The 72089-nt window shown below is 34.5% G+C and overlaps 1 protein-coding gene and 1 pseudogene across 1 annotated transcript; one reads left to right on the forward strand and one right to left on the reverse strand.

Moving 5' to 3' along the window:
- Positions 1 to 887: 887 nt before the first annotated feature.
- Positions 888 to 32018, forward strand: LOC133305605 (midasin-like; annotated as a pseudogene).
- Positions 32019 to 42807: 10789 nt separating this feature from the next.
- LOC133305599 (aspartic proteinase 36-like) lies at positions 42808 to 54034 on the reverse strand. The gene is made up of 10 exons (XM_061505852.1): positions 53637 to 54034; positions 53240 to 53369; positions 52879 to 53129; positions 52500 to 52727; positions 51297 to 51459; positions 47405 to 47481; positions 47180 to 47276; positions 46517 to 46583; positions 43230 to 43301; positions 42808 to 43142 (listed from the first exon to the last, which is right to left on the reverse strand). The coding sequence occupies exons 1-10, from the start codon at positions 53861 to 53863 to the stop codon at positions 42967 to 42969; spliced, it is 1488 nt and encodes a 495-aa protein (XP_061361836.1). The 5' UTR covers positions 53864 to 54034; the 3' UTR covers positions 42808 to 42966.
- Between the last annotated feature and the right edge of the window lie 18055 nt (positions 54035 to 72089).

Here is a 72089-nt window from a genome sequence, read left to right on the forward strand (position 1 = left end):
TGGCATCGTCGTTTAGGACACCCAAATTTCTTTTATCTTCAAAAGCTGCTTCCAAACTTATTTATCAACAAAAAACCAAGTTCCTTTTTTTGTGATGATTGTCAGTTTGCAAAACACTCTCGTGTTTCTTATTTCCCTAGAGATTATCATGTTTCGTCTCCATTTACATTGATTCATAGTGATATTTGGGGCCCAGCTCGTGAAAAAAATATATCTGGAACTCGTTGGTTTATTACCTTTATTGATGATCATTCTAGAGTATGCTGGGTATATCTTCTAAAAGATAAGTCTGAAGCTGCAGCCACTTTTAAAAATTTTCATGCTATGGTACAAACTCAATTCCAGACCTCTATCCAAATCCTGCGAACTGACAACGGTACTGAATATTTTAATTCTGTTCTTGGTGATTACCTAACCAAGCAAGGTACTATCCATCAAAGTTCTTGTCCTAACACCCCTCAACAAAATGGGGTGGCTGAAAGGAAAAATAGACATCTCATTGAAGTTGCTAGAGCCCTCTTGTCTACAATGCATGTCCCTAAATACCTGTGGGGGAGGCTGTCTTGACTGCCTCATATCTCATCAATCGGATGCCCTCTCGCATCCTGAATTTTCGTTCTCCCATATCTTGCCTTACCCGCTCTTTTCCCTCCTTTCGGGCTCTCTCTTCCCTTCCTCCAAAGTTGTTTGGCTGCGTGGTTTTTGTTCATATTCCTCCACATCAAAGGTCCAAACTTGATCATAAGTCTGTTAAATGTGTCTTCATAGGATATCCTCCTAATCAAAAAGGTTACAAGTGCTACTCACCTTCTCTTCGAAAGGTCTTTGTTTCTATGGATGTTATTTTTTGTGAAACACAATCATTTTTTCCCTTGACTTCTCTTCAGGGGGAGTCTATTGGTATAAATGAAGACAAGTCTTGGAATCCAAATAATTCTACTGTCTTACCTTTACCCTTGGAAACATCTGTTGTTTGTTTACCTTTGGAGTCAGGGGGAGTTAATGTACAGGAGACAAGGACAGCGATTGTACCAGAGACTGGAGATCCTCCCGGTAAATGGGGAAAATTCTACAGCAGGCGAAAATCTCCTCAAGATCCTCTAGACTGCCAGGATTCTGACCCGAGTCCTAGTTCCAGCAATCCACTTGAGAACACTGGTACAGCTGACCTAGATGTGCCCATTGCCCTTCGAAAAGGTACTAGATCTTGCACTGCTCATCCTATTTCTTATCACATTTCATATGAAAAGTTATCTCCAGGTTTTCGTGCTTTCAACACTATATTAGACGGTACAAAAATACCAAAAAATATCCAAGAGGCACTTAATGACCCTAAATGGAGGGATGCAGTCTTTGAAGAAATGGATGCTCTTAAAAAAAATGGAACTTGGGAGTCCGTGGCACTTCCCAGAGGAAAGAAAACTGTAGGTTGCAAATGGGTGTTCACAATAAAATTTAATGCAGATAACAGCATCAACAAATATAAGGCCAGATTGGTTGCCAAAGAATTTACTCAGACTTATGGGATAGACTATCAGGAGACGTTCGCTCCCGTTGCCAAACTTAACTCTATCCGAGTCTTACTATCACTTGCTGCCAACCTTGATTGGCCCTTGCATCAATTGGACGTAAAGAACGCTTTCTTAAATGGGGACTTACATGAGGAAGTTTACATGGATCCACCACCTGGTTTTGAACAGGGAGATGGTTCTGTATGCATGTTGAAGAAATCTCTTTATGGACTTAAACAATCCCCTAGAGAGTGGTTTGAAAAGTTTACTCGTGTTGTTAAAGAAAGAGGATTTATCCAAGCTCAGACTGATCACACTTTATTTTTTAAACACTCCGATAGTGGCAAAATTTCTATCCTCATTGTTTATGTTGACGACATAATTGTCACAGGTGATGACTGGGAAGAAATAAAATCTTTAAAAGGGGGTTTAGCTAGTCAGTTTGAACTAAAGGATCTTGGATCTCTCAAATATTTCCTTGGAATGGAAGTTGCTCGTAGCAAGGCGGGAATTTCCTTATCTCAGAAGAAATATATTCTAGACCTGCTACAAGAAACAGGTATGCTTGGGTGCAAGCCTGCAGAAACTCCAGTTGAACCCAATATTAAATTGGGAATTGAAGATGGAAAAGATGTTGACAGGGAGCAATACCAAAGGTTGGTAGGGAAGCTGATCTACTTATCTCACACTCGGCCTGATATTGCATTTGCGGTTAGCATGGTTAGCCAATTCATGCATTCTCCTAAGGAAAAACACCTTAGTGCTGTTTATAGAATCCTCAAGTACCTCAAAAACACCCCTGGTCGAGGAATGCTCTTTAAAAGGGGACACAAGAGGATGATAGAAATCTATACAGATGCTGATTGGGCTGTCTCTGCTATGGACCGAAGATCCACTTCAGGATATTGTACCTATGTCTGGGGAAATCTTGTGACCTGGAGAAGTAAGAAACAAACTGTTGTTGCCAGAAGCAGTGCAGAAGCAGAATTTCGGGCGCTAGCCCATGGCATTTGTGAAGGAATCTGGTTAAGAAGGCTCCTTGGAGAATTAAAGATATCTTATTCTCTACCTGTGAGACTCTATTGTGATAATAAGGCTGCAGTCAGTATTGCTCAAAATCCTGTACAATATGATAGAACCAAACATGTGGAGGTTGATCGTCATTTTATCAAAGAAAAAATTAGAGGAAGGTAGTGTATGTTTGTCATATATACCTACCAAGGAGCAAACAACCGACATTCTCACCAAAGGATTACACAAACCCATATTTGAGGATTTAATTAGCAAGTTGGGGATGATCAATATATATCTCCCAACTTGAGGGGGAGTGTAGAATATTCTAGAGTTTTCTACTTGTTTCTAGCTACTTGTTCCTTTGAGTAGTGTGATGCCTCTTCGGTTACTGTGTATTTTATTTATTACTTCAACTCCTTAACTACCTTGTAATCTGTATATAAAGATCCCTTTGGGTGTCAATCAATATATGAAAAATACATTTCAGTCTTATATTTCATCAGAAACACTGGATGACATAGGAGATGTGTTTGAGGGTGTTAAAGACTTGGTCCATGTTGGATAGGGAAATTTGTATTCATCAAACAATACATCTTTTGACACATATCCTCCCATTTGGATTAAGGCAGAAGTATCCCTTGTGTTTGGTTGAGTACCCAAGAAAAATGCATTTTTTCTACCCGAATTCAAGTTTGTGTTTGTTGCAAGGTTTGAGAAAAAGAAAGCATGCACATCCAAATACTCTTTGGAAAGGTATAACCTAGAGTTTGTTTAAGCAATTTGTGATATGAGACCTGAAAAAATTAATTGCAGTTGAAGGAAGTCTGTTTATAAAATAGGTTGCTGAGATAAAGGCATAATCTGTGTGTGGGGGCAAGTAACTCAATGAGCAATGTGATTTAGGTTTAAATATTGGGTAAATGATCTGTGTTATCCATCCTAGACAATCTGTGAGGCCTTAAGGGGATGTTGATATTGATTAGTGATCATTATATGTAATTGTTTGAACACCAACAAGGCATCAAATTTCTATTTTAAAAGGTAGATCCATGTGTATTTGGTGTATGCATCCACAAATGAAATGTAATAGTAATGTCCCAATGTTGGTTTTAGTGGTGAGTCCCCCATAGGTCATGTAAACAATCTGGAAAGGAGCAGTATAAATGATTTGAAATGGTAAAGAGTGAATTCTATGGGACTCAGCATTACAACAAGAAAAATAAAAATTTTCAGCCATTTTATTATTGAAATGTATGATACATTATTTTAGTACATTTTTTATAGACTCATAATTTGGATTTCCCTAGTGACAATGTCGCTAAAAGTGTAGGGAATTTGAAGGCATATGATATTGATCCCTAGAATTAACAACCTTACAAGAATTATTGGATACAGATTCTATTGAAGTGTTTTTACACAATTTAGGAATATTGCTACTAATAGAAGGCTAAGAGGAAATTTGGTACACATTATGAAAATTGCAGCCACCACTGATGTAGTATGAGTGACTTGAAAAAGGTATTCTGATATATTATAGAATTGTAAATAATCTGTACAAAAGGTTCTCTATTTATAGAGAATACTTGACCTAATTTTGACCTAATGGGCTTGGCCCAATACAACAAATAAATGACTAAATAATAACTAAATAATTATTATTTACAACACTCCCCCTCAAGCTGAGGAATAGATATTTATCATTCCCAGCTTGCTAGTAAGCTCTTGAAATCTGTCTGAAGAAAGTCCCTTTGTCAATACATCAGCTAATTGACGCCCAGTGGGAATGTATGGAGTGGTAATCAACCCGCTATCAAGTTTCTCTTTGATGAAATGGAGGTCGACCTCAATATGTTTAGTCCGATCATGTTGAACTGGATTATGAGCTATACAAATAGCGGATTTATTATCACATAACAGCTTCATAGGTCCCTCACATTTTATTTTGAGGTCATCAAGTACAATTTTTAGCCACAGTAACTCACAAATGCCTTGAGCCATAGCTCGAAATTTAGCTTCTGCACTTGATCTGACAACCACATCTTGTTTCTTACTTCTCTATGTCACCACGTTATCACAAAGAAACATACAATAACCAGTTGTAGAACGACGGTCAGTCACAGATCCAGCATAATCAGCATTAGTGTAGACTTCTAAAGAGAGATGGCCATCACGCCGGAATAATAATCCTTTACCAGGAGTAGCTTTAAGATACTGAAGAATTCTCTCCACTGCCTGCATGTGTTTCTCCTTTGGATTGTGCATAAACTTACTGACAACACTAACAGCACAAGCTAGGTCTGGTCTGGTCTAGTATGAGCTAGATATATCAATTTCCCAACTAGCCGTTGATATTGTCCTTTATCAACTGGAGGACTCTCCTCTTCATAGCCTATCTTGTGATTCTGCTCAATAGGAGTATTAGAGGGTTTACACCCGAGCTTTCCTGCTTCTTTGAGAAGATCAAGAACATATTTCCTCTGGCTGATAAAAATTTCTTTTTTTGAATGAGCTACTTCTATCCCTAGGAAATATCTCAGTTTCCCAAGGTCTTTAATTTCAAACTCAGATGCTAGTCTTGTCTGCAGAATATGTCTCTCCACAAAATCATCACCTGTGACATCAACATATACAAGGAGCACAGTGAGCTTCCCATCTTGGGAGTGCTTAAAGAAAAGAGTGTGATCTCCTTGACTTTGTTTGTATCCTAAAGTCATCATAACCTTAGTAAATCTTCCAAACCAGGCACGAGGTGACTGCTTCAATCCATACAAGGCCTTTTTTAATCTACAAACTTTATTTTCTCCATTCACAGAATCAAAACTAGGAGGGATTTCCATGTAGACTTCTTCTTCTAACTCACCATTAAGGAAAGCATTCTTCACATCAAATTGATTTATATCCCAATTGTAATGAGCAGCAAGGGATAACAAGACTCTCACCGTATTCATCTTTGCAACTGGAGCAAAGGTTTCTTCATAATCAATGCCATAGGTCTGAGTGTAACCCTTGGCGACTAATCGAGCCTTATATCTCTCAAGAGTGCTATCAGAATTATACTTTAGGGCATAAACCCATCTGCACCCTACTGCTTTCTTTCCATTGGGTCTATCAATAACCTACCATGTTTTATTTTTCTCCAATGCATTCATTTCCTCTTGCATGGCTTGAGCCCAATTCTCATCTTTCAATGCTTCATGTACTGATTTTTGGATTGAAATTGTAACACCCCAAATTCTAACAATTTATAATAGCATAAATAAATTCAATAATTTTATAAATAACAGCGGAAGTTCAAAATAATCGAATTTGGGAAGTGTTACCGCCGCACCTGTACAGGGACAAGTGCAAGGCTAACTCTATTACATTCAAATAAAAATCTAAGACTACAGTTATTTTTTTTATACATAATATTTATTACAGCTAGAAATCCTGAGTCGTATCCTCACTGCCCACTGCTAGCCCCATCCTTGCAACCTGATTTACTTAAAATCTGCTCCCCCGCAACCGCAGGATCATTGCAGTCAACAAACACAAAAGTCAGCAAAGCTGGTAATCCCAATCAAAATACAATTAATGTAATTAATAACAAATTAAATCAAATATCAAATAGTGTTCAAATCAATTCCACATTAATCAAATCAAATATCAATATAATAATCAAAATTCCATTATATAATATTTATCTTTATTAAGTTCATTTAATGTATTTGGTAATTATCAACTAACATATTCAGCACAACATTAATCATAATATTACATAAATGGTAATATTCACAACTCAATGACGTTCATTATAATCAAATCAAATAACATTTCATTATTAATCATGTTTAAGTTCATTGTACTTAGTGGGAAGAGAACCATGGTAGACCCGGGAAACCCTGCCAGTCTACCCTGTGACCCGGGAAACCCTGCCAGTCACAAACAAATCACATTGGCCATAATCAATTCACATCTTCCTAGTGTGCACACCTCTTCGCAAAGTTGCTACTAGTATCCCGGGAAACTCTGCCAGACACCACTTTGGGAAGAACGGATACAATCTTTTTCACATCAATTTCACATCGGAGGCATAAAGCCCAAAAGTTGTGTTCATCACCTTGGGAGGTACCATCCCAAAGCTTTCTTCCCACTATTAATTATTTACAATCACACTCAATCATAATATCACAATTATCACATTTGAAAATTTCTTCTTTCAATATATCCATTACTCAGGGTCATCATAACTTCCATACTATTCAAAAGTATTAAAATATTCAAATAGAACATAGGGATTAAGATTACTATTAATAAACTTCAAACAAGATTATAACCTAAGGATTAGGATTACTTATATCGAACATATAACTACCTAAAGATTAGGACAAACCCAATAAAATTTCATACACAACAAATCTACAACCACCTAGAGATTAGGATTACCTGGTCTCCGTGTTTGGTGACTTCTACAACTTGGGAAAGAGAAGCGATTGGTAACCAAAGAAAGATACTAATAAAAATAAAAATTTAAAGTGAGGAGAGAGAAAGAGAAAGTGTAGAGGAGAAGAAGAATGGTGGAGAATTATTGAGGATTCAGAGTGAATTGGTTTGGTCAGGTTAGGCCTCTATTTATAGTTGAAGCTTTGGATTCAGATATGGGTTTCGTGCATGGAATAGGATATTGTGACACCCAAGTTATGTTACACCCATGTGACACCCAGTCAATCTCACCGTTAGATCGCTTATGTTGATCCAACGGTTATATTTATTTCCATCTTTGTACGGTCATGATTTCCCAAATTTAATATTTTATATTTATTTCTACCTTTGTATGGTTATGATTTCCCATATTTAATGCTTTCACTTTAAATTTGGGAAATCATGACCATACAAAGATGGAAATAAATATAACCGTTGGATCAACATAAGCGATCTAACGGTGAGATTGACTGGGTGTCACATGGGTGTAACATAACTTGGGTGTCACAATATCCTATTCCATGCACGAAACCCATATCTGAATCCAAAGCTTCAACTATAAATAGAGGCCTAACCTGACCAAACCAATTCACTCTGAATCCTCAATAATTCTCCACCATTCTTCTTCTCCTCTACACTTTCTCTTTCTCTCTCCTCACTTTAAATTTTTATTTTTATTAGTATCTTTCTTTGGTTACCAATCGCTTCTCTTTCCCAAGTTGTAGAAGTCACCAAACACGGAGACCAGGTAATCCTAATCTCTAGGTGGTTGTAGATTTGTTGTGTATGAAATTTTATTGGGTTTGTCCTAATCTTTAGGTAGTTATATGTTCGATATAAGTAATCCTAATCCTTAGGTTATAATTTTGTTTGAAGTTTATTAATAGTAATCTTAATCCCTATGTTCTATTTGAATATTTTAATACTTTTGAATAGTATGGAAGTTATGATGACCCTGAGTAATGGATATATTGAAAGAAGAAATTTTCAAATGTGATAATTGTGATATTATGATTGAGTGTGATTGTAAATAATTAATAGTGGGAAGAAAGCTTTGGGATGGTACCTCCCAAGGTGATGAACACAACTTTTGGGCTTTATGCCTCCGATGTGAAATTGATGTGAAAAAGATTGTATCCGTTCTTCCCAAAGTGGTGTCTGGCAGAGTTTCCCGGGATACTAGTAGCAACTTTGCGAAGAGGTGTGCACACTAGGAAGATGTGAATTGATTATGGCCAATGTGATTTGTTTGTGACTGGCAGGGTTTCCCGGGTCACAGGGTAGACTGGCAGGGTTTCCCGGGTCTACCATGGTTCTCTTCCCACTAAGTACAATGAACTTAAACATGATTAATAATGAAATGTTATTTGATTTGATTATAATGAACGTCATTGAGTTGTGAATATTACCATTTATGTAATATTATGATTAATGTTGTGCTGAATATGTTAGTTGATAATTACCAAATACATTAAATGAACTTAATAAAGATAAATATTATATAATGGAATTTTGATTATTATATTGATATTTGATTTGATTAATGTGGAATTGATTTGAACACTATTTGATATTTGATTTAATTTGTTATTAATTACATTAATTGTATTTTGATTGGGATTACCAGCTTTGCTGACTTTTGTGTTTGTTGACTGCAATGATCCTGCGGCTGCGGGGGAGCAGATTTTAAGTAAATCAGGTTGCAAGGATGGGGCTAGCAGTGGGCAGTGAGGATACGACTCAGGATTTCTAGCTGTAATAAATATTATGTATAAAAAAAATAACTGTAGTCTTAGATTTTTATTTGAATGTAATAGAGTTAGCCTTGCACTTGTCCCTGTACAGGTGCGGCGGTAACACTTCTCAAATTCGATTATTTTGAACTTCCGCTGTTATTTATAAAATTATTGAATTTATTTATGCAATTATAAATTGTTAGAATTTGGGGTGTTACAAAAATAGAATCTAGTGCTGAAACAAAGCTTTTGTGCTGCACATAAAGATTAGTAGAAGAAACAAAATGGGAGATAGGATATTGAGTACAAGATCTTTTCCCTTTTCTTAGGGCAATAGGTAAGTTATCAGAAGCAGAAGCAATGGGTAAGTCATCAGAGGTATCAGAAGAAATAGGCAAATCATGAGAGGCAATAATATTAGAATCAGACTCAGGAAATTCAGGACTTACCAGTGGTTCAGACGATTGGGGTTGCTGGTGAGACAATATGGGTTGTTTCCTCCTCTGATATACCAATTCAGGTGTCAAAATCTTTCGTATCTCAGGTGTATTTGAAGGTTCTGACACACCAGGTGCAGACATACTAGGAAGAGGTGTAGGAGTAGACAAGGACGATCCAGACTCAAAGAAGGAAGGGAATGAGTCTTCTGAAGAACTGTTCTCCCCCTGAAGATGAAGACCCAGGAAATAAGATTTAGATTCTTGAAAGGTGACTTCCATAGAAACAAAATTTTTTCGACTTGGTGGATGATAACACTTGTACCCTTTTTTATAAGGGGTATAACCAAGGAAGACCCACTTAAGAGCCCTAGGATCCAACTTACTCCGATGTTGTTTATGAACATGGACAAAGGCAACACAGCCAAACACTCTTGGTGGAAGGCTCTGCAATATGGGAACAGAAGGAAAGAAGGAAGTCATGGAATGAATAGGACTGATATTGTTAAGGACCCGTGAAGGTAAACGGTTGATCAAAAAGGTTGCAGCTAACACGGCTTCTCCCCAATAAGAACTAGGAACAGATGTCTGGAAAAGTAGTGCTCTAGCAAATTCAAGGAGGTGACGATTTTTTCTTTCAGCAACCCCGTTTTGTTGAGGGGTATCAACACATATGAGCTCATGAATCATACCTCTGTCTGAAATGAATTTTGACAGGTGTTGGTTGACGTACTCAGTACCATTATCAGATCTTAGTCTTTTAATACACTTACCAAACTGAGTCTCAACCATGTGATGAAACCGAATAAATATCTCTGGTACTTCAGACTTGTCTTTCATCAAGTATATCCATGTTACTCGAGTACAATCGTCAATAAAAGAAATAAACCACCTTGCACCTGAAACACTATGCACTTTAGAAGGGCTTCAAACATCAGAATGGATAAGAGAAAAAGGTTCGCTGCTTTTAATAGTGCTAGAAGGAAATGACACTCTATGGTGTTTTGCAAATTCACAAACATCACAATGAAAGGTCTCAACCGACTGATTGAGAAACAGAGAAGGGAACATAGACTTCAATAGACTAAATGGTGGATGTCCCAGACGCTTGTGATGGAGCCAAATCATAGACTCTGCAGTAGAAGGATGACGTGTCATTAATAACTGATTTTTGCTATCATTTATAGCATGTTTGGAAGGAGATGATACAACCCATTCTGTTCATTCGCAACTCCAATTGTCTTCTTCGTGGTAAGATCCTGAATAACACAATGAGAAGGAAAAAATGTGATAGAACAATTCAAATCAGTTGTAAGTTTTTGAGTGGAGATAATATTAGTAGAAAGCTGAGGAACATAAAGAACATTCTTAAGAAACAAGGAAGGTTGAATTTGAATGTTACCAGAACCAATAACTGATTTATGGGATCCATCAGCTACGGATATAGTATGACTACCAACAGTAGGATGATAAGAACAAAACAACTCAGTACGACAAGCCATATGATCAGTTGCACCAGAATCCAAAATCCATGAGGTTTTAAAATCAGTGCAAGAAGCAAGAAGAGATGTAGAACATGTGTTCTTACCAGATAAGATCAAAGAACGGTCATATGGCCTACACATATTATCAATAGCAGGTTTAAGCTGATCCATGGAGAGGAGACAAAAAACAAGCAGGAAAAGTTTTTTTTTTTTTTTTTTTTTGTGAACAGTACCGCATGAACAGTACGAGATGAACAATACTGCGTTTTTTTTTTTGAGCGATTCCGGTCGTCTGATGAAAAAGAAACCTCCGTAAAATGATAGATCTAAGAGAACGGAGTGAAACAGGGGTCCTCACTGTCCAAAAGATCCTCGAAATTTTTTTTTCGGCTGCGGCTTTGTGGCGGCGAGAGGCAAATAGGGTTGGTTTTTAAAGATGGTGATTTGCGGAAGCAGAACCCTCAGAATCGATAGCTCTGATACCAACTTGAAAAAGGTATTCTGATATATTATAGAATTGTAAATAATCTGTACAAAGGGTTCTCTATTTATAGAGAATACTTGACCTAATTTTGACCTAATGGGCTTGGCCCAATACAACAAATAAATGACTAAATAATAACTAAATAATTATTATTTACAACAGAGTGCATCAATCAAATGTCACGAAAATGGTACTGGCCTTCCTATCCAATAGTGCCTTGAACAAAGACTTCATGTAAATCCCGATATTTAACAAAGCAAAATTGAGGGTGAAATTCAAAGAACACTGTTGCACTGATTAAGTTATTTGTAATAGAGGGAACTAAAAAGTAGATTTTTGAGATGAAACTAAGTATTGGAGTTGAAAGGAGAAAGGAAAGAGGAATTGGAAGATTCTGAGCGCCTATAGTAACGTGGCTTGATGCCCCTCAATTTGGAAGCCATATGTTAGAAAATAGTATAAACCATTAAAAAGTCCTCACTCACTAGCTTAAACTTTTTGGTTGAATTGGTTCTTTACATGGTATCAGAGCCTCGTGTCCCAGGTTCGATCCTCACCGCTTCCTACTTTTTCTTGTGGAATTTCTTAGCATTGGTAGGTGGGCCTGTGCATCATCAATCCTTCATGCCCAGTGGGGTCTTGTGTGAGAGGGCGTGTTAGAGTATAATATAAACCATTAAAGAGGTCCTTACTTAATAGCTTAAGCTTTTAGGTTGAAGTGGTTCTTTACACTATATCATCATAGGAATTGGGCTAAGTGTAGGCAACATTCCAGGTTAAGTGGTCATTTGAGCTTGTTGATGTTGATTAGGATTTCTGACATACTGATAGGGATGCTGGTTTCGTGGTTGATGACTAAAGAAATGAGAAGTAGATCAGCTTTGTGGTGGAGGCAAGGTTGGCACAAAATTCTCATCATATATATGCCAGCATGAGTGTACACATAACTCTGTATTTGAAACATAGCTAACAATGAACATTGACTCGATTTCCACGTCCTCTGCCACGATAAGGTATTTCCCCAAAGTGTCTTTTTCCTCTGTTTGGATCAGTGGAGGAATAGAGTATCATCTTCGTTGTCTGCAACATGTTTATGGATGCTCTGTTGTTTCTAACAAGAGACTCTCGTTCTGCTTGAGCAATAATTGTTCGCGTGCCAATAGTTCCATTCTAAGGTCATCAATTGTGTAAGACTTCTCTCTAACAAGCATAATAAATGCCTTGTATTCTGATGGAAGGCCTTAAAGTATCAGCTCTGTATGTTCTTCGACACAGATTAGACTCCCAATAGCCTTTAACGAGTCATATAATGTCTTAATTCGTGTGAACTACTCTTTCATTGTATTCTGACCTTTTTTCATGGATGTGATGTGAGCTCAGATCTAAGTTGTTGAGCCCTAGATTTCATAATCCTATGGAATAATTTGACCACATTGTCCCATGCCTTGAATGCATGTTTTACTAGAAGTATGTCGTTTACGATCTGCTCAGAAATCGTTGAAAGAAGCCATGTCAGGAGCATTTGGTCCTGGCTAAGCCACTCAACATAGGCAAAACTCAGTGTGTTGTTTTCAAAATCCTCATCAAACTTGAATTTGGGAGGAATTTTAGGATTTATAAGGAATTTGTGAAGTTGATGAAAGTAATAATTTGTTCTACGATCTAACTCCAGAAGAGAAAATTATCTTTTGTGCATTGAAGAGAAAATTTTAGGGTCCGCATCAGTGTATTATTTGCATCAAGGGCATGATAAAGGTATAGCAAAGCAGATTTCTAAATTTCTTCCCGTTATTCGTGTGATGAAGCAATAATATTTTCCTTCATTTTTCGTTGGTTTCAAACAATCGCCTTTTTTTGTGTGGCTGTGACATAACGTTTTTAAGATCTCTCGCGTTCTCTGCAGTTCTTCTGCTTCTAATCCATGTGAACCAATTCTGATAACCGTTTCACATAATCTTTGATTTTGTGTGGCTGTGACATAATCTTTGAGCCTTTAACTGATGTACAAGACATGTGAACCAATTCTGATAACCGTTTGAATTTTGAAATGTTTTGAAACATCGTCACTTTTTTAAAAATAATTCTTTTAAGTTTTGTTTTTTTGGCTTTTCAAAAAACCGAAAACCGATCCAATCCAAACCGAAAAAAATTGGATCGGATTGGATCGGATTTGAAAAAAAATTCAAACCGATCGGATGATGTAATGACCAAATCGAAGGAATTGGATCGGATGATTTTTTGCTTCAAAACTGATCCAATCCAGACCGCGAACACCCCTATCGCTAGATGAGACGTTGATGGAAACTTGAAGGTTGAAGAGAGAAGGAGAGGATTTGGGCTGCATTGGTGTTTGGCAAGAAGATTGTGTGTTGTTTGCGCTTGTGTTGGTGTTCGATGCGGTTGGCATTAGCTTGGAATGGATGGCTCAGGACTAGGGGTGGCAATATGGGTTGAGCCCGGCGGGTCAACCCGCCAAAACGGGGCGGGTTGGGTTGAGGTTTTCAACCCACCTCAACCCGCCCCGCCTAGAAGTGGGTCAAAACGGGTTCAACCCGCGCGGGGGGGGGGGGGGGGCGGCGGTTGACCCGTCGGGTTATAATTTTTTTTTTTTTTTTTTACAATTAGGTAGTATTTCATTAGTCCTTAAATTTTTGTGATATCCAAATTTTTTTTTGTCTTAGTACTTCCTAGAAAAAATAAAGAATAACAAATTTATTTATGACAAATGTTAACTATATATAAATTCTTAAAGAATGTTTGACAAATATTAATATACATTTAAGATTGAGACTAAAAAAATATAGAGAAGTGTGAAATAAAATAAAATAATATTAGAAAAATTCATAAAATATAATTTATTTTTGAATTTTAATTAATTTTTTTTTAATTGGCGGGTTGGTGGGTTGACCTGCCAACCCACCATAAAACGGGGTGGGTTCATTTTTCCAACCCATATTTTTTGGCGGGTCAACCTGCCCCGCCCCGTTTTTGGTGGGTTGGTGGCGGGGCTGGTCAACCCAAATTGCCACCCCAGGACCTTAGGGAGAGGGAACTAGTACCATATTAGAAATCTGTGAGAAATCCCTGGGAAATGAAAATCAAAGAAGAGAAGAGAGAGAAAGTGAAAAGTTATGTTGTATTTTGATAGACGCTTGCACTATAAATGACTGAACAGTAAAGACAGAAAGGTAAAATTACAACAATAGTAAAGTTAAACTAATATTATCTAAGTTTTGTCCCTAACCGAATGGGTTCATTTATTGAGGTGTTAGCTCCTGTATGTTTTGTGGTCAACTTTGATTTTAACCTTGTTCCACCTTATATGGTGAGGTGAGAATAGTAGGTTCATTTGGTGTCACTGAATAGAAATGAATACTTTCCTCCCCTTGTCTCATCATAAAGGGCTAAGTACGGGTAGGGATGACATTTCAAACACGAACATTAATGGGTTAATGCTTTACTAAAAAAAAAAAATGAATATTTTAGGCCTGCTCGCATTTATACTGTATTATTGATGCACTCTTGCTGCTTATCGTTGCACTTAACATTATTTATTCCTTGCTGTATTTTGGTTCCCTATTCTGTTGAAATAATAGTTGTGGTCACCGAACTTCGGTTTTTTTATTCTCATTCCCTTGTTAACTGAATGCAGGAAGAAACCATTCATTTGGTGAGCTCCCTTGTTGCTTCATCAAGACACCACAAATTAAAAAATTCAGTGCCTAAATTCATAGTTCCGCTGCTTAGAGAGCTGTATCTTCAGTACACTACTGCTGGTAATTATTTGCTGCTTCTTTCCCCTCTTAATAAACATATATAGTTACTGAATAATTGGGCTTTTATCTATGACCATAAATGTTTAGAGGAAAAGTATATGAAACTCTTTCTTATAGAATGCAGTATACTCTTATTTGAAATGGGAGATAAGATTTCTGAGTTGCTTGAGCAAATCCTCAGCATGATTGAGTGTATATATATTACATGATATGCAATCTGTAATTTTAAAAAACTAGGAAAAAAACTTGAAAATAGTTATTGTGTACAAAATCAAATCCTAATTATTGACAGTAAATATACAGCCGCTAATAGGATATACTCTCCAACAATCTTCTTGCATTATGTATAGGTTAACAAGCAGTCATCTGTATTCTGCTGGTTCTGAATCTTTCTTTCTTATATTTCAACTTCGTCTTTCTTTTTTGTTTCAGATTTCAATTATACTATTGGGTGTGCATGGGTACACATTGGAGCATTACGCATTCATCTATTGCTTAGCTGTATTGACATCGATCCTGCCATGAAACACTATTGCAAGTACTCTCAACTTGTAGAAACAATATCATCACTTGAACTTGAAATTCAGGTATTCTAAAAATAGCTTTAATTTAACTGAGAATGTCCCCTTTATTTTCTAATACTTTGAGCTCTTCTTTGAATGGTATTTTACACTTCTATGACTGTTGTCGTCATCTATTAAAGTTCCTACATGGAACTGCACTGTGTATCTTCTGGGTGAATTAGTTTCCATTTACTAAATTCTTTCTAGGTGCGGAAAGAGTGTGGGTATTTAGCAGGACAGTTTATGACAAGAGAAGCTGACAAAAGAAAGGCAGAAAGGCTAGAAAAGCTTCAAGCAGAGCGTAAAAAGCTGCAAAGAAAGGTCTCTAGATTCTCATCTTTCCATTCTGTTTCCTGTTATTTATATTTATTGCATGACATATTTGTTAGAGAAAGATGTTCATAGTTGAGTATAAACTCAAGACTGTTCTTTATTGTTATTAGTTTCTGTTTTGTCTAGAGTGTATTGTATTTAAACGAGTTTAATAATTTATGCTAGTTTTATTAAAACCAAGCCGGACCGTCTGGTTCAACTGGAAAACCAGCCAGTGTGGTCAAGTCAATTTCACTATCAAGTAACGAACCGGTCTGAGAAGCGGTGAACATTTGTTGAACCAGTACTGGTTGTCTTGGTTGAACCCGTTCTGGAATTTTGGGCAAAATTATTCAACATAATTTCTTACGTGTAGGTCATACCTCTCCCCGGATGAAGAATACATGCAACATTAACCACTGAGCCCTGCTATATATTTTGTTATATGCTTCTATTATTATATTTATAACATAATATATTCGGTTTAACCAATTCAACCAGTGACTCATTGATTAAACCAATGACCCAATACCCCGACCAAGTTGATAATCGAAGCAAGTTTAATAACATTGATTTATGCATCCAATTTCACTAAGAAGGAAAGTGTAGTCATGGGCTGATGAAATAGCAAAATAAAAGCTGCACCTCTTCCTTAAAAATGGATGTTGGTGATTTCAAATTCTCTATCTTGGCATGCATATGGTTCTCTTTAATTGTACCTTTTTTTTAAAAATATTTTCTCTTATTGAATTTCTTCTTTTATAATAAATAAAAAGTAGTATTTTTGGCAGTATCACATGGCAATTTATTATGATGATTTATAGTTGAACTCTGGTCATTAGGGTTTTACTTCTGGTTCTAGCAATGCAAATTTCTCAATCTTTCATTAACATGTTTTACAACTATAACAGTTTAAGTGGCAGATTTTGGTTAATTCTTTGATCCCCCTTTTATGGTTGCATTACTGATTACTCTGATGTGCTTGCATGTATGCTGGCATTAAGATCTTGTTTTAATATTGTTTCAAGTGAGTATTATCTCCCCCCCCTCCCCCTTTTCTGTGTCTAATGGGGTCAAAAGTGTGGAAAATATGTTGTGGAAATTATTTTACATTTTCTCTCTCTTTGAGCTTTGTGGGCGAGCCTCGAGCAGTGGTAAAATTGCTCCTTGGTTCGAATTCATGAAACAGCCTCTTTGCGAAAATACAAGGATAAAGCTGCGTACGAGGATTGCCCTCCTCCTCCCTTACTCGGGCTTTGTCTCTCTTTGTGTTTTGTTGCTATTTGTCATCCTTTTCCAACAATTGATGAAAATTGATCATGGTTGTCTTGTATTAGATTGTGTTTCGCTCTGAACCATGGAAATACAAGAAGTTAATGAATGAATGTAATGAGTTTCTGAAACTCGTTGCTGGTTTGGAAGTTTTTATGAGAAGTGGTGGAACTCAGGAATTACAACAGGTTGCTGATCACACTCGCAGCTGGCAGGTATAACTATTTAGGAGTGTCTTCAATGTTGAACTAATTTGATTACTAATATGCATTATTATTTTTGTATAAATTTAAATTAAGTATTGTAATGCATAAAATATTTTTAGTTTTCACATTAAAACGCGTTGTATTTTTATTATATGATTAATATATAATATGTTTATAAAATTTGAATTATGTTTGTTAGAGAATAGTATAAACCATTAAAAAAGCCCTCACCCACCAGCTTAAGTTTTTGGGTTGAATTGGTTTTTTACAATGTTTAAATTTTATTTAAATTATACTGTTGGGACAAGATTTGAAAAGTTAATAAAACTTTAGTATAAATTTAGTATTTGCTACAAATAAAAAATCTCAAGACTCAATGAATTCCGTTTTGATATGAGAAATAAATGTTATTCAATCTATAGTTTTTTTTAATAGAAAACTGAGAGAAGTTGTTACAAATTCAAGAGAAACAACTCCAAGGATAGGGATAAGATTTGAGATTTCCTCATTAAAGAGGACAGAAGAAGATAAAACTACAACTTAGACTAGGTAATTAACTAAGCAAAGCTCACTAATCTCTCTTCTTACCTAACAAAGAAATCCCTCTCAAGTAGCCAGTGGCTGAACACCGTAGGGTGCTAACTGCTAAGAAATCTCAAGAAAGTAAATAGCTGCTTAGTTTTGGAGTTAGAAAGACAGATGACACAAACATTACCTTTAGGTCTGTGAACATTTAACAAATAATTGGAGGAATGGGTGGGGAATTGGAAATAGGATATGCGGGAGTATTTTCCTGCGGAGTCTAACTTCTGTTCTTATGTCGGTAAATAGGATATAACTCTTTTCTATACAATTTAGACAAAAATAAACTTAAGCAATTCTTTTTTCATCACAAATTTGGAAATCGATCACCTATCATTTTCTACCCTCCCCCTTATGAGATTGTATCAATGAAAGTCATTATCCTTCTTTTGTCACATTTATTTTTGTTTCTGATTTTGAATTCTAGGAAACAGCAAGTTGCTTTATTGATCGATTAAGGGATGAGTATGCTGCGTATAATGACATTATTCAACCAATTCAAGTTGCTGTGTATGAGATGAAATTTGGATTGTCACTGGTTCTATCAAGTACCTCTGAAAAAGAATATCTGAGTAAAATTGGGCAAGAAAACCCCAACCTAGTTATGGTATCTTTCTTCATTAATTTTGGTATCTCTGAATTTAGTATTCATTCGTTTCACAACTGACATGATGAGCTTTTCAGGAAATGATATACAATCTTATGCGCTTTCCCCATGCTGCTTCATGCAAGTTATTTTCTGTTGAGTATAGCACTGGATTGGACATGTGTCCTTCATACAAATTAGATTATGGTACAGGCTTTTATTTGGTGGATATAGGTTTGATGGAAAGGCTTATTGCTCTTTCCAACAGCATTGCTGCTAATAAGAAGGTGCATACTTGATTGGATAAATTAGAACCTTGAATAATAATCTGGATTGTGTATTGTGCAGAATCAATTTCTTTTGTTCATCAGTTTGTATCTGAATTATGAAAAACAGGTGTCTATGGTGCAATATAGAGCTGCTGTCTATCGGAGCATTCTTGTTCAAATTGCACATTCTATAGCAAATGCAAAAATAATAGATAATGAATCATATATGGTTAGTTTCATTTGTTTTATTATGTCTACTGATTGATTTGTATCAATTGAGACAATTATTTGCTTACAATATGCTGTATGTTCTGAATCAGCTCTTGCACAAGATATTTGACGAGTTTGCCAGCCTTTGGATGAGTATGAAAGTTTATGCAAAGTCAAAAAGTGATTATGATGCTCAACAGTACAAGTTTAAAACTCGAGCTTTCCGAATTGAGAGTGTTATTGATGTTGAAATCCCAACTCTTCCAAATTCATTTGCTTCTGATACATTTTCAGAATGGAAAGAATTTTCTTATGATGAAAATTCCGCTGACAAAGTAATATCCTTATTTGAGCTTTGAATGCTAAATATCCTGTCTTAATTGATTCCATTCTGTACATGTTGGTTATCTGAAATGAAATCTGTTCATTCAATCAGATGGAACCCTCGGAGGAATGTGAAACATTGGATGAAGAATGGAAACAGCTGGAAGAGTCTATCCTTAGCAACGTGGTTCTCATTTACAATCAGTTATTTGGATCTGGTGATTTAGTCCAAACTGTGAGTTTCTGTAGCCTTGTCCTCTTCATAGATTTAATTTTGATTATGGTTTGCAGTTTGGAGTTGAAAGGGTTTAATGCTAAGTTTCTTAGTTGTTTTTGTCTAAACTGGACATATCTCGTAAATTTATTTGAGTCATATAAATAATGATCTCTATGACCATAAATTAGTTAATTTTTGGTTAGCATGTATTTCATTGAGTAACTGGTTATTTAAGAGATCAGGCTAAACTTGTTCAACGCATGCGGCATGAATTGAATTTTCACTGAACCAATGGCCCTGGCCTTAATGCCGTGATTTGTATTCAAAATAAATTCATCAACATATTTGCAAAGTGATCTTTCAGTCACAAAGGAACAACTTTGAGTAAAGAGTGAGTTGTTTATGAAAATTAAAATTTACTACTTGTACATTGGTACACCACATACTTGTCCTTATTTCTAATACAAAATGGTAGTAGCAAGGGCTGTTTATATCCAAGGTAGGTTGGTTGCAAACCAAACTTGGATTTATCTACGCCTTGTAATTAATGATGCTAGAATTCCTAGGATCATCCGCCGACCACCTTCTACCGAACATAGCAGATTCTTCATGGATTTGCAATTTTTTTTCTATCTCTTGTAGTTATAAACGCATTATTTTTCTTTTGTGTTCAGCCTGGAACTTTCCAAGTTTCTGATGAAGATCGGTTGCTTTCCTTCAGTGACTCATATACGTTGGGTATTGATTTAATCAAAGGTAGTAGTTGGTGCAGCATTTATTTTTTAGTAATGTTTTCTTTTTTGTCTGTTCATTGCTTACTACTTTATGTCACATTTTCTCCTCTTAATTTTTTCTCCCTCTCAGGTGTCCATTTTTCAAATTTGCCCAGTTTAGATGCTAAACTAATGCCAGAGCACTTATTTTATCTCTGTATTGAGTATAGAAGGAAGTTTCTTTCATCTCACAAATCTGTTGCCAGATACAATTTTTACAAGGTGTTGCCCAGCTCTGTTGTTTTTATATTTTGGACCCTTTGCTTTTTTTCCCTTCCTGTTTTTGTTTTTGCGTAATGACCTGTTTATCTTTTTTGTTCTTTCTTGATTCAAGGATTCAAATGCTCCTGAAATGGAAAAAATGTTGAAAATCCTTGCACCTCTCAAGCAGCAGATTCTTTTCCTTCTGAATGAGTGGGATGATCATAATGATCTTCAGAAAATTTTGGATGTAATTAACTTGCTCTTAGCTCTTCCAGCGGGTATCCCTTTAGCAAAGGTAGTGATCAATGACTGACTACTATTTTTTGCTCAGATTGTTTTCCTATGTACAGAATTTACAGATGGTGAGGAGACAATCCTCTATATGACTTAGATTTGGTTTGGTGAAAAGACTAAAATAGGATCAATTTCTGCCCTCCAACAATTACTTATAGCTACTACGCTTGCTTTGAATTCGATGTCAAGTTTTTCGAACCCAATTCTTAAGCATTCTCATATATCTATCATCCTACTTCCCTTCAAATGTGTATCAATTGAATACTTTTTGCATGTGTTTCCATTTATCTGTATTGAATTAAAAAGGTGTTTGAATCCCTAGTGCTAATCAATGTTATATGACCTTAGCACACTGTTCCTTTTTACAATATATGCTTATTAAAATAGAAAACAAAAATGATTTCATCCTTGACTTTACTAGTCTTATCTATTTTTTCCTCTTTAGGCTTTTTCAGGGTTGCAATTTTTGCTGCACAAGGCTCAGGTTATGCAAGAAAATGGCTCAAAGTTCTCCTTCTCAAGTAGGAAATCTCTTTCAAGTGATTTAGATGTGATTGTGTACTTCATATTTTACTAATTTTTTCTCGTTTAAATGACTTATAGATCAATTCAAATCTGTTTTTGATCTGTTGTCATCGTGGCAAAAGATGGAACTGGGCTCTTGGCCAGCTTTGCTTGACGAAGTGATGGATCAGTATGACAACAATGCTGAAAAGGTAAGTGACATGGCACTTTTTTGTTATTGTTTTTGTTATATATGATTATTGAAATGGTAAATTCATTAAAGAAATGTGGTGTAAATCATTCATGTGTCTTAACCGAACAACGTAAAACCATTAATGTCTCTTCACCTAATAGCTTAAGGCTTTAGATGAAGACATATGAATGGATTTATTTTACATTAACACATCCAAGTGTTGTCAACCTGTAAGTACATGGGTTGTACAAGTATTATAGTAGAAGAAGAGATACATCCCACATGGAATGCAATTATTTATTGTTAAATATTAACCCTAAAGAAAATAAGAAAGTGGGTTGCATGCTTAATGACAATCAAGACTCAAATGCCTAGGGTTCAACATCCCTTAACGCTTCATTTATATCCCATCATTGCTAAGATTAGTGGATTAGAGTTGCTAATCTAGGGCACTAAATCATCTATAAGCTTCCTTCGATGGTCATATGAACATGCTTCCCCTACCTAATCTTGATTATGTATGGCTAGTAGGTATATTTCTATCCTACAAGCAAATCACTTTATTTTATGAGTGAACAATCTGATCATACACTAAACAATTCAACATCTAACTCATAAATCCTATGGCTAGTTCATTAGTGTATCCCTCTCCAATCTAATTGGTGGCCAATAAATTAGAAGCATTAAACGTAGTATTGGATTAGCAACTCCTTTCCATTAATGAAAGCACAAAAGAACTATTAAAATCTAAACTAAATGTCAAGTTTAATTGAAACCCTAGAAAAAAAATCAAAACATCTTTATAGGAGAGGGATATGGTGTTGGGGCTTGATCTTCACTCCCAATCTTCTGATCTTCCTTGAATGCATGGCAGCTCTTTCAGAAGTTTCCTTTTAGGCTCAGAAAAGAACCAACTCTAAATAATAAAATATAATATTGTATATGGTGTGTAATGATGAGCATTGATGCTTATTTATACTAATAATAAATTCTAATCAACTAAGGAAACAAATCATGAAATATATGGAAACCAATCCTATGAGATAATCCACCACTCCACATGAGTTAAGTTAAAACAAAATCTAACTTGCACCAACTTGGCAATGAATTATTTTATAGAATTCAAAATAATCAGGGAAAGTAGTGATCATATAAGTTGTAGATTTTTCTCTTATCTTTTTATAACCACTAGAATCATGATTTTTGAATTTACTATATTAATATTTTTATTCATTTTCCTTTCTTCCACGTTTCTACTACATTAATGGTCTTGGCTAAGGTGTTTTTCCTGTTTGTTCTGGTTCTATATACTCTTCTGTTTTTTGGAGGCTATACCCCTTTCATTACATTTGTGTAATATCTTCTTAAGTAGCTTGCACTGCCACTCTTTGGAGTATTTGTATTGAGAAATATGCTTTATTTTTAAGAAATCATTTCAGCTTACAATTTTCCTTTGGGAGAAGTTGATTTTTTTTTTCTGGTGTCTCTTTCTGCTTGTTGCACAGTTTCTTCATGGTGATGTTTTAAATACAACACATAAAGGGATTGGAAGTTTTATTGTCTTAACCTTAATCTTAGGCTTTTCTTCGTTTCTCTTTCTATTTGTTGTATCTGAGAAATTATATCTTCTGTATTCTTTTCTAACTGAAAAAACATATTTACTGGATTCTAATAATTTTGATATTGTTGTCCATGATAGTTGGTGATTCTGTTGGATCTGTTGTACGAATGTATAGCACTGTTTTGCTCTTAATATCTTGCAAAATATTTTTATCCAATTGATTGTGCTTTTGATTGTCTTATCTTCTCTCAATATTTTTCCTTTTGTTCAAAGCATACGATCTACAACTCCTATCTTTTTGAGTCTTCCTTTAAGGATGTATTCAAAAAATATGATGCTTACATTTCTATATATTTGAGAAGTAGGAAAATTTTTTAATCTCAATGTTAGTTTTGTTTTTTTATGAATATTCTGATCTATTGTTTGCAGCACTCTAGCTTATTTCTTTCTCCCCTGCTTTTGTTGCAGTTGTGGTTTCCCCTGTACTCTATTCTCGAACCAAGTTCTTCTGATCAATCAATTATCCAGAGGCATGTTAAGAGATTAAAAACTTAACCTGCTCATTTGAGTTTTTATTTTTTCAATTTTTTTCACAAGTTTTCTGGACTTACGTTTGTTTTGCATTTGAATCTTGCAGTCTGGAGGACTTTATTCACACATCCAGCATTGGGGAATTCAGGAAACGCCTTCAGCTTCTTTTTGCTTTCCTAGGTCAAAATCATGTCAGTGCATGCTTGAAAATTAATTCCAGGTATGATTTTTATTTCCAGCAGTTAAATTTTTTTTAAAACCACAAAAGGAAAAAAAATAATGAAAGCCGTTATGGAAGTCTATTTTAGTTTAATGTCTTCCCCTCCCCAAAAACAAATTCAATATGTTTTTGGTTCTTTTAGCTCATCATATTTTGATGTGAATATATAGCAGTAAATGTTTAATATTTGGCAAGTTAGCTTTTTTTGAAAATATAATGTAAAGGTTTTTCTTCATTACTGCCTACTGCAGTCCTTGTCGGATGGATCAGTCCACATTCTTGTACAATATATTTGGATTCTATGTGCAGTTCTTACCAATGTGAGTTCCTTTTACTTATTGTTTCTCCATTTTTTTTCCCTGGCTTTATAATGTGTCTGATTGTGTAATTATGCGACTTACTACAGAGTATTGAAGTACATCGATGCAAGTAGGAAAGAAATTGATATTGAACTGAAAGAACTGGTGAAACTATGTGTGTGGGAGCATGGCAAGAGTTATTTATCAATTAACAACTTGAAAAAGAGTCGGCAGAAGCTGAGGAAGCTTATACAGAAGTACACCGTAAGTGGCAAGCTGTGTATTTGCTTAATGTAAAGACCTTAACGTAAAGACCGATTTGATGCTAAGCAATCCTTTTCTGTTTTTCACTGTTCCTTCTCTGAGTTCGTCTTGGTTTTATACATGAGTGTTGGAAACTAATCAAATAATTGAGTCAAGTTGGCCTTTCTTTTAATGCTAATATGTTTGAAGAATATTTAATTGACTTACATTTATGTGATATATTACAGCATTCTAGCTCTTCAATATGTGGTATATATTTTTCACGTGTTGGATATCTGTGTCTATATATGTAACTGTATTGCTTTTTTGGCTTCTTACAAGGTTTTGATTTCCCCTCAATTTTAAAATTGTTGCCCTCCTGGAAATATTTAGCTATTACAATAATTCTAAGTGATTTTTATCCCAAAAGAAAAAAATATTAGAGAAACAAATTTAGTGATTATGATAATTGGTTTGATAAGATGTTAATTTATAGTCTGGTTGAAATAGTGATCTGTCGTCATGCATTGGCTCCTCTCCTCCCCCCAGCAGCCAGATCAATATGAAGAAAGAAGGAACAAATAATAAGCAATGTTTTTCCTTAATGCCGACTATATGCAGTGTTTTTTCCTTGTACTTTGAGCTTGCTTGGTACATTTGAAATAAACTCTTCGGTCGTCTTCATTTGTAATAAGATCTTATAGGATTTCTAATCCTTTGGTCTGGTATTATCTTATTTTAATGAAATTTTTATGCTATACAAAAAAAAAAAAGTCAAGAGTATATTTGGGTCTTTAGATGATGCTTAACAGTTGCATCTTGCAATGTCTTTAAATCCATTAAGAAGTTTAAAGCATTTTTGTATCTGGAGTGGGAGGTCTTACACAGGCAACTCCTTACATTTTGTTTGTTTCTATTCTTTCATTTGGGCTGTTTTATTTTGTCCCTCACTAGTCTCCACCTCCACATTTTCTTCTCTCCACACACCAAAGTTGTAAATACTTCTTGGAACATGATTTTTATACGTTGCTCTGGTTTCTTATTGGTGTAGGATATTCTGCAAGAGCCTGTGTCGATTTTCCTTAACCAAGAAGCTGCACAAAGAGGACCAAAAGCTCAATCTTTTCATGGCCATAAGCTCATTTATGATGTTCTAAATAAGGGCTTGGTCAATGGTGCTTTTGATTTGACTTTATTCAGTGATGAAAACAGGTTATCTGACAGCTGATGGGCTTACAATATACTTTAATCTTTTGTAATTCTTAAGTTGTTGACATGTCTTCTCTGATGTAGGTCCATGTGGTTTGAGAACTGCAGCAAAAATTTAGACTGTGCCTTGCAGAACTTGGAGCTTAAGGAAACATCAGTGTTCGACGATCTATCTTTACATCAGAAAAATTCTGAAGGTTTTTTTTTTTTTTTTCTCTCGTTTTCTTATCCTTTTTCTTTTAGTATTCCTAGTTTTTTCTGTCTGGTTGGTTTCTTGTTCGGAAATAGTGAGAACCTAGTAATTTGTGCAGAAGTTGGAAGCATATTTAGACCTTGTGATGATTCCCAACATAAACTTTACCTGAAGGGGTGGAAAGCTGTGTGGCATATGATGGAAAAAATATATATTGCAGCAGTTGACCGTGGTGATCTTCTGAAGGAAGAAAAAAACAGTCAAAGAAAGAGAAGAGCCTTGTCTGAGCTTCTTGAGCTTTTAGAAAGCAGTGGGTTGTCTCGGCACAAGTCTACATATAAGGCAGTGTGAAACTTAGATCTTTGTTTTCATGAATGTTTATATTACTTCATTATTAAAACATGCTAACAAATTTTCCATTTTTTCTCTCTGTTTTAATTAAACAAATTTACAGGATCAGCATAAAACTTGGTGGTTCCTTCAGCTCTCTGGGAACATGCAATATTTACTGCTAACAAATAGTAGGTTACCTTCGGTAACCTTGGAAATCGCTGCTGCAGTTGAAGATAAGAATGTCCGTGAAGAAAGCTTGCTTATGGAGTGGAAAACAGCCATCGAGTATTATTTCAAGAGTGTTGTGTCTGTGCTTCTTCTGCAGCAGACATGTCTCAATCCTCATAAAGACGTGACTCTAGAACAGGTAAAATATCTTTAAATATTGGTAGTGTAAGGACACTAATATATAATGACAATCTCTGAGGATGAATTATACTTGGAAGGAGAAAAACTGAAAAATATTATTCATTCTCAAGAGTACAGGTACAAAAGGGTTACAATATATATAGAGACTAATGGACCTAATAGGCTGAAGAAAGAATAAAACTAAATCCTAAAAATAAGGAAACACTAATCTGGCTTTTATTACAACTTATGTTTTCCGTATTTACAACAGTTATTTGTCTGTAAGTAATTTTGTTTTCAAATTTTTAAATTTTATTAAGATTCCTTTTTTTCTTTTTAGTTTCATTTTGGTTTTCTTGCATATCAATTTACTTTTTTCTTTTCTTTCCTTGTTCCCCTCTTTTTTTGTGTATTTCCTTACCTTGCTGCCTTTTCTTCACATTTGTAGAGATTAGTTATTTAATAATTATTTTACATGTCTACTGCATTGCCTTTGTCATACTTTAGTGGTAGTAATATCAGACTGAACCACTTGTTGCTGTATGCCTTTTGAATCACAAGAAATGTGATTTTTTACATTCTGCATTTGATATATTTAATGTGAACTTGATTTCTGTAGGTTGATAGGTCTAGTTCTTTCCTCGGTCAGCTCATTCAGATACAACAGAAGCAACTCGCAGCTGCCAGTGCTTTTGACAAACAATTGAAATGTTTTAGAGAATGTGTATCTACCCTGGGAAAGTTGTTTTCATTTTCCTCCACTGACAACAATACCATTTATATGTGCTCTATTATTCCAAAACAGCTTGCCACTTTCAAATGCATGTGGCAACAGAAGGTAAGTGTTATTATTACATTTTCATTTGAATATTTGTTTTGCTACTGTGTTTTGGGCTTCTGATATTAATGTTCTTTCTTGATTATGCAGCAATTATTTGATAGTCTGTGTGCTATATCGCATGAAGAATTGCTTTTACTAAGGGTATTAGAAAATAGCCATTTAAACACTTGTCAAAGAGCAAGACCTTCAGCAAGTCAGATGATTTGTTCTATTGAAGAATTTTTACCAGAGTTCTGTAAATCAAAGGTATATACTGGTTTTTGGTTGTGAATTGCTTTAAATTTGCACAGGTACCTATGAACTTCTATTAATGGAAGCATAATTACAGGAATCATTGGATTGTTACCTAATTGGGCGGAAGAAAGCTGTCACTGCCGTGACTTTTTCCTCACATCTTTGCATTGTTACTCAAGAAATGGAGCAGCTTGTATCCGAAAATTTCAAGGTCGTAAAGGATTTTAAAGATAATTTTCAGGCACTACAGGAGCAAGATCTGGATAGAAGCACAGTTAAAGAAGTTATGATTCATCATTTCCTAGAAATAATTGAGAAGGTATCCTATCTTTTGACTCAGCCCTGTGAAACCTTGTAATTTGAATGAGATGCTTGGGATTTAAAACATTTACTCTTCAGGCAAAATCAATTGAGGAAGAGTTCACCACTGGAATAAATGCAAATCCTAATCCAGTAGATTCATCGGAAGAGGATAGATTTTGTGAAAAGAAATGTGCAGAGCTCAATGCTAGATTCGATGAAGTTCTTATGTGTACATATCAGCATATTGAAACTGTCTTGCAAAATGTGTGTTTGTCAAGCAAGAGCCCAATAGTTGAAGAGTCCATGGTAAATATTGCTTCATGGGAATTGCTATTTGACTCATTTGTCACAAATCTCAGCTTGGACATTCTATGTGAGAATCTTTTCAAAACAATCGCTTGTGGGGTAGGTTTTGTACTTTTGTTCCATCCCAGTTTATCCTAATACTCTTTCTTGCTAGATGACTAAACTGATGATACACTCCCTGTGTAGGAGAAGCTGATGAATCATTGTGACAATAAAATTAACAGTTATTCTTGCAAAGTAGGAGCTCATTTTAGAAATCTACACATGTTCCTGGATCTATTACTGAATTTTGGTGATGAGCTCTTGAAAAATTTCTTATCCATGCACAAATCCGTAAGCTTTCTAAACATTTACCTCATTCCGTGTATAAGCATTTTTTTCTTTCTTTCTAGGGTATGATGTATATTATGTAAGAGATATATTTTATGTTCAGATAATACATTAGACAAAAAGCCTATCTGCCAAAATTCTTTATATTATTAATACCTCAATATGATTTGATATAATTCCATTTGTCAAATTGCAGGTATCAGTAACAACTCATGTGATTGCAAATATTTTAGCCTCTTTATTTTCAAAAGGTTTTGGGATTTCAACTGAAAGCCAGGAGGAGGATGGAACGCTCAATTCATCTGAAGATGCAAGTGGGACAGGCATGGGGGAGGGTGTCGGATTAAATGATGTCAGTGATCAGATTGCTGATGAAGATCAACTACTGGGAACACGTGAACAGGTTAGCATTGGGGCTTATTTATTTTGCATCATTTGGTAAGATTCTTCCCTTGCATTTGATTTCTCAAGCTATGTATCCTATTCTTATGCCAATGCTGCAGCAAAATGAAAAACAAGATGACTCCAGGGAAGTGCCAAGTGGCAATAATACAGGGATTGAGATGGAGCAGGATTTTCAGGCTGATGCACTAAGCCTTAGTGAGGACTCCGTAGAAGACGAAGATGTTGATGGTGAGAATGAGGAACTTGAGTCTAAAATGGGACCCACTGGACCAGACAGTGAAGCAGTTGACAAGAAAGTGTGGGATAAGAATGAAGATGAAACTCCCAATGATACAAGAGAGCAGTATGAATCTGGACCTTCAGTAAGGGATAGAGATGGAAGCAACAAAGAGTTAAGAGCCAAGGATGACTCTTCCGCCAATGAACGTGGGGATGGTAATTGTGATGAAGGTGATGCTCAGTATGATGAAACTGCAACCCAGGATGACATTGATGATGGAGAGAATGGCGATGAGGTGAATGTGGACAAAGAATCAGCATATTCTGATCCTACTGGATTGAAGCCTGATGAGTTGGATGAAACTTCCGACATGGATATGGATTTGGATGTAAAGGAAAATGCGGATCATATGGAAGAGGGAGATCCTGAAGGGCAAGGTGATTCAACTGAGAATGAAAACCAAGGAAACCAGCATGAAGAGACATGCCCACCTGATGAAATTATGGAAGAAGCACATGCTGAAGTTGATGTAACCTCAGAAAAGGATGATCTAGTTCAGGACCATCAAGAGAATGCGGACATGAGTTCCATAGAACCAAAAAAAGATACATCTGAATCTTCTGAGTTGGTTAATAAGCAAGTTTTCAATGCTGAATCAGCATCACTGTCCAAAGTTGATTGGCAGACATCTGGTTCTGAAAATATAGCGGCAGAGTCAAATTGGTCAAATAGTCATAATGACTTTGACAACCCTGCTCTCATGGGAGGCTTTCCTTCTAGTAGTATGTCTGAGATGGATCTTAACATGTCAGACTCATCAAATGCTGCTGCTGGGGGATTAAGTAAAGATCAACCTAAATCTTGCCTTCCACAGCACAAGCCTTCATTTATTCAGGAAAACCAAACTAATCCTTATCGAAGTATAGGTGATGCACTTGAGTCCCTGAAAGAAAGAATTAGAGTATCTGGTGATCTCCAGGAAGATAACATAGAGAAGCAGGATAAAATGGAAGATGATAATGCGGATGAGTATGGCTATGTTTCTGGATATGAAAAGGGGACAGCTCAGGCTTTGGGGCCTGCATCGTTGGAGCAGGTTGACAGAAACATTGATGGCAATAAGCTTGATAAAGAATGTCTTGCTGGAGAAGATGCAAAGTTGCAGTTTGAGAAGGAAAAATCAGAAATAGATTCCGTAAGTAATTCTTCTGTAATCCCCAAAAATGAAAAAACGGAGCAAGTGAATATGTCAGCCATAGAGAAGTCAATAGATGAAGGATCAGTGAAACTTCTTGCTAGCGAGAATATTGATCCTGAAAATCGTTTGGAAGATTTGGTTTCTGTCAGGAGATCATACTTGAGTGAGAACACTAATAAAATAAGCCAACTTTCTGTGGATGACAATGATTTCGGTAAACACCAAGATCCTTGTGACGTTCCTGATTGTGTGAAAGATGATGCTGCTGCTCTCTGGAGGAGATATGAACTTAGAACAACAAAATTGTCTTTGGAGTTGACTGAGCAATTGCGCCTTGTAATGGAGCCCACTGTGGCTAGCAAGCTCCAAGGGGATTATAGAACTGGCAAAAGGATAAATATGAAAAAGGTAGATGATGTATTCTTATAAATAGGAATAGACCTTAAAATAATATACCTTTGTAGAGGAAATATTAGTGCTTACCCTTTTTTTTTTCCTTCAAAATAATCTCAGGTAATTCCATACATAGCAAGTCATTATACTAAAGATAAAATATGGTTGAGGCGAACCAGACCAAATAAACGTGATTACCAAGTCCTGATTGCTGTTGATGATTCACGAAGTATGTCTGAGAATTGCTGCGGTGATGTCGCTATTGAAGCTTTGGTTACAGTATGTCGTGCTGTTTCTCAACTGGAAATGGGGAGCTTGGCTGTTGCAAGCTTTGGAACGAAAGGAAACATAAAATTATTGCATGATTTTGATAGGCAGTTCACTGGAGAGGCTGGGGTTAAGGTTAGCAGGATTAACATAAAGTCTGGATGTCTTTTTATTGACACTTTATGTATGTTTTGTTGTATGAGTATGAAAGCATCTAACTGTTTATTTTGACTGAGGAGCAGATGGTCTCTCATTTGACATTCATGCAAGAGAATACTATTATTGATGAGCCAGTTGTTGATCTGCTGAAGTACTTGACTAACAAGCTAGATGCTGCGGTTGCAAAAGCACGACTTCCATCTGGACATAACCCCCTACAACAACTTGTTTTGATAGTTGGAGATGGTGTGTTTCCTGATAAGGTACCTGATTAAAATATGCTTGCAGTGTTTCCATTTTTCCTCACAGCTACTTGCCTCTTTGATCACTGGTCTTTAATTTTAATTTTTTCAGGCGAAAATAAAGCAGTGTGTTAGAGATCTATCAACTGGTAATCGAATGGTTGCTTACTTGGTTCTGGATAATTCTCGGAATTCGATTATGGATCTCAAGGTATCGTTCATTGTGCTCGAGTGATTTTTATCAGAGTACATCAACTCTTCTTTCCTCTGATCATAACTTTCTGGACTGCAGGAATATCGTTCTGGTGAAGTTTACATGTATATGGATTCCTTTCCCTTTCCCTACTATATTGTTCTGAGGAATATTGAGGCACTGCCTAGGACTCTTGCAAACCTACTGAGACAGGTAAGTTTGAGTCTCTTCCGCCTTTCTGAGGCAGAAAAAAAAAGTGAAAAAAAATAAATAAATAAAAATCTTGATTAACAAAGTTAATTCTGTTCATTTTGTTGGGTTGATTTCAGTGGATGGAGCTTATGCAACAAAGTTAACTTGGTTAACAAAGTTAATTGTGTTCATCTTGGCTGAAAAAGAATTGAAGACTCATTTACTTGGTGCAAGTATCATTCTTGAATGAAAGAGTGCACATCTGACCTGGTTTTTTTACATCAAAGCGGTTTATTTTTTTGGGAGGGTGAGAGGATAGAAAATCATTGAATTAATATGGGCTCTGCTCCATATTGTATGTACAGTAGTACACAAAATTATATAACAATGGAATTCAAAGTACAGATGCTGCTTTGATTTCAAATTTCATGTTTTAGCTACATTCGTTTATTCTTAATAACAAGTGCCTTTTGTATCAATTTTGTTATTGACATGATACCCCCTAATGGCAAATATAGGGAGTTCAGGTGAAAATTTTATTAAATATTTAAAATAATGACAATCATATACTAGTTTGGAGTCACAGATATCAAAGTTGATCGGAGATTGAAAATATTATTGAGATAGGCGAGATGCAACTCGATGAACACAATGGTTGTTATTTCCGTTTGTACAGCTGACACTAGAATAACTAACTCTTTAACTTATGAATGTGATAGGTATTGTGCTGTGGTATTAACAGCAACATTGTTGGCTTTGTTAATTCATATTTAGGTAGAGCAACAAATTGAATATATTATTGAAGTTTATAGAATTGCTCATGAAACTGCTTTTATGGTTATTATATGGATCTGGATCCTCCAGAATTTTCGTGTAAATGTACAATTGCAGTTCTTAAAATACCAGTAGTTTACAGTAACTAAAATGTATCCATTGATGCATAAATTGCCAAGTCATCCATCAAAAATTATGTTGGATATGCAACTGGCAATAGCAGAGGTTATTCCCCAAAATTTCACCGGTTCATCTCTATTAGACTATTATCGTCTGCAATGAGTTGACAGACTTAATTCACATTCTTTAGTTGATTTAATATGAAAAAGTCCAGGCCACTTCTGCTCTGTGTACCTGTTTTAAGCTTTAATTTAAGTAAATAATTTTAGTTTGATATTAGAATTACGTCTATTAATTCTAACTTTTATATTTAAAAATTTATTTAATTTTATAAAATTACAAAATAACAAAATCATGTCATTTTTAACCCACACCCATATTTAAAGGGAAATTCTTGCTGCACAAGGTTTCCTAACTTGTGATGGTAGAAGTGAGGGTAGATTTTATATAATTTTATTTTTGCATTTTTGCAAAGAAGTTATGTTTTATGGTCAAATCAATGATCTTCAGTACACCCACATTTAAGAATTAAAATTATTCACATTGCTCTAACTTCTGTTATATGGTTTAAGCTTTAATTTAAGTAAATAATTGTAGTTTGATATTAGAATTGCGTCTATTAATGCTAACTTTTATGTTTAAAAATTTGGAAATATTATTCTCTGAGAGAATTTATGAACTCACAAATTAAATGTGCGGTTCACTCTATATTTTTATTTTTTCTCTATCCTCTCTCTTTTAATTTGTGAGTACACGAGAGAATTGTTCTCTTGTAATATTAGAGTAATATTCCTCTTAAAAATTTCTTTTAGAATTAAAATCTTAATTTTATAAGATCACAAAATAACAAAATCACAACGTGATTACCAAGTCCTGATTGCTGGTGATGATTCACGAAGTATGTCAGAGGATTCCTGCGGTAATATATGTCGCTATTGAAGCTTTGGTTACAGTATGCCGTTCTGTTTGTCAACTAGAAATGGGGAGCTTGGCTGTTATGACTAGCTTCGGAACGAAACGAAACGAAACATAAATTTACTGCATGGTTTTGACAGGCCATTCATTCACTGGAGAGGCTGGTGGGATTAAGGTTAGCTGGATTAACATAAAGTTTGGTTGTCTTTTTATTGACACTTTATTATGCATCTTCATGTTCATGTTCATGTTCATGCAAGAGAATACTCTTGCTGCACGACGTCCATCTGGACATAACCCCTTACAGCAACTTGTTTTGATAATCGGAAGACATCAAGACAACATTTGTCAATTTACGAATATTTTCACCAAAACTCTTAAAGATCTCCCAAATAGACTATATTTTATTGTAAGTTTAGCGCATATATGCCCTAAGTTGAGTGGGAGTGTTAAAATATTAGAATTATCTATATTAATATTATAATTATATGTATTATTAATTTTCTTATTTTATTATGATTTGAAGTAATTTATCCCATTAATCTTTCTATATATTATAACCTTTTGTAAAATACAAATTCATCAACTTTACGTGATACAATTGAAAACTCGAATATATAGGTATTAAAATAATATTAAAATTTATCAATATGTTGATATCAGTAACACAAAATAAAAAGTATACATTTCATTTTAAAATTTTAAAATATAACTTAGAGGCGAATATATTTCATAAATTTATTAAAACTTTGTCCTAATAATAAGAAGTTGATATTCAAAACAGATTTTAGTTGAGTTTCAAAATAAACCTCACCGCTAAATGACCTTGGAATTTTTATTTTATTTTTTGGACTCTGACCAGCATTTGAAATTGGATCATTATGGCGTTGTCCTCCAACAACTATCATATCGACCATGGATGCGAGTAAATGACCTTGGAATTTATTTAGCTGTTTGACAAATTTTAATTATAAACTACTTTTTTTGACATTTTAAACTGATTCCTACCATGAAAATTCACTATAAGTTAAAAATTTTGTACAATTACAATTACAAAAATATACTTTAATGATTAATAATTGTAAGCTTATTTCTTTTTATAATTATTTAAATTTCATTTCCTGTTTGAATCAATTGAATCTTAAGCTATTTGGCTTGCACTTTGCCCGTAATATCATCACAGGCGCGTGTATTGAACTCTACTAACAAAGTTTTAAATCATTTTTTACTTAAAATGTATTTAAAAAATATAAAAAAAAAATTAATAGTTTTTCTTCAAAATAAAAACTTATTTTGACGATATTGTTCATGGTCTTGAAAAGCAATAAAGAAAAAGCCTATTAAATTTGACATTTCAAGCACACAATATTAAGCAATTCATTTCATTTGATAGATCAGGGAGGCAAGTGGGGCCTTTGTCTCCCACTCAAAGGGGCAGAGGCTCAGATCTCTGTTGGTCTTGTTTTGACCATACTTATCTTCAATTTATTTTCAATTTATCATATTTATTTCATTTGATACATATTATGTATAATGAAATTTTATTTTTATTGTAATAAATTTTTCCATATATGTCAAACTCATATTATTCAACTTAATCAAATTAACAAACATACAAGATGAGCCCATGAGGATGAACTAAAGTGGCAAAGGACATATAATGTTATGAGGAAAGTTCAAAAGATGCTTGATTTGTTTTCTGTTTCTATTTTTAATTTACATGTTTCAAATTAATAATTATGAAAAAAAAAAATAATGCATTTTTTCATTTAATGTATTGTTTTTAAATTTTTGAAAATAAAAAATAAAAAATGTTAAGCAAAAAAAATTAAAAAAATCACGTTTTGATTCTTCCCCATGGGAGCAAATATCCTAAGTCCTAATCCAAGAGTGGGGCCTCACTTGTATACAGGAAGACGAGTTAAATCGGGTCGGGTCAGAAATCAATCGGGAACGCACTCAACCCGAGGCCCAGGCCCAGACGCACAACCCATTGAGTATTTCGCACACAGACCCGAGTTGGTTATATGAGGGACTCAGTAAATCTTCGAGACCAAGTTACTGAGTCGTGTCAGACACTTTTTTTCTTTTACATATATTAGTGTCACAGCCTCTTTCTTCTTCACTCACACCAATCATTACCATCATCAACATACATCTCTCACTCTCTTCTTTCTCTCTCTAGAAATGGAGCACATCATCACAACCAAATCAAACAGCAGCAAAACCACGTTCACGGGAACGTTGCCACCGAAGAGGGGGCAAGTCAAGATCAGAGTACTGAAGAGTTTCGTCAGGTCTGCGACGGCGTTAGTTTCTTTGGCTGGTGCTGGGTTAGGAAGGAGGAACGGTAACGGAGAAGAAGACGGAGCTTCTGTCACTCATAGCAGCCCTTCTACCATTCCAAGTGGCTATAACTCCGATGCCTGATTCTCACAAATCCAATCATATGTTATATAGTCTCTGCAGGGCGTACGTGTTCACTTAGATTAATTAATGTTTAATCTCACTCTTTTTTTTTTCGTTGAAATTCTTTGATACTAAAAAAAAAAATGAAATTACCACTTATGGTAGTTTCGTATACCATATATGTGATTCTGTAATAGGAATGTTAGCAGAGACGCTGGTGTGTATATTTATGATTGTTATTGTATAAAATTTTGAAGTTTATTTTTCTTGGGTCTCTTTTTCTATTTTTTTGACTAACCTAAGTTTTCTTCAATTTTTTATGGATTTCAAACAGTGGGACCCACTTGTGGGTTGCTGCTGCTTTCGGATCACAATGCCCCTTGTTCTGTTTCTTAATGTTAATTCCCACGCTTGATGCGCGTGTGTGTGTTCGTGTGGGTTGTGTTTCGCCAATTAATTATTTCAACTAATTAATGTGCTCGAATACACGATTATAGATTTCTGAATGAATTATTTAGCTGGGAAAGAATGGGTTCTATGAATGAACTTCTAAGAAGCCAATTATAGTTGTACAGATAAAGCTTTGAATCGAGCATTGAAAAGAATACACACCATGATTGTTTTTTCTGTTAGGAAATTGGAATGAAATTGACATGCACTAGCAAGTGGATTCCTTGACCGATTGATGATTGGCGGCAATCTGTTCGTCATGTATAACGAAACTTGAAAAAATTTCTAATCACCACATTTACTACAACATTTAATTCTTTATTTTGGTTAGATTCCCACTTTGATTAGTTTTCTTTTGATGTATTCTATCACCATGTATTGGCACAAAAATTTACATTAGCATCTTCTAGGACTTTTTTGCATGCTCAAGTGACAGAAATCCTCATACACTAAAAATATTCTTCATAAAAATGTTGACAAATTGGAGTGGCGCAATAAGCAACTTTTCTATTTAGCATCTTAAATGTTTGAAAGGCATGTGAAGCCCTTGTTAATGAAAACAAACCACTAAGCCCTATTCACACGGTACTCGCAGCTGATTCTTTCACATATTTCACATATTTTCTCAAGTTACTGCAGATAAGTTAAGTTATCTGCAGTAAGTCGAATACGACGTTATTAGAAATCATGGTATTTTTGTAATTTTAATTTATTTTAGGGTTATAATAGTCTTTATATTTATAATTTTTTAATATTTCAATACCAAAATGACATCGTTTTGGGAATAAATGCAGATAACTTATCTGCATTAACTGCAGAAACATTTTTCCCTTTTACATATGAGCTAGTATTTATGGGTATTCATTGCATGAATTTTTTTTTATTTTTTTGCGGACAACCATATAATAAAAGAAAGAGAAAAGTGTTTGTCATTTTAAATGATATAAAGTTATGTCATTTCAAGAGAGAAATAGACACAAAATAATAATTTTTTTATTTAAAATTTAAATTAAAAAACCCACTCACTTTCTCCCTCGTGATTTCTATTCTTTGTGTCTATCTCTCTCCTAAAATGACATAACTTATATTCTTTAAAAGGATAAACATCAAATCCATAAAGAAATGTGTGAATGTTTCTTTTATCATAACGGACTCATTACATAGTAAGGGGTGTTTGGTAGAGGAGAAAATTTTTTTTATTCGAGAATTTCTATTTTCAGAAATATAATGAAAACATTCAGTTTACGATAATATTCGAAAATTAAAAATTTAAAAAATTTAATTTATCAAAAAATCTTATAAAATATCTTGTACTAAACATCTCATAAGTGTTATCGCGTCTAAAACCCTTAGGGGACGTTTGGTTGAGGAGAAATTTTTTGAATACTATGGAAATGTAATTGATAGGGAAATAGTTAGAAAGTGAGTTTGGTAGGAAAATGTAAAAAAAGTTGTTTGGTTAGAAAAAATTTTACCAGACAAATTAGGTAAGATTTATAAAGTCTATGTTTGGTTTGAGGTAAAATATAGATGAGAAATAAGTTGCAATTACGAAAATATCCTGTTTTTAATTTTTTTTTAATCACCTACCCTTTACCCTTTTTTTTTTCAGTACAAAGCCATATATGTTGTCGGTGGTTAATGGGTCATCTAAGGGATCTCATTCAGCAACATCTCAAGCTCATCAAGCTCTCCATCATCATTCACGTTCTCTATCATCTCTTTCCCCATCTTAACACTTTCACACACCAAGAAACCAACAAAGAAGTGAAAGAACAACAACAACAAAAAAAGATGAAGAAAAAAAACAAAAGAAAATTCACAGCAGTCCAAGAATCAGAAAACCCATTTGAGATATTGATTCAATGAGACTGAAAAACAGAACCCCATGACATATTACAACTCTTTAGCCATCTGGGTTAGGTTCAGAGGTTGCAAAAACTCAAAAAGTTGATTCCTTTGTGATGAGAATTCCAATTGCATTTGCATTTTCAGAAAATCATATTATTTGGGTTATGGGTATTGTTTGTGAGGAGTTGGTGAAGCATGCAAATATTGAAGATTCAAATGCTGTTTTGAGAACACTCAGCACTCGCCATTAAAGCTGGAGCAAGAAAATACTGTTAGAAGAGGGTAATTTTGGCATCTCCTTCATCATCTTTTTTTCATTTAGCTGGCTAACGTCAAATACCACATTGGAAGTGGGATTTGAGCATAGTGTATTTCATCTGATTTTGCAAACAATCATCAATAGCTGGGTAAATTGGTTTGCTAGGGAAAAAACTTGATATTTTGTACCAAACATAGGTAGCACACAATCCCACTTTCAGTTGCCTTGCTATATTTTAAGAAAGCTCCAACCAAACGCTCCCCTAAGGGTGTTTGGTAGGAGTTTTTAATATGGATAGCTAGGCAACTTTTATTGGGAGTTCTATTTAACCATGTTTGGTGCAAGTGTTTAACAAATTTTACCATCAAAATTGTTTCCCCATCCATTGCAATTCATTTGCAAAATAGATAGAAAACACTATTTTGAAAAACCACATGAAACGGTGGTTTTTGAGATTTAGCTGTGCAACTAAAAAGAGCTCAATTTGCAATGACAAAAATGCCCTATAGTTGGGGTCTCTTTTCTCTTTCTTTCATATAAAAACCAAATAAGCAAAGGGGTGTTGTGGTAATTGAATCCTATTTTCCTACTAATATTTCACTTTCAACCAAATATAAATTTTTTCTAATCAAATAACTTTTTTTATATTTTCCTATCAAACTCACTTTTTAACCATTTTCCTATCAATTACATTTCTCTAGTATTCAAAAAATTTCTCCTCAACCAAATGCCCTTAAGAAAAACAATTGTAAAGACTTTTAGGATATATCATCTCAAAAGCTAGCTCAAAGGGTGGGAGTGTCCAAGGCCTTATAAACTCCACATTAGTTACTCATACAACCAATGTAGGGACTATATATCTCAACACGCTCCCTCACACAAGAGCCTATTGGGCTTGAAGAGTGGACAATGCAACAGGCCCAGCCTACCTGTGTTAAGAAACTCCACAAGAGAAAGTGGGAAACGGCGAGGCTCTGATAGCATGTAAAGAACCTTGGGATACACCACCCCAAAAGCTAGCTCAAAGGGTGAGAGTGCCCAAGGCCTTATAAACTTGACATTAGTTGCTCATACAATCAATGTGGGACTATATATCTCAACAATAATAATAAAGGATATAGGATCATTTAATATTGATATCAAATTAAAAGTTTGATATCTCATTTAAAGATCGTTAGATCAAGTAGATCTATGGCGCACATGCTTATAAATTAGAGTTGTTAGATCAAGAACAAATATTGACATTTAAATAAGGTATTAAATTTTTTGTTTGATATCGGTATCATAATTATAATTAATAATATTTGTGTAATAAATAATAATACTAAGGGTTCGCTTTTTGTCATGTGACATGACTAGAGCACTTTCCTGCACACACAAATCAAGTGTGGGTCCCACGCTTAAAAAAAAAAATCAAACTACATCAGGATACGACGCCGTATCCTAAGAATACGGCAGCAGATCCTTGTTGCAGGAATGAAGTGCCATTCCTGCAACATGATTCTTATATTTCCCTGATACTAATACATATCTAACTGTGAAAGTATATACGTAAATTTTATGAAAAGGTAGTCCATTATTTTTCATGACAATTACAAGTCTTAAAACATGGAGTACAAGGTCCAAGAAATTGCTTTAGTGGCACGTGATTGATGTTGAATGTATTAAAAGAAGACCAATCAAACGGGAATCTAACCAAATTAGATTTATTTTGTAAACACGTAACAGATTTGTCAGTAACAAAATTGGAAGTACCTTCACTTTTCAATGTTTCGTCAAACAAAATGCAAGAATCATTTGGTCGAAGAATCCACTTGCTTGGATTTGTTCCTTTTATTCATAAAACAATGATAGTGACAACTATATTACACCATTATTATTGTCTTGCTAACCCTTGTCAACAAAAGATTGTATTGAGAAATTATATGTTTGTAAAAAATAATACGAATGGATTACATACAGCAATACATGATATGTGGACTGTTAATATCTTTTACATATTCAAACTGATATATATTTGCAGTTTTTGAATGTATTAAAATTATGCAAAGTGGAATTTTTTTGAAATTTATTATTACTCAACAAGAACAATAATAATGTTAACAAAAGTAATCCAAAAAAAAAAATAATGTTAACAAAAGAAACTTCGCGATATTCAACTACAAATAAATAGTGTTTTAATTTGTTTTTCTGCTTAAAATGTGTATTTGTTTTAAGATGTAAATTTAGAAAGTTTTATAATTAAAATTGTTATAAGAAAGTTTTTGAGTGAATGAAAAGATCGATTCAATTTCTTGTTTCATGAATTTTTTTACTTGACTTAATTAAATTTAACTCATTTTTTCAAATAAACAACTTCAATTTATTTCAGGTCATTCTTGACCATTTTGTACCAAATTATTTCATATTAATATTTATGGAAAGCTTAAAAAAAATCCTATAAATTTCTTCGCGAATCACTTACCCAAATCCTATAAATACTTGAAGTCAACTTTGATTTTTCAATAAATCACAATCACATTTAATTAATATTTATCATATTTTCATTAAAATTTTGAATTTTGTTAACAAAAAAATATTATTTCTTGCGCTTAAAAAATCATTTTAATTCAGGCTATATATGTGTATAAACCTGTTCGATTGTTATTTATAGTAGGAAAAAATATTCAGTGATCTGATTCTCTCTCTTCATATTCTCTCTTTTTCCTCTCAGTGTATGTGGGCCGGGAGCGCTGAATATTCTATCTTGTAGTAGACAATCACATAGGAAAAAGAAAGAAATTAAGAGGAATTTAAAGAAGAGAAGACTACCCATCCAATGAAATAGGTTCATCTAATTGTCATCATATACTGATTTTCCACGAAAGGAAGTTTAATGAAAAATGAAGTTTCCAATTGCAATTGGCCTAGCATTTATCTTCAATTCATGTAGGTGTTTTCTAATTACGTGGCCGTATCGTATCTAGCCTCTACCTATATCCCACCTTATGTCCAATTTCTTCTCTTGATTAGATGGATATACGCATTGATTATCAACTGACTCGGATGCGGAAAATTCCTAGAATTTCTTTTTAAGTGTGAACTAAAAACTCCTATAATGTCAACTGCATGTGTTTATATAAATGCCAAATAAATATAACAATCATATAGCCTTCGCGTCAGACTTTATGTCACTCGATGAGGTAGGAGCAGGACTTGTGAACCTGATTTATTGTATGGTGGACTTATGAGCCTGATTTATTGTATGGTGGCTAATAATTGGGTCTTAGGCCAGCCTGATTTATCAGGGGAAGGTTCGATCGAATACCAAGGTGTAGAGAAAGAAAGTAGGTTTATTTGTTTTTTGGAGTGGGTTTGGATTTCTCAGTTTCAGTATCTAGAAGATTTTGGGTAACTGATAAAGTACGCAAAGAGATCAAGTTATATCCACGACGGCGGTATTATACTATTATTAAAGGGTAAAGCGACCATAATGTAAGAGGAAGCAAACCAATTTTTCCTTGTGAAAGAAAAATGTATGTGGGCAATGGCGGTAGGGTTTGACTTGTAATTCATTAAAAATGAGTTGGGTTGAGTTGGCAAAATGAGCTGTCAACCCAAACCAACCTGACCCAAGCCAGTTAAGGAAAAAAGAGTCATTCCACGGGTCAAATAGCCTAGCTCATGGGTTGAAGTTTTTTTTTTAGTATAAAAAAATACAAAATATAATATACAAAAAATGAACAAAATCCACACATGTTGTCATCGTCTTTCTTCCTTCTCTAAACCTAAGTCTCTAATCTTCTCACATTGCTGCTATTTTATATTATTAGGTTGTATTGACTCTATTTGATTCAAATATCTTACCCACTTAGTAGTAAGTTATTCTGATCATTTCCTAATGTTAGTCAAATTTGTTGTGAAGAAAATTCGAAACTAAAACATTTTGCTTTTATTTTCGTTTTGTAACCCTTTGTTTAAGCTGATAAAAGCCACATAGTTGGTGCATTAATACTACAGGTTCATTTAAATAAGCTGAAAACGAATTAAACCGCGAGCAATTTTCGAGCCAACCCACGAGCCATATTTTTGAGCCAACCCGCGAGACAACCCTAACCCGACTCGAGTCGGGTTGGATTTTCTTGCTCGTTTTTTTTTTCGTGTCAACCCTAATCAAACCCATTTTTTACGGGTTGGGTCGGTCGAGCCGAGTTGGCCCGTTTTGCCAACCCTGCTCGTGAAAGCCATTTCCAACAATAACTTTATACTTTGACCAAAAATGGTAACGATGATTTTTATGCACTATGCAGACAGGCTTGTAGAAAACACCAAAGTGTGGTATAACTCGTGAAGTTGTATGATCGATTCGATCAGTAATCATGTGAATTTACAATGCCACCAATAAAATAAAACCCTGGGAAATATGGCTGGTAAAGGGTGACTTACATAAGCACCTGAAATTAAAAAGAGACCAACCTATTGTGCAGAAAGAAGGCACAAGCGACAACCCAAGTAATTATATACCAGCAAGAGAATATATACATTGTAAAAAAGAATATTAGTTCCAATTCCACATGCTACAAAAATACAAAGCAGCATATCAGTGTTATGTGCATGAAGAGAGCAAGGACACCTATGTTTATCAACTTGTGAGGTCCATCACGTAAAGAAGTGCTGCCACTTTGCTCTCCTGCGTCGACAAATTCACTTCTTCCCGTACCAGTTGATGCAGATACATTAACCGGCAAAGAACCTAGATTAATGAATTTTAATTGAACATATCAGAATATGATGTTATAGAACCCATATGTCTCTTTAAAGTAGTATAGCTGCAACTTACAGTCATAGCTAACCCATCCAATGCGTTGACCAGCAAGATCATAGACAAAAATTTTGTCTTTCAATACAAGGTCTGCCAGAAAAAAAGGCAGTGTTGTCAGTATCATAATCTTCAAAAGATAACATGATCACTAGCAGATGAAAAACAATGATTTACAAACAAGAACAATATCTGGCAGATTGAGAGTAAAAACATTGTAGTTCTAGTGTTAAGCCCCAACAGCAGCAAGAATATTTGCTAGGGTGCGTGGGGTACAAAGTTGAGCGGGGAAATTATGATTTGATTCTATACTATTTGTGAGCTTTTATGTAAGGATATTCATTCTAAATATAGCTTTAAGATTCAGTTATTTTTAGTTGAAATTCAATCACATGCAAAACTTAATTTATGTATCCTTTCTGTTAAGAGTGATAGTGTTAATAGTGTAGAAGTCCCACATTGAGTGTGTCTCTTTGTATTCTTCAATTGGTTTGCTATATAATAGCACCAATGTTGTGTAGTTTAATATAACAAGGATTACAATGAATACCTCTTGTCTCTTGGTGATTAACATGGTATCTAGAGCCTAACAAGAGGAATCCTAATCCGCGTTTTTTTTTTCCGGTGGACCACTGTCTGCTGAGTAAAATATTTTTTTTTCTTTATCCCCGGAAACAGTCATATCTGTCAGTTTCTGGCTTCCATATATCGTCTACGGACCTGTCTGATCACTACCGCCATAAGGCACCACTGTCCACCGCCGTTGACCGCCGTCTCCGGCGACTTTTCCGGCGAGTTTTCCGGTGAAACCCATATCGATCTGATCGCCACGAGAAGGCGCTCCTTTCTGTCCAGGACCCATCCTCAGATCCTCCTACACGCGCTCTCACGCGCGTCAAACAGCGGCTGCAACCCGTTTTGTTGCAGCGGCGCGTCCCACTCCGGTTGGCCGTCGGACCACCACGGTCCCCTTCGTCTTCTCCTTGCGCACTTGGATCTGTCCTCACTTTGTTGTTTCGACTTCGTTTCGGCTTCCTACGGTGTCTTTTCCCTTGCTGGTCACTATTCACAGGCGGTTCTTTGCTTTTCGTTGCTGGTTCCATCGCTGGACTCTGTTTGGTCTACGTTGCTTCGCATTCCACCTAAGACTTCTATGGAGCCTGCAGTATCTGCTCCCTCTTCAATTGACCCATCTGCCCTTGTCTCCAAGGGTTTTGCACGTGGAAGCAAACCCTCTACGAGACGCTTTCTCTGCACTCATTGCAAAAAGTCGGGCCATACTATTGATCGTTGCTGGCATCTTCACGGTCGCCCTCCTCGCTCCGCTCATTTTGCTCAGACTACTGTTCCTGCCTCGGACTCTGCCTTGATTGCTGGATCACAGCCACCTCCTGGTACCACTGCCTCTAGTGCACACACGGGTAATTCCTTTGCTGGTGTTTCTCACTCGCCCTCTCTTGGTCCATGGATTCTCGATTCTGGTGCATCTGACCATATTTCTGGTAATAAGTCTTTATTTACCTCTCTCTGTACGTCTGGTCCCCTGCCCAGTATCACTATGGCTAATGGGTCACTGGTTCAGTCCCAAGGGATTGGCACTGTTCTCCTTTTTCCTTCTATTCCCATTGAGAATGTGCTTTATGTTCCTCATTCTCCTTTCAACCTTATTTCCATTAGTCGCTTGACTCAATCCCTTGACTGTATTATTTCTTTCACTAAAGAGTCTGTAATTTTGCAGGATCGGAGCTCGAGGAGGACACTTGGCGTCGGATCTGAGTCCAATGGCCTTTATGAGCTTTCAACTTCTGTTCCAGTGTGCTCTGTTGTGGATTCTCCGCTTACTATCCATGCTCAGTTGGGTCATCCAAATCTTGCTAAGCTCCAGAAGATGGTCCCACGTTTCTCAAATTTATCTAGTTTGTCTTGTGAGTCGTGTCAGTTAGGGAAGCACACTCGTAGTTCGTTTCCCGATCGTGTCAGTCGTCGGTCTTCGTCTCCTTTTGCTTTAGTTCATTCAGATATTTGGGGTCCTAGTCGTACCGTTTCCACTATGGGGTACAGATATTTTGTCACTTTCATCGATGATTATTCTCGATGTACTTGGTTATTTTTAATGAAAAATCGGTCTGAATTGTTTTCTATTTTTAACAAGTTCTTTAATGAAATCCTTACTCAATTTGGTGTTTCGATTCGCATTTTTCGAAGTGACAATGCTCGTGAATATTTGTCTCATCAGTTTCAAACCTTCTTTGCATCTCACGGCATCCTTCACCAGACATCATGTTCACACACCCCTCAACAGAATGGCGTTGCTGAACGCAAGAACCGTCACCTAATTGAGACTACTCGGACACTTTTGTTACATGGTCATATCCCATTCCAGTATTGGGGCGATGCTGTCCTCACAGCTTGTTATCTCATTAATCGGATGCCTTCCTCCGTACTTCATAATCAGGTACCACATTCTGTGTTGTTTCCCCATCAACCTTTGTACCCACTCACTCCTCACATCTTTGGTTCTACTTGTTTTGTCCACAATCTCAGTCCTGGTCTTAACAAGTTATCTGCTAAGTCACATCAAGACTGCTCCTGGCAAAGGTCTTCTCTATGAAAACAAAGGTCATACCAGAGTTGTAGGATACTCAGATGCTGATTGGGCAGGTTCTCCTATTGATAGAAGATCCACTTCTGGGTATTGTGTATTCGTTGGAGATAACTTGATTTCCTGGAGAAGTAAGAAGCAAAGTGTAGTTGCTAGATCAAGTGCTGAAGCAGAATATCGCTCCATGGCCACAGCTACCTGTGAACTCATCTGGTTAAAACAGCTACTGAAGGAACTCAAGTTTGGAGACACTGGCCCAACATCTCTCATTTGTGATAATCAAGCTGCTTTGCATATTGCTTCAAATCCAGTGTTTCATGAAAGGACTAAGCACATTGAGATAGATTGTCATTTCCTTAGGGAAAATGTTCTCTCAGGAGATATAGTCACTCGTTTTGTCAACTCAAATGATCAATTAGCTGATGTATTTACTAAGTCTTTGAGAGGACCTAGGATAGACCAGATATGTAACAAGCTTGGTGCATACGATCTATATGCTCCAGCTTGAGGGGGAGTGTTAAGAGTGATAGTGTAGAAGTCCCACATTGAGTGTGTCTCTTTGTATTCTTCAATTGGTTTGCTATATAATAGCACCAATGTTGTGTAGTTTAATATAACAAGGATTACAATGAATACCTCTGTGATTAACACTTTCAATATATTACCAAATAAAACAGCACCAAAAGGTTCCAAACTGGCATTATACCTCCTAGAATTGTTACACCTTGACCCTGGATTTTCTGAAAGCCAATACACCACACTGATCCATCGCCCTGTAACACACACAGGTTCATCATTGCACTAAAACATAGTGAGATAACAAGCAGAATAGACAAATTAGAGAAAGTATAATAGTGAGATGTATACGAAGAATTAAGCCAGGTAGTTAGTCAAAGCAGTCAGCAATTTCTAGAATTAACCGTGTGTCCTAAAACTTTTCCAGGGATAAAAACAATGAGAATTTGAAGAGAAGTTGTGTTTTCTCCCCCCTACTCCCTTCATAAAGCACCCAAAAGAGAGCTAGCATGGCATAATCATAAGATTTAACTAAATGCAATAAAAGTACAAAAGGAACACACTAGTTTCTAGTGCAGGATAATTTATCTATACCACAAGAAATTATTACATATATACAAGTTATCATGGAAATTGTATTACAGAGGCATGAAGCACCTTAGAAAAAGAAGTAAGATCAATATCAGCTTTTAAGCTGCGGAGATATGGAATGAAAGAAAAGCAGCAGATTGACAGACAGTGAATCTTCAACCTTTGTCAAATATAACTCGTTCCAACTTGGAATCAATTTCTTCCCAAATCATGTAATCCAGGAATTAAACCTTAGAAAAGTAATTGAAGCTGGAATACTTACAATATAATTCTGCCGAATAAGGTAGTCCTGTGGCCTTAAAACCAGAGATGCACCACCAGCAAAGTTCAGACTTACTTGAGGAAAAATGTCAGCAATGCTAAACATAGTATAGCCAAAAAGAGGTAAAGAAAGAGTGTCAACATCCTTTATTTTTTAGCATCCAAACAGGAAAAGAAGAATGTCAAAAAATAATCCATAAAATATCTATGAACAGTTCAACTTAACCTGGTCTTTGTTGTTAAGTAACACTGATTTCCTCTAGAAAGAACAGTGCGCACAGATTGTGGAATAGCAGCTGTAATCTGCGTGAACAATATTTTTGCCATTAATTACTGATAAACTCTTAGCAACCCCTTTAGGAAAGTAAGTTAGACAAAATAATGGTGGACCCAAAGACCCATGTGGGCCAGCTTCTGTTAGTTAGGCCTGATTAGTTCCCAAACGGGAGGGTTAATGGGGATAGTTAAGGAAATCCCATTGGATTTAGTTAGGTCAGTGGGATTATAAATAGGGTTGAGGGAATACATGTAGGAAGTTAGAAAATTAGTAAGAAGAGAAATAGGCTATCTCTGGAGGTTAGGAAAGTTGTGGGAGAGAGTATTTTCATTTTTTGTTGGGGAAAGGTGGATACAGCAATGCGAAAGCAAAGCTTTTTCCCTCTTTGTGTGATTAAGATAGGCAAGAAAATATAGAAATATAGAGATAGAAACACACGAATTTGTAAAGTGGAAAACCCCTCAAATAACGAAGGGTAAAAGCATGGGACCGGAGGTCCAAATCTTCCAGTTAATCCATAAAAGTAGTATTACAAGGGTGTTTCTATACTACCCCAGCACAAAGCTAGAGGGTTTTACTCAACACCTCACCCACTAGGATGGATTACAACAAGTTTCCTCTAACCTAATTTTGGTGGATCACTCTCACCTTTGTGGTAAAACTAACTCTAATTTGAGAAGATGACAATCTCTCAAACTCTTCATGGAAAGGTGGCTCTCTCTTGGAGGATCTCACTTGCTTGTGGATTTGCTTGCCTACTTGATGCTTCAATCCATCTTTTCCTCCCCTGTTCATAGATCCTCCCAGTTCATAGATGGCCAAAAGATTTTTCTTCCAAGCTTTAGATTGTTCATCAATTAATTAGGGGAATTTCCAATGCATGGAGACTTGAACCATGCAATATTCCAATGTTGCATTGGAATGTGTAGCCAACCCAATTAATTAAGGAGAAAAACTCTAACAATGTTAGAGAAATATAATTGTTAGAAAAATATAAAAACCATTAATGTAATCTCATCCAACGACTGAAGAAGTATAAGATGTTAGCTGGAGTTGACGGAGGGGAAAGAGAGACTTGGCCAAGTTGAAGTTGCAAGTTCCTGGTGGTACCGAGCGTGCCCTTCATCTTGCTCCTATCCTTTTTCCTTATCCTATGATTTTTCCTCTTCGTTGTGAATTTTCTCTCCATATGCATAAAAATCCTAATCTTACTAATTGAACCTGAGCAATGAATGGGTCAAAAACACTTCGACCTAGGCTTGACGAGATCTTGCAATGGAATAGGCTAGATAATCCCCATGAAGTTGACCCATCGACTCCCATTTCCCGCCTTTAAGGCTTGGCCTAATAGATCAAGAGGACAACCCATTTTTTGTCATTCCCATGATGCCCTTTCTTTTTTCTCTTTTTGTTTCACATCTCGTGGTTGATTCTATGCATTGTTGCAAAGCAAAGACCTAACCTTCTCCATGTGAAAGTCCAAGTCCGATGGCTCAGGTTATGATGGTGGGTTGGCCATCTCTATCGAAGGCGTTGAAATCGTTAGTGGCCGCGAAACTGATAGAACCCACTCTAAGAACCGGAAAATTACAGAATATCAAAAAGGATTTGTAGTGAAAACAAACGTCTATTATTGATATCTTCCTCAACAATATAAGGATTTAATTGAAACAATTATTCTAGGAATCAAAAACTAATACAGGGAAATACAAAGTGGAACATAAATGGTAGAAATTGATACAATACAATGAAAAGACACAAAACAGTATAGCAATTAGAGAGACTTTACTCTCTCCCAAGTCCCAAATCATAGCAAGATTCTAGATAGCCCTCACTTTTCTCCTTCCTTACAATTTAACCACAACCTCCCTTCCCACCTCATTCAGTCTGTTAGAACCAATTGTAACTGCCTTGCTAGTCAGCAGCTATGGCCTAAGTAGATGAGCCCAACATATTTCTCCTTTTATAAGTTTTATCCCTATATGCCTCCAGCATATATAATTTTCTCGACTAAAAAGAGCAACGATTTGATATTAATTGAGCAATAAATATTAGTATCTGTTAGAAATATTGATAATCCATGCTCAGGCATACTCTCACTGAATTTCTGTGTTTTGTAGAAGAAAAGTACAAGAAAAGAAGATTAATTCACAGAAGGAAGCTTGGCAAACTGCCTCTCCGTGCTATTGGCACGGGAATGGTGCGATCCGCGCTCCGCGCCAGGAATAAATAAAGATTGCCCAACTCACTGCCTCTCCATGTGATTAGCGTGATACTGGCGCTAACCGCGCTGAGGTCACGTGCAACACTTAAATGAGGTGGAATTTTATTTAAAAGAGAATTCCTTGAGAGATTTGGGAAAGATTTGTTGCATTGTATAAATAGGGAAAAAGAAACCCTATTTTGGAGCTTTTTGACAGTAGAGAGAACTCAGAGAATTAGAGAGCGACAATTGAGAGAAATCTTGGAGCTTTTCCGCTAGAGATCAAGCATTCAGAGAAATTGAAGATTGAAGACTGAAGATCTTCCCCTTTTCTTTCTTTCTTCATGAATTCTAGTTTCTTATATTTCATTATTTTCTTTAAGCTAGCTATGTTTGGCTAGTTTTTCATTGTAGTTAGGGTAATGCATCTGATGTGAACCCTTTGGTATTTGAATTATTTTTATAGTTCTTTTAATTCAATCAATTATATTTTACCTTGAATGAAAATTTTATATCCTTATTAGATCTGATCAATCTTATAGGGTTTTGAGGGTTAAAGGTCACAATAGACATATTGGGGTTCTAATTCTGACTGGGATAAAATAACAATTTGTGCATGATCTAAACATAGGCTTGTATGAATTGTAGATTTCTTAATTCATTGAACTTAATGCTTAATTCAAGAAGAGTTACTAAGACATTAGGATTCTAATTGGGTTAAAGGGTTAAATATTCTACGACATTAGGGTTTAACCAATTAATTTGAAGAAGGTGAATTCTCTGAACTATTAAGTTAATTAATTATAAGAATTAATTCAGATTAATAAGGAGGAATCAAAAGTGTAGTGCGCCCTAGCTACAGTTCTTTATTATAAATTCTTAATCATTCTTCGATCATAATTGCATGTTTTTTATACAATTACGTTTCATTCTTTTTATAATAATTTAACTATTATTCTCAATAAACAAATTGAATTGCCCAAATTAGAGGGAATAGTTATAATAGTATTTGGCACTTCAATACTCGTGGGACGATAATCTTTCTCACTACTTTATTACTTGAAACAATCGGTATACTTGCTGTATTCGCAACATATCCCTCTTGTAAAACTTCATGGGCTGGATCGCATCAAAAACCTTCCCCTAAGCCTTCTTTTTCAAATTTAGGTCATTCAACAATGGCTTATCTTCCTCTTTGGATTCTTCTTTAGGTTTCTTTTGTTGCTTGGTTTCAATCTCTTCTTCGTCCACCTTATGCTTCTTCTCACGTATCTTTGTTTCTAGCTTTGGGAGTTCCGACTTTGAATCCAGATCCAAAACACATAAATCCGGATCATAATTAGGTTGGAAACATTTATAATTCCAATGACCTAATTAACTAATTTTGTTAGGATTTCCCTAACCACCCCCATTGATCCCCGTGTTTGGGAACTAACTAGGCCTAACTAATAGAAGCTTGCCCATATGGTTCTTTGGGTCTACCATTATTTCTTCGAACTTAATTTCCTAAATTGGGGGTTCCTAATATAAACCTCCTACAAAGAAAAAAGTATGTCACTACCGCTACACGTGAAGAATCTAAGCAATAATATATTATTGATCAATTGGACGAAAAAAAATTGCCTAGGTGAAACTCACCGCATTGACAAAGGGATTGTAAGCCTCATCTGCAAGGTACGCCAGAGTTGTTCCAGAATCAATAATGGTACCTCTAGTGTTTGATGTAGCAAAAACTGCAGGATCAATTTGCAATGCTTGGCCATTGACAGAGATGCTCTGCATATTTAAATTGTAATGAGGCCTGAAAAATTTGCCAAGGAAGCAATTAGTCTAAACATTTTTCTCGAAGAAATGCTTACAAGCCATTTCAGTACAAATAAATTTTTGACAGTAACGTGTTTAAATTTTCAAATTATTATTCAACTTCTGTATGATATTTAAGGATACAATAGTGAAGGCATATTTCTGGTTAAAAAAAGAGAAGAAAAACGCAGTAACCCATGATAGAGTTATAAAATCCAAAAATGTGCCTAAATTACTATCTGTTTATAAATTCCTAGCAAAAAAAATAAATTAAAGTACTCCATGCACCACATGACACCCATAAAGAAATATGCACCCACACTAGAAAGGAAGTCAGTTTATATGCTTAGTAGTCGAGCTAATCAAGGCTTAAAATCTGTTAGAAATATAATATAAAATTATAATATCATTCATCTATCTTCACCTAATAGTTTAAAATTTTAGGTTGAATTGACTCTTTACGAAAGCAACGAGCTAAGTTCTATAGCTGTAAATTGGTACAAACTATCAAAATGCCAAATACGTATCATTAGGCATAAATTTTCACAATCAAATTCCTAACTGGTGTGCTAGAAATAATATAATATTTCAAAGTTCAAGAGTTACACACAGTTGAAACTTTATTTAGATAAACATATTAGTTAGACTACTTATTTGAAGCCCAGAGCACCAAGTGACTTCTAATATTAAACACTTGCTACGTATCAATAGTCAATACATCCAAAAAAAATGCATTCATCTTATTAGGCTCCTATGAAAAAAGGCAAGAAGCTTCATTAACTAAACAACTTGCTGTTTCCATCTCATTCAGAAAATCAACAGAAGTCAACCCTTGATGAAGAATTTCATTCTTCAACTAAAATATATAATCTAAAGGATAAAGGTAGTAAAAAATTTCATTTAAGCCTCTAAGCTAAGCTTCATTTACCAAACAATTCAGACAACGAACAGCATGTATATAGTACATAACAAAACCACAAAAACAGTTGATATAAAAAATATATAAAATGTAGCATTTTATTGTAAGAAAGAACGTACTGTGATGGAACAAGTGGACTATAAATTATGTTTGGCTCCACAATCTCACCAAGAACCAATAAGCCCCCACCACTACTGTCTCCTTTCAGGCAATGAGAGAACACTCTTGGAGCTAGTCCTTGTGAGGATAGCTGGTCAATGACAGACATGCCCTGTTGCCCAAATCCAAAAATCCCATCCACTGCTCTATCAGACTTTGTTAAGTCCCCAGTCTGAAGATTGCTACAACTGTTCCATAGCACAACAACACACAATTTAATCCTCTCCAAGCTTGAACCAACAAATATATATATATATATATATATATATATATATATATATATATAGGAATGTTATTAAAAGATAGGTTTTCAACAAGTTCAGGCTCATGATAGCTCACCCAAAAACTACTGGGGCTGATGAATTTGTGGTGAAATGTCCCTGAAAAATACTGGCAAAATGCATCAAGTCTGATACATAATAGCCTGATGTTCCACTACCATCTCCATACTGGAATGTGTAAGTGCATTGGTTGCTCTGACTGGAACAGCTAGCATCTGATGACTGTACTCCACTCCTGCACCTTTGGTCAAAACAAGAAATCAATGAAGATGTTGATGAACTCCCAGGGTCGAAGTAATTGAGCTGAATCTGCAACAAAAATCCAGCAATGATGATATTCACAAATCCCAAATTTATTATCTTGTTATAGTTATACAAACATTATATTGAATTAAGAAAATGAGGAACAGGGAATTTACTGGGAGACCACTTGTCTGGGGACAACCATTGCAGGAACCACAACTAACCCAAAGAACATCACTGCCAGTGTCAATCTGCACATGAAACTCCCTTGGAGGAGAACCCAATTGCACCTTTGTAAAATAAAGCCTGAAACAAGCCATAAATTTTCAAATTAATTTAAAAAATAAAATAAAATTGACAAGCACAAAGCATAAGGTAATTCAAGAAATTACAAATGAAAAAAATAAAACATTGAGAATTGAGAACCACATACCCAAACCAAGCCAACTTTGATATTAACCTTAACACACACACACGCACACACACACACACACACAAAAACCCTCCTTTGATAACACCCATTAGAGAAGTTGATCCAAAAAAGTGAAATTCAAAGAGTGGAGAAAGAATTACCCGACTTGTGAGGGATCGGATGCGCCTTTAACTGGGAAATCGACAACATAGTTAGTACTCTGTAACATTCTACGATGTCTTACAGTGTCCCACGCTCTGAGCTCACTTAACTCCACCCCATGATTCGAAGGAAATGCCCTTTCCAGTTTCAGAGTCACCGGAAATCCAGAAACAGCCTCCGCCAACAGCAACGCGACAGTGAAGAGAAAAGCGGCCGCCGCCACCATTAGTGTCGGTTGTTGGAAAGAGGAACAAAGGAAAGCAAAGTGGGATTGAGACACTAAAGGAATATAAGAACAAAAAGCAACGCAGTGCAAAAATAATTAGTGTTGTAGTTGTGCTTCATGATCATAATTCCAGAGAGAGAGAGAAAGAGAAAGAGATTCTAATCTCTATAAGGAGCTGCTATAGTTGCAAGTTTCGAATAACACAACGAAACGTAAAGTTCCAAACTTACAACTCACAACTGTGTGTTATGAAAATTTGTAAATTATAAAAAAGGCGCTGTATTCTTGCGGCCAAAATTTTTCACTATCAATTTATTAGTTATCTAATTATCATTAGATTCATATTTTCTCTCTTTTCAAATTTTTTTTAACATTCTCTCTCTTTGATTCAATGGTGATGTGATGGGTAATAAGTTAGTAGTAAGAATTTTTAGTAATTAGAATATAAAAATGGATTTGCTTTTTCTAATTGAGCCTAAAACGATATCATTTTGAGACAGAAATTAAGATATTTTTTGTAATTATAATTTATTTTAGGATTATAATAGTCTTTTTTTATATTTTTTTAACTCGAAACAACGTCGTTTTGGAAGTGAATATAGATAACTTATTTACATCTATGGTAGAAATATTAAAGCCTATAAAAATATAAGTAAATCATAATGATAAAATACATAAAAAAAAATGTGTGACCAAATTTGGCAGTTAAAAGAGACAATTCCTTGGTTAAAAATTATAGATAGTTAATTTATTGGTTAATAATGATTAATAAATTGTGAGAATTTCTTCATGTTTGACAAGTTTTATGTTAATGTATACAACATTGGTGTTTACCGAACATATTTAAACTGATCCAAACTCAATCTGTTATTTTAAAAGAATAATTTTGAAGACTTAGACCCCGTTCGAATATAACTTAACTAATGACTGGATTAAGACTATGTTGCCCTAAAAAATACAAATACAAATACAAATTTGGATATTATGTATAACTGAGTCATTAAACTGAAATTAAAACTGAATAAATTTAGACAAAGCATATATATGCTGGACAAAATTATTAAATTGTATAGGAATATGGTAAAAAAAATTGTATGAACATAAATAAATGTAACTGTGTAAGAATAGAATGTGAATTATAATAATAACTCACATGTTAATGAGGGCAGGTTCCTTAACCACCTTGGATCAAATCAAGCAAGCATAGACAACCTGGCCATATGGCAGTTTTGACTTGTGATACAAGTGCAACATGGCCAGTTAGTTTAGCGTCAGTTTATAGTTTTTAACTATACTTCTTATTAAATTGAGAGGTGATTGATAAGAAAAATATTGATAGTCTTTATTATCTCATATTTGTTTTTTGTAAAAAAATACCAATTGAAGTGGAGGGTTTTGTCAAACAACAAAAGGCTGGATCAACTATTCAATCAAATGATATTGAGCATATTTTTCATCTCTTCTTAAGAAACAAACGGGCTATTTCTTTGCAAAATTATCTCACCACAAACTTTTATTATGATTACAAGTTGAAAAATTATGAGTTTAATTTTGATGCTTCCTAACAAAAAAGTAAATAAATAAAATATAATTCAAACCTCTTACCTCAATGTGTAAGACCTTTTATCAGTATGATAATATAACAGAGAAGATAATAAAAGAAACAAAAACTATTACAACATTTCTTTTATTTTTTTCTCAATTCATTTATTATTTGATTAATTCAATTTCAATTAAAAAATAACAAATATAATTTTATGGACACAAAAATTAGAAAAATATATAAAATTATTATTTTTATTTCACAAACAATACTATGCGAATAAGATTATTTGATGAAAGGAGAGAGGTATGTCAATCAATACGCAAAGGATCTCCCGGTGGCAAAACTAATAAAATGAATCATTTTTTTAAGGGCAATATGTCTCTTCTATAACAGAAGAGACTTTTTATCTCCAGTTGAGATAAAAAAAACTATAAGACCCATCAAACCATAAGACTCATTATACTGGGATTTGAGAAGTGGGCCTATCACCATCGTCATCTTCTTTTGAAGAACTAGCATCTTCGGCCAGAAGACGTTCTTCCATATTTTTATCATCGTCATCATCATAATCATTATGCATAACCCAAGTAGGGTCATTTTCATCTTTCTCAGAAATGTTAACAACTGGAGCAGCAAGAGCAGCAGATATTGATGCATTACGTGGAGAATTTAAAGCAACTGACTTCACAGGTAAAACAACATCCTTTGTTTCAGAAATGTCCATATACAACTCCAGAAAATCTTTCCTTGACCGGTTGAAAAATTCTTCTATTATCATATCTACGTCTTCATCATCCACCATTTGCAAACTAATGTATTGTTCAAATTGTCATAACCTTGTGATGACCTGAGTGATAGATTGGTTACCTTGGAGAGCTAACTTTTGACGATTTTTTGATGCAATTCATCAATTGTTGAGTTGCCTTTGATATGTGTTGGCCTTTTTTTCACCTTCAAAAAATACACCACGTCAGCCTTTCACCTTCCTACCATTGTAATATAACACAACACAAACAGAATCAGAATGTGAACTTGTTTTAAATTTTTAAACAAATAAAATAAGAGACTATGAATAAGCTAATAATTTTGTATGTAAAAGTAAGGAAACATGATGGAGAAGAATTATGAAGAGTGGGTAAAGGAAAATGGTTTAAATAGATATACCATTCATGCCCCAGGTGGGTTTCAAACCAGTGCTACGGACGCCCAATTTGGGCGTCATTAGTCACACCTAAACGGGGCGTGACCCACATGGCATGGCATTGACGCCTTCATGGGGCGTAACCTATGACGTCCAAATTGGGCTTGATACACTACAATACACATAAATATTTTGAAAATAAGTATAAATTTATAATTTTTTATTTAAATTATAATTAATTACTTTTTTGCCTGATTATAATATTGTTCGAAAATTAAGCTAGATTTATAAAGCAAAATTATTTAAACGCAACATGTGAATATTAGAGATGCATTCTTAAAATGGAGAAAGAATACTATGGTCCAGGTTTATAGAAAATTTAGTTACTCTCACTCATATATAGGGGGGTAAAAAAGAAAAATGAAAATAAAAACAGGGATAAAAAAAAAAATTAATTATGAGAGGAACTATCAGAAATTAACATGAGCCAAGAGCTTAGAAATTTTTTTCCTTAAGATAATTCGAGAGTGTTTTAATCATTTTTTATTGACTTATTCTTGAATAAGACCAAGTATCGTACATTTTACACATCCAAGCTTAATCATTAAGTCATCTTATTTTTCTAATCTCACACAAGTCTCTAGGTATATATCGCTTTTACTTATGTGTTGACACCAGTCATTCACTAAAATGATTGGCTTTAAGTTGTTCTAAAGTACGATTGCTACAGCTTCAGTCATTTTCCCAATAATAAATATTCTTTTCAAAGTTAAAAAGTTGAAAGACTTGCTATTTCCTCCATTAAGCGCACTCCCCCATAAAAAGAAAAGGTAGAAGAAAACGGATCATATTGGTACATCAAACCCGGGTGTTTGACCCAAACATTTTTTCTTTAAATTTAGGAATTTGGTGCGTGGACGCGAGTAATTATGAATTGAGGTCTTTTAAGTAATTTTCTTTAAATGACGTCTCTGGATCTTCACAGCACTCATGTAATTTGATTTTTTTTCTCTTCTAACCCAATGTTGCCCTCATCACCATCGACATTCAATAAATATTATTTTTATTTAAATAAGTGTCGCACATAACTCCCGTTGTCACTAATTCTCATATATTTTTTTTTTTTATTACAAGTTCCGCACATCACCCAACGGCATTTATATATATCTATTTCGGTCAAATGTGACTTTCTAATCGTGACTTGCAGCTTTCATTGATAGCTTCACAGCATTGATGTCAAAAATGAAATTCTTGGCTTCTCTTTATTATCATACATCATTTCCCTCATGAATATATAGTATGAAATTAACAAAATGTAGCAACATACCTTGTTCTCTACAAGGCAGTTACAACATATTATTGAAGGCAAAAAATATTACTCCTGTAGCAATTGCAATAACAAAATGTAGCAACATACCTTGTTCTCCATTTGGGATACATCACCTCAAAAGCTAGCTCAAAGGGTGAAAGTGCCCAAGGCCTAATAAAGGCCACATTAGTTGCCCACACAATCAATGTGAGGCTATATATCTCAACTTTCCCCTCACACGATAGCCCTTTGGGCTAGAAGTGTGGATATTGCATAGGCCCAATTTTTGGTTTACCTTTTTGTGCTTTAATTTTAATTCCACTTTAAAGTGGGGGCGGTGAGGATCGAACTTGTGACCTTGTAGTCACTCAAGCTCTGATATCATGTAAAAAACCTTGGGATACACCACTCCAAAAACTAGCTCAAAGGGTGAGAGTGCCCAAGGCGCCTGATAAAGGCCACATTAGTTACCCACACAATCAATATGGAATTATATATCTCAACAATATATATATATATATATATATATATATATATATGAATGTCGTGGGAGGGGGGGGGGGGCTGTGCGGAACTCGTAATAAAAAAAAATAATGGGTCTCCGAGAGCATCATTTAAATACACTGGGTTCTTACCGCGGCACTTGATCTCAATCCGTAATTATTCCCATCCACATACCAAATTCATAAATTTAAAGAAAAAATATCCCAAACTAGTCAAACACCCCATCAAACCCAGTAGGACTAACTTTCAGGGGAGTGGATCCTCTCATGTGCTAATTAACATGACCATATCATGTGGGTCAATAATAATCATACATGGGTGAGTTAATGATGATAAGGGAGGAGAGAAAAAAAAATATAAGGATAGAAAATTACACAATCATGATCGTTGATTTAATTATTAAAGGTTAAGATCCTCCCATATAATATAATCATGTTAAATTAGACATGAGAGGATCCATTTCCAACTTTCGTTTACACATGACCTATAATTAGTTGCAGGCTTTGCAGCCTTGCTTTTTTAGGCACATCAAATCCCTACTTTGTAGTTAGTGTAAGATAGTTTGATTTAATGTCCACTATTTTAAGGTGGTTTAACAATAAACAAATATGTAATGCGTAAATAAATGGAAAATTACATATTTAAATTTGAATTATATTAATTAATTAAATCTTTAAGTTGTAATGAATATTTTTGTAAATTATAAAGTTGATGATCCATTTTTAATTAGGCCAAAAAAAATTAACCTAAACGCCACTTTATTACCATTAAAAAAATTCACTTCTTACCATCATATAATAAAAAACCTTCATAAAGTTTTTTTTGGAAAAAAAATTAAATAGAGTTAGATGTTGATATTCCACCAAAATTAGGGTATATCCCAAGTTTTTTGAGAATTCTGTGAGTGATTACATATTGTGCCACTAATGAGATCCTCATTTTAGTCATTGAAATTCAAACTCACGCTCCATGGATCTTTTAGTCAACTGCATCCACCCCTCTATGATGGATTTACTTCAATAAATAATTAATTATATCATTTTTTAAGTAATCAAATAAATTTGTAATTAAAAAATCAAAAAAATAATTTAGTTTGAAATTGATTAATAATATATATTATCCTACCCATGAAGATAAGACAATGCTTTATATATTATGATGCCCTATAAATGATTTGAACTCTTTACTACTAAAGCACTAATTGTCATCCAATCCAGAACTACTTGCTTTCACAATAGATATTATATATAATGCATTTGTGTTTAAAAAAATTAATCTACGATTTTGTAATATCCGTCATTAATTAGTCATTGCAATCTCGACTATTATAATGATTGTACTATTTTGATAAGATAGGAAAAGATACATTTTTCACAGACTTTGAAAACTGATTACCATAGGTAGATCAAGGATAGAGATTAATCAGTATTAGTTAAAATTAGTTGAGTGATTTATTAAGTTAGTAGTTAGTAAATTGTTAATTATTCTCTGTTCTGCTATATATATAAGCTTGTTGTACATACCTTTATACATTAAATAAGTGTGTAATTTGACTAACTTATTTTATGTTTAAAATAATTTAAAACAAAAAAAAAAACATTTTTATAAAAATTACTTTTTCCCTAAAAATAATTATAAAAAAAGACACAATAAATGTCAAATTTTCACTTCTTATGTTCTGTAAATTCTCTTTTTAACCCTTGTAATGTTTCTCATCAAAACATAATCTATATCAAGTTATACATTAGTTGGAATAGTTGTACCCTGTTGCATCATAATCGATCCATGTTGAAGCGATTAGAAGCAGGCCTATATTAATGCAGATGCACATGCCATATTTAAGCATCCACTAACAAATCATCCATTCATAAAGTTGCAGAATAAAATAAAATTGTTTTAAGTAGTAAACTTAGAGGAAAGATATTCACACTATCAAAATTTTTCACTACTAACTTACTACCTATCTGATCATCATTAAATTAACATTTTCTCTATCTTTAAAATTTTTTTAACATTCTCTCTCTTTGATCTAATGATAATGTGATGGGTAGTAAGTTGATAATAAGAATTTTTAGTAGTTAGAATATCCTCACTCATAAAATTATTTGGTACTGATAAGGAGATATTTATTCATGGAACAATTCTTGTGTCCTCTAAGAAGACCTTGAATAAATAAATTAGAGATGGGGCCTACAGCTTAGTGGGATTTCTAAAAAAATGGACGGTAGTGATCTTCTTTGGAAGAGGGGGAAATAACTTATCATTATTGAATATTGATGTGCGAACAGCGCAATAATTTTATTATAATGTTTGGCGTGACTCGTTTTATTACTTAAAATTGCACTCGTTCCATTTTATTCATACAACAGTAAATACTTTTTTTTGTCTTGAGCAAATTTTATGATACTTGCTTTAATCTCTAACAAATAAAAAGATTTATCTTAAAATAGACTCATTTAATTGAAATCGTGATCATTCACAAATTCAAAAAGACTCATATTAATCTTCAAAAAGACTAAAATGGATCCATTTTGAATTTTTTAAGAATTACGGTTGACTTTTTTATTTGCTAAGGACTAAAATAGACATCGTTAAATTTTATGAAGCACAACAACAAAAAAAATTACTGTTCATACAAAAATGAAGTTTGTCTTTTATATCGTCTTCGGTGCGGTGATTATCATTATTAGAAAACCTGAATCGGTGATAGGTATTTATTTGCTTTTCTGCAGAGAAAAGAAGCCGTAGCGGACAAGTACCTGTACGGCTCATTCTGAACGGCCACGTTTCAATGGAGTCAATGTCATGCACGCTTTGCATTTTTCATATCACTGCAAAACCTGAAAAAGCAAAAGTTACCCTTATAACTTACTTTTAAAAAAAAAGTGAAATGATTGAACTATGTATAGCATCATGTAATCTATTAATGTGAATTATATATACAATTCCTTGTATATGTCATATATGTATCTACAGTTAATAATGACCTTACATCAACAAAGTTTAGATTATACAATAATGATCATGACATTAGTGGTGAAACCACCAAGGGCTAGGGCTCATACAAATCTTTATTTTAGATTTATTAAAACTTAATACCTGTTCCTTTCAAACTTAGCCTTCCAATTTTTTCTTTATTATTTTAGGAATTATTTTTCTTATATGACATAAAATAAAACATCTCTCCTATACACATATGAAAAGATGAGACTTATTTATATATTTTTCTCTTGTATTCTCTTTCCTCTCTCTTCTATATGTATTGTATGAGAGAGAATATTTTATCCTATGTCCCATAAGAAAATAATTCCCCTATTATTTTTTATATACGGAATTTTGTTTGATTTTTTTTTTTAAATCTGATTACATATTAATCTATTATTTTATTATTCTGTCTATGTTAGTGTAAATACTAACTCTATCACAGAATAATATAAATTATTAAAAAATTCTTAAAGAAAATAAATTATGATTTTAGGAAATTATTTAATAATTATAAAGAGATAATTAAAAGAAAATTCTATTTATTTAAATTAAATCATTGTTTTGTGAAAAGTGTAGATACTGCGTGTTTTGCAGTAAAAATTACAATAGTCAAAATTACTCGGAAACATAGAAATAATATGGTGATTATAATTACATAAATTTTATAAAGTTAGAATGAAAATAAATAAAATGCTTAAGTTAAGTTAGAAGAATGTGAAAAGTAAGTGAAATCTGACTATTCCCGATTTAAATCTTGAGTCAACTAATTTAGAAACTATCCATAGATCTCATCCGAACTCTTATTTATTTAATTTTTTCTTGTTGTTTCTTAATTTTCTAATTTTTTATTGTTTTATTTTTTTTATAAATGTTTCAAATAAATTATAAAATATATGTACAACTTCAATTATCCAACCTAAATGGATTGTATCGTTTTGTTTGGCAAAAAAATTTCGTAAAAATCAAACCATACCTATTTGATCAATTTAGGCTTTAATTTCTCCAAAATCAAACCATATCTTATAAGCTATCCCTAACCGTGGAGTTCTATACTTGCACAGGCTTTAATTCTTCTTATTTTTAAGCTAAAAGCTATTTATAAGCTAAAGCTAAAAAAAAAAACTTAAAAAAAAAAACTAAAAGCTGTTTGAAAATTACATAAAAATTTTAGTTTAAAAATTACTTATGAACACATATTTCAAAAAAATTATCTCTCTCTCTATCTTTATTACTCTTCATTTTAAAAAAAAATACACAATTCAAGAAAAATAAAGAAGAGCTTAAAAAAAAGCTCCTAAGAGGAGCTTTTAGTTTTCAGCTTTTTTCTTCATTATAAAAAAAAAGTTTTTCACTATAACAGCTTTTTCCAAAATCTGTTTGGCCTAACTTATGCTAATAAGTAGTTTCTAGATTAAAAAAAATAAGATCCAAGTAGGACAAAGTCACAATCCGTAAAATGTATGTTGACATATCTAAAAAGAATTTGTAAAAGCTGGCAAGTAATGTTATGGAGTGCCAAGATTCATAACTGTGTTTGGACGGATCATGGAACATCACTGAAGTGTGCTTCAGCCAAATCCTTTTCAATTTTCAGAATCTTTTCTTCATCGCCACAGAACAAAAAAGTGGATAATATTTACAACGTCCAGGTTTGCACAAAAAAAATTCTAATCATGAATGATAAATTCATAATGCAAAGTAAAGATCCATACCCATATTGTCATACCCTCAATTACTTACAGAATTCACCAGTAAGACAGATATAATCTTAAAATCTTGCAACAATCATCCTCAAACAGATTTCAGATGTCATAGACACTACAAAATGAAGTAGATGTCGTTGTGCAATATGATCATAGACAATTAACGTAAAGCACCATAACTGTAGGGTTTCAATTTAAAAGACATACCATTCACCTGAGATTTCTAAGCTGACAATCAAATACAATTTCACTAGAGCTTCAGTTACACAATCAAAATACTATTCAGTATTCACTAAATTCATCTTCCTCTAGTGGGATAAAGTCATCCTTTAATGTTCAAGAATTTGCATATTTCCTCTGGAGTCTTGCCTCTAATCCTTTATGCTACTTCATTACATGTAAGGTCTATCAAACTCTTGATGTTCAAGTAGTTTGCAGACACAATAAGATCAAACAGAATTTGTAGGTCAACCTTCACAAATTCAGCATCCCAGTCCTTGAGATCAACATCTGAAGCGTCTTCTTTGTAGTTGGAATTGGAAGCTTTGGTGTGCTAATTGCAGTATTCAATGACCATGGCCTGGATTTTGCTACTAGTAGATATAGGAATGCTATCAATATCACTTGAAGAATAGGTTTTAATAGCTTCCTCGATTGTTTTTGACATAAATGCCACGGCATAGTCTATTTCAAACACATCTCCATTAGAGCTTATCAAGTTTATTTTCTTAGATGAAGCTATTGGACTGTCATGCAATTTCTCTTCCTGCAACCAATAGTAACCCCTTAGGCCTTAGCTTAGCTTTCAAGTTGCATGCACCACTTGATAATTGGGATAAAAACAGCACTAGAATTCCTTAAATAGTTATAAAGTTTTTCTCATGCGTTTTCATCTTAAAACAATATTGCATTGTCTTAAATCGTTGTTTTTGCAAAGTGTTTTGCATTGATTTTTCCTGTGCTATCTCCAATCTCAGAGTAGATAGCCAACGTTTTATTAATCAATGTTGGATCAATCTGCTCTCCTGCATGTTCTTGATCAATCTGGATACCATGATATGAATATAGAAGAGCCATTACAGTGAAAATCAGGTGAACCGGAGGATGGAGGGAAGAAAATCAAAATCATGAAGCCCATACAAAGGTTTCAGATTAACTGCGGCAGCATTTTGAAAAAACAAGTCCATCAAGTGGAACAGTAGAAGGAACATAATCAAATTACTTCCATTCAACCGCATAACAAAATTATAGAAACACCAAACATCATTAAAGCACATTAAAGAATTTCAGACATAGTAAAACCTTTTTTTAATTACAATGTGATACTGTATTAGATAGATAGTTGACAAACAAAACCAAGCATCATTTATGCAGCTGCTTTACGTACATCAACAACAGCTGTATGGTTATGATTTTCCACATTTAATGCTTTCATTCTTTGTATGATTATGATTCCTCGCATTTAATGTTTTCAAGTATATATATGACAAGTATTTGATTGTTGCACATACAGCAGCTGCAGAAATGTAAATCCCTATATATATGGGGTAGGATACACTTACCACAAAAAATATTTACCACCTTTATAACAAACCTAATTATCAGTGTTATTAAACCCGGCCCGGTCATCGACCCGGTCGGGGTACTGGGTCACTGATCGGACCGGTTGACCCGTATATATATATATATATATATATATATATATATATATATATATAACTATATAAATATATATAAATATGAACATATAAATTCAATTATATTCTTCATATCTAAAATGAATTAAATAAAGTTCATTAAATAAGCTAAAAAACATGAAGCGTAAATAAATAAGAATGCATACTATTAATATGTCAATTTAAATTGCAACTTATAATCCGCATAAACATACCTCTTAATGACATTGAACTCATATTTTTCAAATTCAACTACATTAAAAATGACATATGTCACAATCTCTTAATTTATTATTCCGTAAATTGCTTCATTATTGGAAGCTGAAATTTGAGGTCATTGTAGAAGAGTATCCTAGCAAATAAAGTTACAAATTTTTTTTTAAAATGAGTTATATATATTTTTTGACAAGATGAAGCAATTTTGATTTTTTTATTTTATTTTTTTAAATGCATGACCCGACCGGGTCACTGGTCACCAGGTCACCGGTTTTGACCGGGTTTTGACCGGGTCGATGCATGACCGGTCCAATGCTTGACCCGAACCGGTCTAGTGACCGGGTCACCGGTTTTGACCGGGTCGATGCATGACCGGTCCAATGCTTGACCCGAACCGGTCTAGTGACCGGGTCACCGGGTCGACCCGGCCGGGTCGGGCCGGGTTTTACAACAATGCTAATTACCGTTGATTTTCGTCAATCTAACGGTTATAATTTATTGGGATTATTGAGAATTAATAATTAATTAATATGTGCGACCCAATAATTTTCAATAAATTATAACCGTTAGATTGACGGAAATCAAAAGTGATTAGGTTGGTTGTAAATGTAGTAAATTTTTGTGGTGATAACTGATAAGTATATCCTTCCCCTATATATATATATATATATATATATATATATATATATATATATATAGGTTTGGTGTTTGTCATTTTAAATGACATAAGTTATGTCATTTTAAGAGAGAGATAGACACAAGGAATGGAAATCATGGGAGAGAAAGTGTGTCGTTTTTTTTTAATTTAAATTTTAACTAAAAAGTTATTTTCTTGTCTATGTCTCTCTCTTAAAATGACATAACTATATATCATTTAAAATGACAAACACTTTTCCCTTTATATATGTATATAAGGCTTATCATTTCTCAAGATGCTTGAGATAACTTTATTTCCGGCTACTAAATCATAACCGTACAAAGATGGATTAATGGTAATAAAGGAAGAGAGAGGAAATGAGAATCATAACCATTCAAAGGTAAATCAATTAATATAAGGAAATAAATAAACAAAACGACGTAGTTTCAGGTTAACTGATGTTCACTGGCAAGTGTACCGATCGCACAAGTAATATAATAGTAAGTAAAGTATCGTCTCCACAGGGATTGAGTCGAATATCAATTAATCGTTCATTTCAAGAATGGAAGAGTTCAAAAGGGTTTTGACAAATATTGTCAATTTGTGTGAAATCGAGAACTGAAAATAATGACTTGTTTTTGTATTTTTAATTATGAGAAAAAGAATAATAAAAAGAATTGATGTTTTGAAAATATGAGAAAAACATTGTAGCTAGAGCGCACTCACCTTATGATCCCCACTTCTTACTTTGGATTGATTTACAATATTCATATACAAAATTACTCGGATAAATTATTATCTAAAATAATTAGTTAAATCTCAATCCCTTGGCAATTTAACCCTTTGATCTCAATTGGAATCCTAATCTCTTAACAACCCCTCATGAAAATTAAGCGATGAACTCTATAATTTAGGCATCCGCAATTCAATACACATCTATTCCTAGCATGCATACGAACCGTTATCCTACCCCCTTTCAGGATGAAAACTCCAATATCTCTATCTAGGGTTCTAACCCTCAGACTATTATCAACTATTAGAGTGATCAATTCTAATAAAGAAAATATAAAATACGCGCATGATAGAGATAAAGAAAATTTATATAAACGAGTAAAAGTAAACCAATCCGTCGTAACAAGGGTTCACATAGGGTTTGTGACCCTAACTACAATAAAGAGTAATTAGCCAGCCATAGACATAGCTGACATACAATTTTAAAATAGAATTCAAAATAAAATTACTAGGAGAAACGAAGAACGATCCTTTGCTCTTCTCCTCCCTCACGAATCCTTGTTCTGCTCTGTCGTCAAAAAGTATCCCCAAAGGAACCCTCGCAGCGTCCTTTTAAGTTCGAAATTGCCTCCATGCTGAAGTCCGCGCGGGTAGCGCCATTCTGGCGCGGGTCTAGCGCCACTTTTTTACACTACGTAAATTTCTCGCGCGGGTAGCGCCATTCTGGCGCGGGTCTCGCGCCAACTCTCTGGTCTTTTAATATTTTCGGCGCTACAACAGCGCCAAAGTGGTGCGGGTAGCGCCACTTTCCTTTTTTCAATTTTTCTCAATTTTCCTATTTCTTCTTGCTTTAACCTGCAAAAATGATATAAAATATGAATAATAAACTGAAATAGGAAAACTAACTAATAAAAGTAATTAATATATAGAAAATGCTCTTTTATGACTGATTTCTTATTATTTTTGGCTTGGAAAACATCACATGCCAGAGGCACATCAAATTATTCCCAGATTTAAACGTTGCTGTCCCCAGCAATGTACAAGACTCAATCCAGGAAATAATCAATTAATCCAACATAACATCGCACAGACAATCAATAGATCACTATGCTAAGTATGACTGAATCAATGTAAAGAACTCCTAACAATGCCTTCTATTCTCATGAAAATATCAGAATCTAGCTTGAACACCCCTCACCAAGATAAACATATAACGCTCAGCACTCAAGTGTTTGGGGGAGTAACAATCACTCAATCCATCACAACAATAACATTACCATAAGCTTGATCATATTCTCAACAATTCTTAAAAATGAAGAATCAAACACATGGATCAATTGATCAAAAGGACTTCACAGGTTGTAACTTGGCCGGGTTAATGGGTAGGAATATATAGAAAGTAGCTCAAACAACAATGAGATTGAAAAACTGGTATTATTTCACTTTAACACATTCAACTCAATGGTTTTGCTCCACTCAGATTCCCACAGATTTCGAGAATTAATTCCTATCAACCACCTTTTCTTTACATTCACCCTTTTTCTTTTTCTTTCTTTTTCTTTTCCGGGCTCACCTGCAGTATCTAGCTTCTTCTCAGCTTCCACATTTATGCTCGGCTTTTATGGAGCTGCCACCACTTTGCCATTTCTAGTTGTGACAAACATACAATCCTCCTTGGGATTTGTAACTGTGTTACTAGGGAAAGTGCCTGGAGTTCTATCAGCAACTTGCTTAGCCAGCTGTCCAATTTGATTCTCCAAATTCCTGATATAAGCACTCATGTTTTTAGTATTGGCCCTAGTCTCTTTCATGAAGGCATTGGAGTGTTAAGCCATTTGTCCCACTAGCCTCTCCAAATCAGAAGGTTCCTTGGTTTGGACTGGTGGAGGCTGCAAGTAGTTGTTTGAATTGTAATCAAGGCTTGTGCCTTGGATCTTCCGTTGATAATTATTTCCTCCAAGAGCAAAATTCTGTTTTCTTTGAACATTTTGCTATTGAGGTCTTTGATCATACCAGATGCCATTCACTTGTACTTGCTGAGGTGAATCAGAAGGCATCTCAGGACATTCATTAGGCTCATGATTGCCCTGGCAATATTCACACACAACAGCAGCTTTAGTCTGAACACTAGCAAGCTGCATCTTGTCAAGCCTTGAGGTCAGGTTTGCTACCTACTGAGATAGCAAACTATTTTCAGCCAGCACTGCATTATTACCTTCCAGTTGAAGGATACCTCTCTTAGGTTTGGATGACAGCACTTCATTTTCATTGGCAGCCATCCTCTCAATCAACTCAAGAGTCTCATTTGCTCTCAGAGTTTTAATAGTGCCACCCGCTGCACCATTCAACACCATCCGAATCTCAGGTTTACAACCATTGAAGAAGATTCTAACCTGATTACCAGCAGTCAAGTTATACTGAGGACACCTCCTCAATAAATCCTTGAATCTGTTCTATGCTCCGCACATAGTTTCACCCTGTAGCTGGGTGAAATTGGTGATATCATTCACCATCTGGTTGTACCTTTCCATCGAGAAGAACTCAACAAAGAACTTCTGAGACATATCATCCCATGTAGAAATACTTGCCAAACTAGTCTCTCCCCACTAAATTGGTATGAGAGGACTTGAGCTCCCAATTGTGGGCAACATTCGACTGAACAATGCTCGCATTGGGCCTGTTGAATAATGGAGTGAGAATGGAATCCATGAATGGATTATCTGCTTCATCGTTTGCTGCCATCTTGTGTGCTTCTTCAGATAGATTTTCTAACTCGTTGAAAGCAAGCTTCTTCCGAGCAAATTTTCTGTTCCTCTTTTATGTTTTTGTAATCTCCAAATCAAGTGGAAATTCTGGCTCTTTACCTCGCATACAACTCAGAAAAGAGATTAGTAGCACTGTTCAATAATCAAAAATAAAATAAAAAAATCCAATCTTAAAAATCAAAATTAATTGATATAAGAAATGCCAATCCCCGACAACGGCGCCAAAAACTTGATACTCACCGACAAGTGTACCGATCGCACAAGTAATATAATAGTAAGTAAAGTATCATCTCCATAGAGATTGGGTCGAATATCAATTAATCGTTCCTTTCAAGAATGGAAGAGTTCAAAAGGGTTTTGACAAACATTGTCAATTTGTGTGAAATCGAGAACTGAAAATAATGACTTGTTTTTGTATTTTTAATTATAAGAAAAAGAATAATAAAAAGAATTGATGTTTTGAAAATATGAGAAAAACATTGTAGCTAGAGCGCACTCACCTTATGATCCCCACTTCTTACTTTGGATTGATTTACAATATTCATATACAAAATTACTCGGATAAATTATTATCTAAAATAATTAGTTAAATCCCAATACCTTGGCAATTTAACCCTTTAATCTCAATTGGAATCCTAATCCCTTAGCAACCCCTCATGAAAATTAAGCGATGAACTCTATAATTTAGGCATCCGCAATTCAATACACATCTATTCTTAGCATGCATACGAACCGTTATCCTACCCCCTTTCAGGATGAAAACTCCAATATCCCTATCTAGGGTTCTAACCCTCAGACTATTATCAATTATGAGAGTGATCAATTCTAATAAAGAAAATATAAAATACGCGCAGGATAGAGATAAAGACAATTTATATAAACGAGTAAAAGTAAACCAATCTGTCGTAACAAGGGTTCACATAGGGTTTGTGACCCTAACTACAATAAAGAGTAATTAGCCAGCCATAGACATAGCTGACATACAATTATAAAATAGAATTCAAAATAAAATTACTAGGAGAAACGAAGAACGATCCTCTGCTCTTTTCCTCCCTCACGAATCCTTGTTCTGCTCCGTCGTCAAAAAGTATTCCCAAAGGAACCCTCGCAGCGTCCTTTTAAGTTCGAAATTGCCTCTATGCTGAAGTCTGCGCGGGTAGCACCATTCTGGCTCGGGTCTAACGCCACTTTTTTACACTACATCGATTTCTCGCGCGGGTAGCGCCATTCTGGCGCGGGTCTCGCGCCAACTCTCTGGTTTTTGTATATTTTCGGCGCTGCAACAGAGCCAAAGTGGCGCGGGTAGCGCCACTTCCCTTTTTTCAATTTTTCTCAATTTTCCTATTTCTTCTTGCTTTAACTTGCTAAAATGATATAAAAGATGAAAAATAAACTGAAATAGGAAAACTAACTAATAAAAGTAATTAATATATAGAAAATGCTCTTTTATGACTGATTTGTTATTATTTTTGGCTTGGAAAACATCACATGCCAGAGGCACATCATTAACCGAAGATAAATATATCTCAAGTAACTTGAGAAATATTTTTCTCATATATATATATATATATATATATATAGGTAAATCATTTCTGCAGTCGCTTTACGTACAACAACGACAAGTGTATGGTTATAATTCCCCACATTTAATGCTTTCATCCTTTGTATGGTTATGATTCCCCGCATTTAATGCTTTCAAATATATATGGCCAGTATTTGATTGTTGCACATACAACAGCTGCAGAAATGTAAACCCCATATATATATATATATATATATATATATATGGTGTCAGGATCATTTTACACCTGTATAAGTTACACTCTTAATCTTGATCGTTGATCTTATTTGTATCTAACGGTTCTAATTTATTAGATATTTGAGCCGTTAGATTAAAGCAAATTAATTATCAAGATTTGGTGTAAGAGTTCTTATTCTTACACAGTGTAAGAATATCCTGCCTCATATATATAGGGAAAAGTGTTTGTCATTTTAAGATAGAGATAGACATAAGAAAATATTTTTTATTTAAAATTTAATTTAAAAAAAAAACCACTCACTTTCTCTTCCATGATTTCCATTCTTTGTGTCTATCTCTCTCTTAAAATGACATAACTTATGTCATTTAAAATGACAAACACCAAACTCATATATATATATATATATATATATATATATATATATATATATGGGCCAGGATATTCTTTCACTTGTGTAAGAGTTAAAAATTTTACACTCAATCTTAATCATTGATTCTCTTGTATCCAATAACTCACATTACTAAAAAATTAGAGCACTTAGATATAATGGGGATCAACGGTCAAGATATATATTGAGAGTGTAACTTACTAAAAAATTGCGAGTGTAACTTACACTGGTTAAAATGATCCTGATCCTATATATAATGGGGTAAATATTTCTGCAGCCACTTTAGATAATGCATATATATATATATATATGGGTTCGCTTTTTTTACAGTAAATGTAGATAACTTATCTACATTGAGCCCAAAACGACGTCGTTTTGAGGCAGAAATCAAGGTATTTTTGTAATTATACTTTATTTCGGGGTTATAATAGTCTTTTTCATTATAATTTTTTAATTTTTCAATCCAAAACGACGTCATTTTGGGAGCGAATGTAGATAACTTATCTACATTCACTTTAGAAACATTAAAGCCGATATATATATATATATATATATATATATATATATATATATATATATATATATATAGAGAAAAATATTTCTTCAGCCACTTTAGATAAGGTTATATACAGGCACAACTACCTCAAAAACTACGTTGTTTGGATTAATGAATGGTGTTTCTGTAATTTTAGGAGAATTAATGAAGACTGTTTCCATAATTTTGTTTATTTGTTTTATCATATGCATTTTACCGAAACATCCTTCATTAATTCACCTAAAATTACAGAAACACCCTTCATTAATCAAAATGATATAGTTTTTGGGTAGCTGTAGATAACCTTATCTAAGGTAGCTGTAGAAATA

This window comes from Gastrolobium bilobum, unplaced genomic scaffold (genome assembly GCF_033153095.1).
Source record: "Gastrolobium bilobum isolate Gb01-03AN ecotype WA unplaced genomic scaffold, APGP_CSIRO_Gbil_v1 utg1533, whole genome shotgun sequence".
Taxonomy (NCBI): Eukaryota; Viridiplantae; Streptophyta; class Magnoliopsida; order Fabales; family Fabaceae; genus Gastrolobium; species Gastrolobium bilobum.

Excerpts from the sequence above, each read along its gene's own strand:
- LOC133305599 (XM_061505852.1), bottom strand. The coding sequence starts at position 53,863 with ATGGTGGCGGCGGCCGCTTTTCTCTTCACTGTCGCGTTGCTGTTGGCG. Across the intron at positions 51,460-52,499 it reads AGTCCACTTGTTCCATCACA|GCCTCATTACAATTTAAATA; the intron begins GTACGTTCTTTC and ends CAAATTTTTCAG. Across the intron at positions 47,277-47,404 it reads TACTTAACAACAAAGACCAG|CATTGCTGACATTTTTCCTC; the intron begins GTTAAGTTGAAC and ends TACTATGTTTAG.